Genomic DNA, 72,089 nt, shown 5'->3' with positions numbered 1-72,089 from the left:
CACAGTCACACAGAAGACTTCTGGAAGTTCTGGCCATGTGAATAATGTGATGTTTTATGTAACCAGGTGATAGGGCATGAGATTATTGGTGGCAAGGGCAAATATTCTGTCACAGGATATTAGGTATGTGGTATGTAAGGTATGTTAGGTATGTTAGGTATGTGTGTTTATATTAAAGCTTCTAAGATATTTTTTAAATATGAGCACATGAGAGCAAATCCACAGAGTGCCAAAACCCCTCTGATCAGCAGGTATCGATAATAAACAACTGGTATTTGAAGCCCTGGTTCTAAATTAGTCTGGTTACAATTTGACACAAACATGAATTTGCCCTCTCTTAAATGTGGATATTGCATTATTATGCATTACTAAATTGGTCTGCTAAATGACTTAAATGTAAATGTTATGGATTACTTCCCATAGATCCCACGAGGATAAACTACGAACCTATTTGTAAATTGCTTCGATGGGAGATAAATCTAAACTCACCAGTCCTTCTCCTGCTTCAGCTGAGGTAACGGCCAGATCATTTCCCTTTGAGTCCAACGCATTAATCTCGATCCCCCAATTCGTGTCCGGTTGCCGCAGCCACACCGACAACACTTGTTTCACGTCAATACTCTGCCAAGAGCTGACTCCTGCATTCACGTCGATCTTTAGAGACCGGATCTGTATGTTCCTGCCCCCGTCCGTGACAGGGATCAGGCGGGAGATTTGCAGGAACACGGTGGTGACTTCGTCAGGTGGCTGAAGGTGCACCCATAGCTGTGCCCGAACTATGCGGTTCGCCTGAATCTTCGAATTGAAGGAGAAAAAGCAACACTTGGGTTTCCCATCGACTTGGACGATGGATTCAGCTGGAGGAGAAAAATTAGAACTTGAATTATAATATGCAAATGTATTATCTATTTTCTCAATTAAACTACATTTCTAAATTAAATGACTGCTTTTTTTGCGGTTCTATGTAACACAATTCACAATTGTGTTTTCGTTACCGAAACCCCTTGGAAAACCACTTTCAAAATATATATTTAAAGTTGCAATGTCATGACACATGGATAAACTATAAAACACTCAGCAATGTGTCATCTCCAGGGTATCTTCCAATATAGCCTATATAGTTTTAGAACCGCCACACTCAACACCAGAGCCACTAGCACCTTGTAAGATGGAACTCGGCTCGGACGTAAAAGTTATATATTTGTTTCAAGTCAACATGATATGACAGATAAACAAATCATTAATATTTCCTATGAAATGTCAACCTATTTCCAACATAGTGGTGCAAGAAGGCTAATACGGGATCAGACATGAAGTTGCGCACTGTGCCCCATGCGTAAAAAACATCTGAGCTCTGGTGCCTTTTCCAAGTTATTATATTGAGACACATAGTGTTGCATTGAATAATAGCATATACAACTTACGTTCAGTGGCCATTGTCATGATTGTTTCTGTGATGGCATGTTCATCATCTTCTTCCATAAGTCCATCCTTATTGTCATCTCCAAGTACATCGTACTGGTCAAGAAGTTTCTGCAAAGGTGGTGCCCTGGGCAAGAGCTGCTTGACAACATCTCGGCTAATATTGGGCGCGTGCTTGAGTCGCAGTTTGCTAAGAATTTGTGACTTGATGGCGTGTAATCTCATGTTTTTGATCTGCTGTCGGACCTCGCATGTTGAGCACTGCTCACCGTCATCCGTGGCCGGGGATTGGTGGTGCGCCGTTTGATCACCAAGACCCATTGGACCGAAAGCAACCATAAAACTCAGATAAATTAGAACCTGCATCAGATTCATTATCTAAGGTGCGGAGTTTGCTATAAAAAAAAATCAAAAAGTGAATATGTATTTGCGTGAAGGCGGACTACAGAGTTGCCTGTGTTTAAAATCAGGCTCTACACTGATAGGTGGCATACTTTAATTCGTCAGCCCTTTTTATACTGCAACTTTGGCCTCTCTTTTGTGTCGTCAAAATCGACGATTGGTTGGGCTGGCAACAATGAATTTAACAGACAGACATCAACTGTATTTTTCTGTCGACCCTTAGAAGAGGTATGGCAAGGTTCGGAATAGTTTTGAGACAACTACACTATCAATCAAAGACAAGACAGTTCTGCAAATGGTCAAATCAAATTACGGATGCGGTTATATTGATTAATTGCATAAACTTAAATCCGCAAGCCTGTCACCATAGGAACGCCACTGAGAAAATTGCGTTTTTTTTCCGCTCATCCCAACAACGTGACAGGGTTCAAATGAATCGGTGTTATGACTTCCCTTCATTGCGATCAGTTAGTTATATGACCAGTTTGCCTAACTCTCTAAATCTGTTTCTCTCGAAAATGTAAGGTATATTAATTTACAAATATGACAGGAACCACTCTTTAGTCTATATTGATATAGGCTACATGGAGTAGACCTACTTCTTTCTAAACTTGTTTCCAAATGCTAAATACTTTTATCAATAGGCTATAGGATAGATACTATTGCATTGAACATTTATGGCGAAATGGGCTCTTCTGTAGGCCTACGATACTGTATTAATCTATAGGCTACTGGATATTGTTGTCTTGAGGTGTTTGCGCTTACTATTTACGAAAGCTTTTTAGTCCAGACGTTTAGTGCCATCATGCGGTTTATCAACAACAGTTGCAAAATTACGCACAGGTTATGAGATATTATTTTCCTTCACAAATAAACAGTAACATATGGATTCTAATTTAGATCAATGCAACCGGCATTTAGAAGATGTGTATGGCTCACAAGAGTCAATCATCATCAATTGCCCACTTTATGCACATTTTACGCAGCAATATGAATGGCATGGCACTATGTTAGGTCAATGAATGGTTTAATTATAGCCTATTATCGTTATCGAATTTGAGACTGGAACCCTTATGTGAAAGAAAATATACCATACTGTATTTACAAAAACATAAACGAATTTAACTAATGTACATTATACTGTTTTACGCACACTCGTCCAATGAGTTTTACTGTTTTACGAATGCGTCATATATATATTTTTTAATGACACCAATTGGTTTTGAACATATCCGATAACTCATAACTGAAAATCTGACACAGTGCGACTGCAGTGGCTATTGGGAAAGCTCGCTAATATACATTTACATTTACATTTAAGTCATTTAGCAGACGCTCTTATCCAGAGCGACTTACAAATTACCTCGTGCCATAATGATCCAGACCTCTCGGCAGGCGCATTAGTAGCCTTAGAACACTTTGATACAAGGAAGCTAATCGTGGGTACACGTCCATCAAAGGCAAGAGACAGGAATATAATCTATAGGTAGATAGCATTATAGAAACAACTGACTGTATTCCTTACATGTCAATAGTCACTGAGGAGTCAAGCATGGAGCCACCATGCGCCACAAGAGGGTGATATTCTACAAGTAACAGTAACCCGTGTGAACGCGCACAATTTATCTCCACAACCCGTTCTACAGTTTACTAACTGCCTTCAGAACGTTGAGTCAAACAGGCAACACTTTCAACGATGATTTATGTAGAATCTCCAGTAGAATGATGGCAAGAAGAAAGTATAGTCCTCCATGTCCGACTATTCCAGGATGTGAGAGTTTAATTAAATCGATGTTTGTATTTAGTAGGATTACTGCACAATGTGGTATGGTGGAACATTGAATGTCCAGTTTGGTAACTTGGTGGAAATTTCGTGCTGAGAGAGAAACCTGACCAATGTGGTCGCTGCCTTCCAAGTTTCATGTTCAAGCCTTGGACTCATATTCGGCGGTTTGATAAGGAGACGGAGTAGATACAGTCCGAGAGGCGGTACGTTTGGTGATTTCGGTTCACAAACCGTGTGGATGTATGAGACTTCTTTATTGAAACGTGTCGTTCAAGATAAAACGATGCGTTTTCCTACGGGATGAATTTGATATTCATGGAGGGAAACTCATCCAGTCCTACTTTTCCAAGAGTCTTTTTGAAGGTAGGCTGCCTATCCCACGCTTCAGCAATATTCCATGTACCTATTTTTCTGGTAACTGTATGAAATGGACTAGACGCTACCTCTAAACATCTGGTACATTGAACAGAAATACGCTCATGTAAGAATTCTTAGAAGCCTTTACAACGCAGACAACCATTTATTTCGCCCTTCCTCCACCCGGGCTAGTATTTCTCCTGGACCTTTTATGTTCACATTTGAATAGTGACATTCTTCCACATATGCCTTTATTAGTTCAATAAAGGTGGGTTATAGTTAAAGGTGAGGAGGGGGTTTCAAGGGTCGCTTCCCATGATATCAGGGCTAGAGTGACATGCTTGAGATATATGGAACAGACAATATCCTATTTTCCCACAATGTGAAATGATGTGTATATGTAACAAACAAAAAATCTGGTTGACGTTTTATGGCTCAGCACTGTAGTTAGATAAGCAGTAGCCTCTTGTCAAAATGCATAAGCTACAGTGGCATCATTTTGCAACTTCAGTAAAAAGGCTCATCCTATGTGAGAGATGAACAGGATGATATAATAGTGTGCTGCTCTGTCTAAAATAAATAATCACACGCCCGCTGCTGTGAATCTGGATCAGGCAGGACTGAGGCAACACACACCAGGACAGATGGAGACTACAGCAAATAACAGCAGTGCTTTGTGCGTTCAACCCAGAGTCACGTGGTCTATTTATGAAGACTGAAAAGACTGAGGATACAAAACAACAAGATCATGGGTAATACATACAAATTATGTTCAAAATAACTACTGTAAGCCCAAATAGCAGCTGTCATAGACTCACCTTTTCCCCAAAGGTCACTACAACTGCCTAGTCTAGGCTTCGTGTGCTAGTAGATACAGGGAACTGCCATGGAAACACTTAAGTAAATTAGGGATACAAAGTGCATTGAAAGCAAGTGCTGCCACAAAGGTGTGGTTCCTGAGTTAATTAAGAAATTCCCATCCCATAATGCTTAGGGTCATGTATACCAATTCTAGGCAGGCCATTATTTTGGCTACTGTGGTTATGCCCCCATAGGATGACAATGCCCTCATCCACAGGGCACGAGTGGTCACTGAATGGTTTGATGAGCATAAAATCTATGTAAGCCAAGGTGCATTAAAGCCACCACGAGTCAGCAACTTTATGTTAGTGTTTTCCTTTATTTTGGCAGTTACCTGTAGCTACTGCTGCTGTGTGGTAACAGGGGTAATGATGCTAAGTCACTGTCTAAATAGTAGGCCTCTCAAGTCTTTCCTCTGCCATTTGGTAATTTTAGGCAGATTCTGATGGAAAGTAAATAACTGAAATCCTTTCCCTCTTCTCTCTCCCTACAGCACAGGGGAAGATATAAGTAGGGCAGCATCGGAGCATGGCTGACTGTCTGGACTATTTCAGCGCAGCTCAGTTCAGACAGGAATCGGCTTCCTAGCCGTCGCTTCTTAACCAGGGGCCAAGCCCCCCTCCGGCACATTCCTCCTTCACCACCTTCTCTCTCCCCTTCTCTCTGAGATCAATGCTCCATTATTTATATAATGGGATGCGTCAAATCCAAGAAGAGCGATCCGATCCAGTACGCCAACTCGGTGAAGGCGGACGGCAATCCTGGGAAGTGGCAGGGCGAGAACGCGCTGCTGGTCCACTATGAGACGGGGTCCGCGGACGACTCTGCCCGGGTGGACCCCATTCTGCTGGAGTATGCCCAGCGGCTGTCCGAGGAGATAGTGGCCCGGGCCGTGCAGCAGTGGTTGGAGGTGGACAGCCGCTACATTGACATCCCCTACATTGAGTGTGATGTGCCATGAGGGGGATGGGGGGAGGGCATTGCCAGAGAGTGTTATTTCTGTTATGGGATTCACCTTGAACCTCTGGGGAAAAGAGGACTACTGGATGCCCAACAGACAGACAGACATCACTCTCCTTCAGGTTGAAACAATACACTACGAAGATCTACTAGCTGATGCAAGATGTTGATGCCATTCTATGGTCCAAAGCCATTTTTCTGTTTAATTCATACTTGGACAAAGACCTTGGTTAATCCTCTCATTTTCAATCCAGACCATGTGCTTGTCTCCATCGTTAGCTAGATGATGAGAGTTCCCGAGCTGGGTTGTGTGATATCTTTGACTTGGGAGCCGATAAAGCAGAAGAGTATCATTGAATCCTGCTTTGAAAATGACCGGTTCTGCCTTTCAGTGAATATCTATCGTTTCCGCTTGACGCGTGCCATCCTGCGGCCAAATAGCAGGTCCGATGTAGGAAGTTATTTATTAGCACCTCAAATGGCCAATGTTTTTCACTTGAGATTTTTTGCTGGAGTCAGCAGGTACATGCCTCCCTCTCCATCTGTCTTCCCAGTTCAGGGTTCTTGGATAATGGCATCCCAGGGGGCCTGTGGTCGACCAACAAAGGAGAGCTCATTATTCATCCTGCCCACCTACCCATTAAGCATGTCCGACGACGAGCTGCAGCAACCAAGGGCCTGACAACGGTCACTTTGACGAAATGATGCTCTACGAACATGGCCGTGGGAAGATGTTTTGGGTTGGGGGTGCTGATGAGTATTTTTGTCCACTCATATAGGAGTAATAAAGGCCAAGTTCACTAAGGATGTTTTTTCGATTTATCAGGGGGTGCTGCAGCACCCTCAGCATCCCTACTTCCTGCGGCTATGTTTAGGAATGTTTTAAGGAGGTTCAGCACCCTCCCATTCTATGAATTTGAATGCCATTGACAATAGGACATCCCTGAAGGCTGGCTAAGTCCCCCATGCCTTCGAGGAAATCAGGACACGAGGATGGGTTGACACACTTTTACTGAGACTTGGCTTTTGTACACAAAACGAGTTCTGGGTTCACAAATACATTTTGCTTTCGCCAAAATGTCTTGGGCCAAGCACCCTGGTTTTAACATACTGTGTTCTACATAATGAGGAACTGCTGCCATCCGCCCCATAGAATTTACAGCACAAATATGCAACTCTCAAAGGCCATGGTATTTTTATTGAGAGCAAATGGCTTCTTATAATAGTACGATGCTATTTTAACAGGCCATAGGCACACATAAGCACAATGGAGAGTTGAGTTGTTTGGAAAAGGAGAACAACTGTCAAAGTCCTTAATGAATGGTAGTACAAGCACAATACGCTTGATGGGCTTTCGTATGGCGTTTATAAGATAGGTTATATCAGTGGGTTTTAGTCAGTCATGGCAGGTCAGTTCCTACCATACCACAACTGATGTTCAAGAAGCTTTAAATGGCGGATGAGTCAAGGTTGGGCAAGATGGTACATTTCACAGAGCATTAAATCAGGGTGCCATTGTATACACACACCACAAAGAACAAGTAGACATTATTTCACCGGCTAAGGAAGTTTGACGTGTGCATCTCAAGTAAGAGTCGGCTGCTAAGCCATTAGGTATGCTCAGTAAAGGAAATGGTAGTGGTGTGCCTCAAATGCTACACCCAAAAATCCATTACAGTTAAAAGCAACAAATATATAACAGCATTTTCACTAATCTGGGTTGAAAGATGAATGTCTTGAACCCATTCAATTATGTAAACAAATTGAAAAGCTTAGCGGTGACAACTTTTTTCTTCTCTCCCCCCCATACTGTATTCCTAAATCTAAGAACTGGACAGATCACAGATCACTGTTGTTCCTGCCTCAGCTAATGTTTTAAACAATGTTACAGATCAAGCTGCAAAAAACGCAATGAAATCAACAAAAAAATCCATCAAGCTTGATTTTCACTCGGATGAATTGGTTGATACAAGTCGTTTTACTATGCAGGAGACGGCTAGCACTGCATGCCATATATCAAGCCCCTATCATCATAATAAAACAGTGATAGCCTTCTATGGTAGAGGCATTATCTCTGCCTTTTATTTGTTGTATCTTTATTTAACTAGGCAAGTCAGTTAAGAACAAATTCTTATTTTCAATGACGGCCTAGGAACAGTCGATTAACTGCCTGTTTAGGGGCAGAACGACAGATTTGTACCTTGTCAGCTCGGGGATTTGAACTTGCAACCTTTCGGTTACTAGTCCAACGCTCTAACCACGAGGCTACCCTGCCGCCCCAAGCTACCCTGCCTTTGAAGCTATGTCGAACACAGAATTAACATGCTTTGTATAATGATGGTCAATGTCGCAGTTCACAATGCTCACAGCTTGACAGAAACAAAGGTATACCAAAGTATGTACAAACGAGGTATACCTGGATTCCTTCCTTCTAAATATTTCAATGTCGGGAACAGTTACATCTTGTAACATCAGTCTTCCAGTCAAGCCTTCAGTTTGATTATGGGCAACAACAAAAAAAGAAAAGTATGTTGGGAGATCCTGATGCTTCTTTTCCCCCCAGCGTCTAAGGACTCATCTATATTTATATCATATACCATTTAACCTGCAGCACTGTACAGGTCTGTAAATAAATGAATGACAAAAAAAAATGTGACGACAATAAAGCTGAAATCTATGCCTTCTACCATTATTTAAGTGACTTCATCTCATTTTTTTGAGAAAGGGCATTGGGGGATGGGGGGGGGTTCATTTCTGGGTAACAATTGAAGTACCTTACTGTAATAGATTTCCATAAAAATTTAATTTCTCAAGCACCATGCATCCCCCTGTTGGCTTGCCTCTGAAGCTAAGCAAAGTCTGTCCTTGGATGGGAGACCAGATGCTGCTGGAAATGGCATTGGAGGGCCAGTAGGAGGTACTCTTTCCTCTGGTGTAAGGAGATCCCAATGCCCCAGGGCAGTGATAGGGGACATTGCCCTGTGTAGGGGGCCGTCTTTTGGATGAGAGTTATCGTAAGAGTATGAGTGTTAACCCCGGTGTCCTTGCTAAATTTCCAATCTGACCCTCATACCATCATCGCCAACTAATCATCCCCAGCTTCCTATTGGCTTGTTCTTTCCCAATCCTCCCCCGTGTAACAATTCTCCAGGTCGTTGCTGTAAATGAGAATGTGTTCAGTCAACTTACCTGATAAAATAAAAGCGAGAATGTTAAAAGGACTGTCTGGGAGTGGTCTGAGTGGGAGGGGAAACTGATAACTAGCTGTTATGGGCAGAGAGGTTTGGACCAATTTATTAACCAATTTACCGCATGGTGATGTCACCATGGAAAGCCAAAACTCCCATCCATGCAAATCTGCTGATTAGAAGGTCCTGTGTAGATTGCATTTTCAACTAGCAACTATCAGGAAAAAACACTGGTGAAAAAAAAATCACACTTTTACAATGTTAGCTTCATTAGCTGTTGTACAATATGATATAAAACACAGGAAAACGTCATTTTGAATGCACTATGCCTTTAAAATATTATACAGTGCCTTCAGAAAGTATTCGCCACACCCCTCGACTTAAAAAAAAAAATTGCGTTACAGCTTGAATTTGAAATGGATTAAATTGAGATCATGTGTTACTGGCCTACACACAGTACCCCATAATATCGAAGTGGAATCATGTTTAGCTAAATGAACGAAAATGTCTTGTGTCAATAAGTATTCAACCCTTTTGTTATGGCAAACCGAAATACGTTCAGGAACAAAAATGTGCTGAACAAGTTACATAATAAGTTGCATATACTCACTGTGTGCAATAATAGTGTTTAACATGATTTTTGAATGACTACCTCATGTCTGTACCCCACACATACAGATAATTGTAAGGTCTCTCAGTCGAGCAGTGAATTTCAAACACAGATTCAACCACGAAGACCAGGGAGGTTTTCCAATCCCTCGCAAAGAAGTGCACCTATTGGTAAAAAAACTGTTTAAATATCCCTTTGAGCAAGTTATTAATTACACTTTGGATGGTGTATCAATACACCCAGTCACTATAAAGATCCAGACGTCCTTAATTGAGTTGCCGGAGAGGAATGAAACCACTCAGGGATTTCACCATGAGGCCAATGGTGACTTTAAAACAGTTACAGAGTTTAATGGCTGTGATAGGAAAAAAACAGAAGGATCAACAACACTATAGTTACTGCACAATACAAACCTAATTGACAGAGTGAAAAGAAGGAAGCTTGTACAGAATACAAATATTCCTTAACATGCATCATGTTTGCAACAAAGCACTATAGTAAAACTGCAAAAAATGTGGCTAAGCAATTAAACTTTTTTTGTCCTGAATATAAAGTGTTATGTTTAGGGCAAATCCAATACAACACATTACTGAGTACCACTCTCCATATATTCAAGCATAGTGGTAGCTGCATCATGTTATGCGTATGCTTGTAATCAATAAGGACTGGGGAGTTTTTCAGGATAAAAAATAAACGGAATGGATATAAGCACAGGCAAAATCCTAGTGTTCCGCTAGACAGTGGGAGATGAATTCACCTTTCAGCAGGACAATAACCTAAAACCTGGAGTTGCTTACCAAGAAGACAGTTAATGTTCCTGAGTGGCTAAGTTACAGTTTTGACTTAAATCTGCTTAAAAATATATGGCAAGACTTGAAAATGGTTGACTAGCAATGATCAACAACTAATTTGACAGAGTTAGAAGAATTTTGAAAATAATGGGCAAATATTGTACAGTACATGTGTGCAAAGCTCTTAGAGACTTACCCAGAAAGACTCACAGCTGTAATCGCCGCCAATGCTAATTCTAACATGTATTGACTCAGGGTTGAGAATACTTATGCAAATGAGATATTTCTGTATTTCTTTAAAAAACAAACACATCTAAAATGTCTAAACACAATTTCACTGTCATTATGGGGTATTATGTGTAGATGGGTGAGAGAAAAACATCTATTTAATCCATCCAACCAATCAATTCATCCCGACTACTTCCGAAATGGTCGGGAAGATCTGATCACAATTAGTTATTTTAATCGTCTACACCTTTTAAAAAATGTGGGCACAATCAGAATGTGGGCAAGATCAGGACACAGGATGCCAGCTAGCACCCTGTAGAAATGGGGCTATTGATCCTGAGCATCAGCCAAGGTTATTATCCAATAATGATCCTAACCCTTACCCTAGTCTCGTTTTATCAGATCTCAACACTTCAGAGGCGGCAGTGGGAGGAGCTATAGGAGGACGGGCTCATTCCATTACAATGAGCTCGTCCTCTTTTAGCTTCTCCCACCAGCCTCCCCTGCAACACTGTATTCACATTTGAGAATGGCTTGACACACTTAGGATGGCTGGAATCAAGGCTACCTTTACACTAACCTCAACCAATTTCAATTCCCATATAGCTATTGCCTAACCTTAACCTTTGGATCTGCCGTCTAAATATCCACTACTTACGGTTTAAACTGAGATTTCATCATGTTGGCAACCCTTGCCTATCCAGATCCAACAGCTCCCTCTGCACCTGTATTATGTCCCTGTAACATTTATTTAATCATTAGATTAGCTGATAGACGGTCAGGTCTAGATCTCGTCTAAATGACTTAATGGAATTAATGGATCACGCCAACTAGCTTTGATATAGTGGCTCAGAAGCTTTAGGACAGGGTTCGTCAACTAGGTTTAGCCTCGGGCCAAAACATTTTCTGAGCCAATAGTCGGCAAGCCAGAACATAATTAACATATAATATTAGCACAATTAATAGGCCTACACTACAAATTGATAAATTAATAGTCCTACACTACAAACAGAACAACATTAACGAGTCGGATTAATACATAATTAATTCAGTGACAATAACAATAATTTAGATCTGATTAAGCTCATAAAATCACCAATGTCTCTATTCAATTATTATTTTACTCCATTTCTCTGTGCGTTGATTGGTGGGGAAAAACAGGTCTACTGTACGTAGCCTAATGTAGTCCACTACTTTTTTATGTCAACATTTTTAACCTCATTGAGAATTCTGCACTGTGCTCTTGCAGTCATCTTTGCAGGACAGCCCCTCCTAGGGAGAGTAGCAACAGCGCTGAACTTTCTCCATTTATAGACAATTTGTTTTACCGTGGACTGATGAACATCAAGGCTTTTAGAGATACTTTTGTAACTCTTTCCAGTTTTATGGAAGTCAACAATTCTTAATATTAGGTCTCCTGAGATCTATTTTGTTCGAAGCATGGTTCACATCAGGCAATGCTTCTTGTGAATAGCAAACTCACATTTTGTGAGTGTTTTTTATAGGGCAAGGCAGCTCTTAAACAACATCGCCTATCTCATCTCAATGATTGTAATCCAGGTTAGCTGACTCCTGACTCCAATTAGCTTTTGGAGAAGTCACTAGCCTAGGGGCTCACATACTTTTTCCAACCTACACTGAATGTTTAAATTATGTATTCAATATACACAAGAAAAATACAATGTGTTATTAGTTTAAGCACACTGTCTATTGTTGTGACTTAGATGAAGATCAGATCAAATTTGATGACCAATTTACGCAGAAATCCAGGTCATTCCAAAGGGTTCACATACTTTTTCTTGCCACTGTATGACTGTTATTTTCATGGAAATAACTTTTAAAGAAGAGCTACTGGCACTGATTCCCCTCGAAGGACACACCACCAGGGACATCCTATTCACAAAGCTGGAGGAATTGTTTACGCAGCATGGCCTGTCATTTCGAAAACGTCAACTTTGTGTTTACTTGAAGGGGCTCCTGCTGTGGTGGTCAGACACAGAGGCCTGGTCAGCAGGTTGAAGGAAATCGCCCCCAAAAAATGAATGGCTTGCATTGTCTCATCCATCAGAGTGTGTGCTGTGTGCCAGACTAAACGCTGAGCTGAAAGATGAGATGGATAAAGTCATACGCATGATCAACTTTATCAGGGGGACATCAGGCACCTAACACTGTCTTTTCCACAAGCTTGTGACAGAATCAGGCCACCCATGATGATCAAATCAAATCAAACTTTGTTTGCCACATGCGCCTAATACAAGTGGAGACTTTACTGTGAAATGCTTATTTACAAGCCCTTAACCAACAGTGCAGTTCAAGAAGAAGAAAATATTAACCAAGGCTAAAATAAAAAGTAATAATAAAATGACCAGGTTGTGGATTTTCTCAGAAAAAGCTAAATGAGGGCAGTGACCACCTTCGTATTCTGGAAATTAAAGGAATTCCTCTCTAATGTTGCTTGTTTTTGTCTGACATATTCTGTCACTTATACTGGTTAAATCTGCAATTACAAGGAAGAGGGACAACAGTCGTGGACACGGTGGGAAAAGTTGAGGCCTTTACTAGGAAGCTCGAGTTCATCTGGAAGGCTACTGCACTTCATCACACTGAAGAAACGACAGGCAGAGGGACCAGGCCACAGCATTTTCAGAGGTGATGGAAGATTTCATCAAGCACCTGAGGGACAACTTCTCCACCAGATGAATTACAACAGCGGGCCCAAGGATATCATTGCGTTTGTATGTGATCCTTTCACAGTCCGCCCAGGTGGATAATTTTCCTCCCTCGCTAAGAAAACGATGCCCTCGCTGGATGAGGCCGCAATTCTAACTGAGCTGATTGAATTCCAGACGTCGAGACAAATCGGATGCACTCAGGAGTGCCGAGGCCTTGTGCGTGTTTTGGGTAGCAAGCTCATAGGAAAACAGTAACTTTGTACTTAATAAATAGTCAAATAGGCTACTAACATTATTGTGATTATTATTGTTAGTGCTTATTCATGGCTATTTTAGGGCTCATGCTGACAGTATTTTCTGTTCATTTTGTAACAGGAGCAGGTTATGCCGAGACTCCCGATACAGACATTCAGACACAGACATTGCCTTTTTTTCTTTAAATTATTGTTTTATGTAGAACGCTACCTTTTTGGCCAGTTGCAATTTGAAGTAGGCCTAATAAATTAAATTTAAAAAGTCCTACTAGGCTGTGAGAAAGATGCTTTTAAGTCACATAACTGGCTGAGGTAGGCCGAGTTATTTTATGTAGATCTTGGCTCGGAGGAAATATACTCCAATTAAGCCCTCTTGTTTTTCATTTATTTAACCTTTATTTAACTAGGCAAGTCAGCTTGTTGTTTGTTAAGTCAAATTAAAATGAAGATTATTGTTGAAATGAATTACTCAACTGGTGTAGTTGTTCTCCATCTGTTGCTGGGTGCCACTTGCATAACAAGTTAGCAATATTTTCAGCACCAGGCGCAGTTCACCTATTGATTGCGCTGCGTTTGCAGCTTTATGTTTTAGAACAACAAAATGGTCTCCTGCATTTGGCCTCCTCATTAAGTTAAAATGTAACTTTTTTCTTGGGACTCTCAGGTCCAAGATTTTTTTTAAATTATGAAAGAAATATTCATAAGTCATTTGGGGGGCTTTGGCGGGACAAATAATATTTGGGGAACCCTGCTTCAGGAGCTCAACGCTACAGGCTTTGTATTCAAAGCTGATGTTTAACACTGTATATAGACTGTTTTATTTTTGTTCTACTGTATTATTGACTATGTTTTGTTTATTCCATGTGTAACTCTGTGTTGTTGTATGTATCGAATTGCTACGCTTTATCTTGGCCAGGTCGCAGTTGCAAATGAGAACTTGTTCTCAACTAGCCTACCCGGTTAAATAAAAGTGAAAAAAATAAAAATAAACATTCCACTTTAGAAATGGAATATCCAACTGGGTCTCATTTTACAGTAAGTGTCCCTAGGTAATTAATACTAAAATATAAACGCAACAATTTCTAAGATTTTGCTGTTACAGTTCATATAAGAAAATCATAAATAAATTAGTCCCTAATCTATGGATTTCACATGACTAGGCAAGGGTGCAACCATGGGTGAGCCTGGGAGGGCATTCCCCACAAAAGGGCCTAATTACAGACAGAAATCCTCATCATCCAGATCTCCCCCTTTGATGATCCCACGGGTGAAGAAGCCGGATGTGGAGGTCCTGGACTGGAGTGGTTACAAGTGGTCTGTGGGTGAGGCCGGTTGGATGTATTGCCGAATTCTCTAAAATGATTCAATTCTCTGGAAACCGCTCCAGTGAACATTCCTTTTAATACTTTTTACACCTTTTTCGTGATATCCAAATTGGTAGTTACAGTCTTCTCCCATCGCTGCAACTCCCATATGGACTCGGGAGAGGCGAAGGTCGAGAGCCATGCGTTCTATGAAACAACGTATAGCTGGCGACCGAAGTCAGTGTGCATGCGCCCGGCCCGCCACAACAAGTTGCTAGAGCACGATGGGACAAAGACATCCTGGCAGGCCAAACCCTCCCCTAACCCGGATGACGCTGGGCCAATTGTGCGCCGCCTCATGGGTCTCCCGGTCGTGGCCGGCTGCGACAGCCTAGGATCGAACACTGGTCTGTAGTGACGCCTCTAGCACCTCGATGCAGTGCCTTAGACCGCTGCACCACTTGGGAGGCCCTTTAGTTGGATATTCCTGCAGTCAGCATGCCAATTGCACGTTCCCTCAAAACTTGAGACACCTGTGGCATTGTGTTGCATGATAAAAGTGCACATTTTAGAGTGGCCTTTTTTGTCCCCAGCACAAGGGGAATGATCAGCTTCTTGATATGCCACACCTGTCATGTAGATGGATTATCTTGAGAAAGGACACAATGCTCACTAACATGCATGTAAACAAATTTGTACACAATATTTTAGAGAAATAAGCTTTTTGTGCGTTTGGAACATTTGTGATCTTTTATTTCAGCTCACGAAACATGGGACCAGCACTTTCCGTTTGTATTTTTGTTCTGTGTGGTTACATAGGCAGGCACAACATAATTATGCTTTTATCAACAATGACTTCAAACAATTAAATCAAATGACAATTTTTACAAATCAGGTTTCCATACACATCTTTATCAACATATTTCTTATACAAGAGATTTTTTTACAGCTATTAGTTGGGAAATTGTATCCATTGAATTGGATACTGAATAGCGCACAATGAATTGAGAACTTCTGGCCTTTGCCATACAGTAATGCAATGAAAAATACAACACCGAGTGATCACTCCAGCTACATGACAAAGCTAAAAGGCATTAAGAATGACACCTGGCTGGTGACTTTTGAAGGGCAAATCCTAAACCATAAAAGCTTATCTCTGAAGCCAAGATAATTACTGAGCCTATGTTCTCCAGGAGAGTGTTTATGCTGGTTCATTGTTTACTTAGCAAACCTTGTGGTGGGTCTTTCAGCCACTGACCTAATTTCTCTCTGGGAGCCTGTAAGAGCTCTTAACTGTGTGCTGAGGGTTTGAGTGCTGCAAATGGGATTTCATATAATCAATGATTTGAGCTGGGTACAGAGAAACGCAAAAAGGCCAGATTCAGTCGAAGACACACTGCAGAAAAATGACAAAGCATGCAAAATCATAAAAATCCAAATTAGGTGGAAATTAGTCTGTACATTTTAACATGGTGTTTTCCCAGTCCGGGCTTCCAGCAGTGTGCATTTGATTGAATCCAAAGGAAATGTACTGGAGAGACAGACTGACTGAAAGACAGTCATAAACAGGACATTATGACACTCAACAAGGGCCATAATAACCACCTGACAGTACTCTCCCAAGTTATATGACACTTCAAACAGGACAGAACCTCTTCCTTACCCAGCTACTCACCGAAACAAACATTTGTTTCTTGGCACCGCCAACTGTACCGAGAAATATTGGTCTTTGCAAATAACACTGTACACCAGCACAATGGAGATACTGTACATATCGTCTGACTCAATGTCTATATAACTGGTCTGGTATCCATCCAACTTTAGCCTTTTAGCCTGATGCTAGCTTTTGAGAAGTCATACTTGAAGAGTCCGTTCAATTAGTTTAAAAATGCATTGCAAAATGGGCACAGCACTGGGGTGTGGTCTTGCCAAAGTCCTGCTGTTGTGATAGGCCACAGTGACTGGCGTACCATGTCTGATGGCTGTGACCGACTACTCTAGAGTAGCTTCCTTTCTTTGTCTCCTCTCCAACTATATGACCACTGATGGGTGAAGGTGGTGGCTTATCTCAACGATAAAGCTCTCAGTGAGAATATGGATTCTGATGAGTGGCCATGAAGGAAAGGATACAAGGGAAGGAAACAAATTTAGGCAACTAGGACGCTTCCTATGAGAAGGCCTCATGAGCGGGAAGTGATGTCCCTTGACCCCTCGTTCTATTCTATTGAGGTGTCCTTACAGCTTGAGGTCACGGTCCCCCAGAGATGAGAAGCAGTCCTCCACACTCTGTTCTGAGACCTCCTTCAGTGTGGATGGACTCCACTTGGGGCTGTGGTCCTTGTCAACCAGCACTAGGCACACAAAGCAACAACAAAAAAACTAATTGCAACCTGCCAGAAACGTCCTAATAACACAGAAATTCAAAAGGGACGTGGAGCAGTTTTTGCCAATTAGTACTCAATATCATTGTACAGAAATAAGAGGTCAATCTGTAAAATCTCAAAAGGGATTTATTTATGTGTTTTGCAAGAGTCAAACTCCTTACCTGCCCTCACACCCTCGTAGAAGTCACTGCCCTTCTGCAAAACAACAAGAATCAAAAATCCTTGACACACATACATGCTTTAAACTAAGAATAACACTAATATATACCAGGAGCTGTTGAGGGTCTATCCTATTCAAAACCCAGTAAATGAGTAAATTACATTACCTCCGGATGGAAAAACATTTAAACTAAGATAAAGTAAATCAAATGTGACGGGGAACAGGAAGTAGTATTAAAGGCCTGGGGCCTTTCAGCACATACCACCATGCAGGCCTGACTGAGTCTGTACTCCATCACCAGAACCTCCTGCAAACTCATGGTGCCTCCGGCCTGCAGCTGCTTGAAGGTTATCTTCAGCGATGTGGGAGACATCTTGGCGAGGGTCTGTGAAATTCACAAATACAAAAACAAACTGCTTAGCTGTAGCCCAGGTAGTTATTAGCCAGCAGAACCTAATGTTCAATACACTAGCAATTCTTTCATGTGATATTGTGAGTAGCCTATATCATTGTAGTCACACACAATTACTGCCATTGCATTGATTAGTGTAACTCTCGTACCATAATTGGCAGTGACGAAATAAGGGCATTTCAGGATTTCCCTCCAAAGCCTGCATAGATACTTTAACTATTTTTCTCTTATTAGTGCCCTTGAACCAATAGGACAGGACTATACCAATTGCTGCACTCAGCAGTTACAACATCCAGCTTCATAAGAAGAGTTGCTTCATTATCATCGCTCTCTTTCAAGAAGACCGGGCCCATTTCCTGTTTTACATAACCAGTGTCTTCCTCCCAACTCATACACCAGCTGGATTCAGGCATGTTTACGATCAAGCACATCCCATCTCATTAACGACACCATCTGTGATAAAACGTGTGTAGACACTGCGCATTATGAGGCGATGGTATCAGTTTTCTCCACACTGAATCTGCACTTGTGATCACACGGCAACAGGGATGGCAAACACCGTACAATGTCATTTCAGGCAACATGGAAATGTGTCGCAATCCTTGTGCACATCTCTCTGACACGGCATCCAGGTTTACAGAGCATTTAGCTTCCAATCAAACAAGGACAGCTTGGCTTTTGGCACTATTAAAGGAGGTATTTATCATTCAGGATAAGGTTGTGCCATGGCAAGTGTTTGCCCAACAGGGGACTTTGGACAGTTGGGAGAGATTGGGCATTTCTGACCCAATGTCACACTGCCGATGGGACTGTTCGGTCAAGTCATCATCCTTATTAAGGGTGTTTTTTTAGCCTTCCATTGAGCCACTGTGGTAAGCTTAACCATATTAAGGGCTTACAGAGTGACAATTACTACCGTTAGCAGAGCCATGAATGTTGGACTAACGGCCTGGGTTATGTTCTCACACTCTCAGATGACTTCAGATTGGCTGGCTAGCTGGGTTTCATTCACATTGAGAAGGAGAAGATGAGAGGAAGTCATTTAGGAAAGGAAGATCCCTAGTCAGTCGTACAACTGAATGCTTTCGACTGAAATGAGTCTTCCGCATTTAACCCTCTGAATCAGAGAGGTGTGGGGGGGCTGCCTTAATCGACATCAACGTCTTCGACGCACGGGGAACAGTGGGTTAACTGCCTTGTTCAGGGGCACAATGACAGCTCGGGGATTTGATCCAGCAACCTTTTGCTTACTGGCCCAACGCTCTAATTTAGAACATAGTCCATAGACATTTGTACATAGCGACAGATTTAGTTCCTCTATAGCCCCTCTCTCTGCTAGCCAAAGCTCCCACCTTACCTCAAGTTAGCGTATGTGTGGGAGATGGGAATGGAGGTCGCGGTGAGGCTAACTAGCTTGAGGCTGGACCCACCTCAGCTTGTTTCTGGGCGAATGGAGAACCGTCTGTCTTTAGGTTGTGTACAATCCCCTCCACGCTGTTGGACTGGAATAGCCTAAGGGCCGCAGGAATACAGGGATGAGACATGGTCAGTTGAAGTACATATGGCTGAATACACACGTGCACACCCAGATAGACACACACACACACAAGCACACACAAGGCACTCACTCATTTGGTGTTGTGAGGGGCTGCACATGGAATTCACAGCCCTACCCCTCTATCTATAGCTCCCAAATGCCCTTTCCCTAACTTCACTCACTCCACCATCTGAACTCATCACCTAGTGCCGTGTTTCCCCGACTCCAGTCCTCGAGTACCCCCAACCATCATGTAAGATGGCGCTGCAGTGGATAGCAGCAATCTTACAGGCTCCTGACCAATTCTGCTATTTTGTGTGTTCTTTTAAGCTGATCTAAACTGTTTTGTACATAATGTCTCCGCCATCATTTCCTATGACCGAAAACAGATTGTCAACACGGGGGCCCGTCGGGGGTGGTGTGTGTAGTCCCCTCCTGTACTCCCTGTTCACCCACGACTGTGTGGCCTAACACGACTCCAAGAATGCTACCTGCCTCAATGCATAGCGCCAACTGTAAAGTTTGGTGGAACAGGAATAAGGGTCTGGGGATGTTTTTCATGGTTTGTGCTAGGCCCCTTCGTTCCAGTGAAGGGAAATCTTAACGCTACAGCATACAATGATATTCTAGACGATTCTGTGCTTCCAACTTTGTGGAAACAGTTTGGGGAAGGCCTTTCCTGTTTCAGCATGACAATGCCCCCGTGCACAAAGCAAGGTCCATACAGAAATGTGACTGACTGTGTCAAATCGGTCTTATGTAGCAACATTTGAAATTGTGTTTTTTAACATTGGATAAAAGTAGAGACTCAGGGCTACAAAAGGGTATATCATACACTACAGTTGAGGAACAATGGGAAAGTAATTCTGCTTTGAAATTGAAATGTAAACTTTCTCACTTTTGAGAAAATGGCCTTTGAATGTTTTGGTACCACTACTGGAGATCCCTCTTTGTCTGCACCCATTCAGCATTGTTCACACCCTCTTAAGCTTTAGCCCCATATATTTAAGGGTTGATCCGAGCATTCTGTACTAACAGCAGCAGTCAAGCATCCAAGCTAACATGCTAGCTACTTCCAGACACAAATGAGAGAATGTCTCACTGAACATTACTCGTCCAAGCAGAGCTGGTTAGGCTGTTATGTTATCCAGAGCGTTGGTGACTACAACTGTGCTGTCAGATTGTGAATTTACGAATGGACAGTGTTTTGCTCTCGGAGCGTGCAGAGCGCACACTGGACGCTCTGGCCGACGAGTAGGGTTGATCCGAACGGTCTGACCTCACAACGGCAGTCAAGCACCGAAGCTAACTGGCTAACATTGGCTAGCTTGCTAGCTACTTCCAGACACAATGAGAGAACACCCCACTCTGACCATTTTACTCGCCCTAGCAGAGCTGGTTAGGCTGTTTTCATGTTATCCAGAGCGTTGATGACTAACTGTGCTGCTGGCAACAATTTAATTACACTTTTTTGACAACGTTTACTGACACCGGTTATATTCAACGGGTGTTGAGCGTTCGTAAATTCATCAGTTATTCTGCGGTCTGGTACACTCAGACAAGAGTGCTCTGAAATCTGAGTAGATTGCCAGACTGAAATGTAATGTTAGCTAGCGAGCCAGCCAGCTAAAGTTAGCTAGCTAACAGTACACTTCAACTTGAAATGAAACCACTTTGTCAAAATTAGAAATGTGTAATATCTGAAAATGTAACCGTACACATCATTCATGGATGGATGCGTCTCCTGTCGGATGCCATGTTTGCCCTTAGTTTGAAGATGCAATCTGGAGTTTGCGCCATCTACTTAGCTATCATACTCGAATTCCAATTATTTCAAAATTAGGTCCTCCAGAAAGTGGAGAGAAACACATATGCAGTTTTCCTACAGAACTTAAATTTTAAAAACTTTTTAAAAAACGCATTAATAAGGACTACCTAGACATACTGACCAGCTCAAATCGACAGAAGCGTGCTAATATGGCAGACCAATCCAAACTCATCTCTCGGCATGTCCAGCCCACTCATTATCTCAGCCAATCAATGGCTAACGGGAAGGTTGCTTACTTTTTCTGTGGCTAAACCAACTAGGCTCGTAATTTAACAATTTGATTCGTATTTACAGATGGCATACAAGTTTGTTATTAAGGCTCATGAAAGTTCACATGTTCGAGAAGGCATTCTGCCAAAAAAAACACATTTTGATAAAAATAAAACAAAGTTATCGTTCAAATGGCTATCCTGTGAAGTAGTGACCCGCGACATATGCCTAGTTTCCTGAAACGGGTCACAAATGGTTTATCGAGATCGGTGTAGAAGAACTTGACTGGACGGCACAGAGCCCTGACCTCAACCCTATCAAACACCTTTGGGATGAATTGTAAACGCTGACTGTGAGCCTAGCCTAAAATCAGCCAACATCAGTGCCCGACATCATCACTAATAATCGTGGCTGAATGGAAGCAAGTCCCCGCAGCAATGTTCCAGCATCTAGTTTAATGCCAATGATTTTGGAATGAGACGTTCGACAAGCAGGTGTCCACATACTTTTGGTCATGTAGTTTACATGTACATGGCTACCTCAATTACCTCGTATCCCTGCACATAGACTCAGTACTGGTACTACCTGTATATAGCCACGTCATTTGACTTGTTTTTGTTATTCACTGTGTATTTATTCCTCATGTCACTACTTATATTTTATTTTTTTATCTTTAATTCTGCATTGTTGGAATAATATCACTGTTAGTCTACGCCTGTTGCTTACGAAGCATGTGACAAATAATATTTGATAGATTTGTTGTTGTTGCCCTTGACAAACTCACCTGATTAGTTGACAAGTTTGTAATAATATTTGGAAGATAAATACACAACACAGGGGATGAGAGGACTCGGATTAACGATCAATGGGATACTTGTTATTTGACCATTGGCCAAGTTGTCTTGCAAGGACTTCTGATTTGTTAAACCCAGGCTAGGGTGGGGGGGGGGGTATAAGTGGCATCCTGTCCTTTGTTCTGTGGGAAAAAAACTGAAGGACAGGGGACACTGAACGTCTACTTTTCAGCATAGCACCTATGATTTGTCTAACTCAAATAAATCTAAGAATAACCTCAATTGCTAACAAACTGAATCAGGTGTGTTTGTCCAGGCCTACAACTAAAATGTGTGCTGTTGGGGGTATTCGAGGACTGGAGTAGGGAAAACACTGACCTAGCGTATGTCGGCACCTGAATGTGTTGGGGTCACTCTTTCATTATGTGCAAAATGTTTAAAGCAATGCAACTACTCACTGAAAAGCCATTTGAATGAAATATGCACTTTCTTGGCACGAGACCAATGTTATAATACCTAGTGTGCCTTAATTGTCTACAGTTAAACATCACATCAATCATCCTGAGAGACATTAGAAGGAGTATGTGTGTCAGTAAAACAGCAAACAGCCCAGGACAAGTGTAAAAAATAGCCTACATTACACAACAGCGGTTCATAACAAACACATACGGTAGACAGGGCCAGTGATGATGATAAGTAAAAATGAAGGGTGTACTCGATAAGAGGGCATATAAATAGCGACTGGAGGCGATCTCTTTCTCAGCTCAAAAGGAAGCGCGCTCTCTCTCTCTCTCTCTGTGCTGCAGGCTCCCAACAGTGTTAGCAGTGCACCAATCAATGATGTATATAAACCCTGGATTGCTGATGCTATGTATTGGCCAATGAGAGGCTTTGAAGCCACCGGTCAGCCATACTGGTACTCCTCAGATGAAACAGTCCTCCATAGGAATTAATGGAATTCTACAGTATTTAAGTATTTGTTGTTGATGTGGGGAAAGTAACATTAGTACTTAAAAAAAAAGTATGCTTTAAGAAAACGTTATATTTTTGCATTTTATATTTTGACGTTTAGCTCACGTAATTTAAAATGATGCATTAAGGGGTCTGTAATAGAATACATTTGGTTTAACAAAATGTGACATCAATAAATGCATTTCTCTAGCTTCCGAAATATTTTATTTTACAACGGTGGAGGAGTGCCAAGATGGACGTGCTGTGGCTTTAAACCCCCCCCCGTCAGTCAGTCATCTAGTGTATATATAAATCATTGGCACCAATGCTCAATGTAACAGAACCGTTTGTTGTGCAGTGTGCTTTTGTTCTAGCCCAGTACTAAAACATCCGACACCAGTCTTTATCGAGCCCTTGATTAGATGAATCACGTGTGACATCATTTAGAGCTGGGCTGGAACAAAAGCCGGCACACCCTGCGGGTACCTAGAACCGGGATTAAAGAACACTGGCGTCAAGCTACCACAGGACAACTAACAGAGAGAAGCGTTTAATGCTAATAACAGTTGGCCTACTGTGACTCAGGCTTATGTACTGCTCCAAGGGCTGTGGGTTACACCACGGCCCAATGTCTTCTAGGCCAGAGTGTGCCTCTTGTCACACACGGACACATATTGTAAATCACAGAGAAAAGTAATTAGTGCTAAGGAAATGTTCTGTAGCTGTTTGGTAAGGGAGGGAACGCAACCTGGCTTGCCAGTGTGTTATTACAATAAATATGGCTACCCTCTGTAACGGGGACATGCTTTCAAAGAGCTGGGTTTCATCTCGGTGTGTATGTGTGTGTGTGTGAGCACACAAGCAGAGGTGCATAAGCCAGCGGTAAAACAAGGACAGCGTTGGCAGGAATCATTCATCAGCGTGAAGACACTGGAGACGTCGCACACGTTTTTAATACAATCTGGGACTTTGTTCTCTCCAATACACTGTATTATAGCTAGCAAGTTAAAAGCTGCATACACTTCTCTGACCCTCACCCAAGGGGGGAGAATGGAGGCTGTGGAGGACTTACTTATCAATCAAGTCTATGTGCTGCTCAAGGACAAATGGCTTCTCTGCATCCAGACTGCTCTGTGGACAGAATTTGTGGATGCTAGTTAAACACATACATACACTTTCTCATTTTCACATTCTTCCTCTTGGGAGTGTATTACAATGTTAAGGACTGGCAATGCAGATATTGCTGGCGTTTCCAATTAATTCCATTTACACTTTGGGAAATCGCAGGCCAGTTGGCACAACACTACGCCCCACATATTGTTGTGTTCAACTCCACCGGCTTAATGCAGGTCCAAGTTGATATTACCCCTGTATAAACCCATATTGGGGGCTATAAAAACCCTATTCCTGAACACACCAAACCAAGGCATAGACCAACGGAGCGTGAACACACACACACACACAGTAGATCCTACATAGACATGACTAACAACCCAATTAGTATGAAGCAGAACATTTACACAAAACGGAAAAAAGCAATCAAATCAAATGTAATGGTCGCAAAATGCTTGTGTGCTTGGCTCCAACAGTGCAGTAATATCTAACAATAAACACAAATCTAAAGAAGTAAAAGGACGAGCAATGTCGGAGTGAGTGAGTATGTATGTATGTATACAGTATATATGGGATGTATAGAAATTATGGACAGTATACAGATGTAGAATATGTAGTATCTCTGAAGAATACATAGGATAGAATAGTAAATGTACAGCATTAGTTAAATAGGATAGGCTATGACTAGAATACATTATTATACACATGAAGTGGGTAAAACAGTATGTAAACATTATTAAAGTGACCATTGTTCCAGTGGAGTGCGCTGCGATTTCTGGCGGTGCAGTTGCCGTACCAGGCGGTGACACAGACTGACAGGATGCTCTCAATGGTGCATCTGTAAAAATTAGCGAGGGTCACATTTTTTTTTAGCCGCCCGAGGTTGAAGAGGTGCTGTTGCGCCTTCTTCACCACACAGTCTGTTTGGGTGGACCATTTCAGATTGTCAGTGATGTGTACGCAGAGGAACTTGAAGCTTTTCATCTTGTCCACTGTGGCCCCATTAATGTGGATGGGGGCGTGCTCCCTCTAATGTCTCCCGAAGACTACGATCAGCTCCTTCGTTTTGTTGATGTTGAGGGAGACATCGCCCTCCTCTCCTCCCTGTAAGCTGTCTCATTGTTGGTAATCAGGCTTACTTACCACTGTTGCGTCGTCTTGATGATTGAGTTGGAGACGAGCGTGGCCACGCAGTCATGGGTGAACAGGGAGTACCGGAGGGGGCTGATCACGCACATGTGGGGCCCCTGTGTTGAGGATCAGCTTTGTGGAGGTGTTGTTGCCTGACGGGGCCCTGGGGTCGGCCCGTCTGGAAGTCCAGGACCCAGTTGCACAGGGCGGGGTTCAGACCCAGGACCCTGAGCTTAATGATGAGCTTGTGGTGTTGGAAGTCTGAGCTGTTGTCTATGAACAGCATTCTTGCATAGGTATTCCTCTTGTTCAGATGGGTTAGGGCAGTGTGCAGTGTGATAGTGATTGCGTCATCCATGGCTCTATAGGGGCAATATGCAAATTGCAGTGGGTATAGGGTGTCGGGTAAGGTGGAGGTGATATGATCCTTAACTAGCCTCTCAAAGCACTTCATGATGACAGTTACCTTCACTTTCTTGGGTACAGGAACAATGGTGTACATCTTGAAGCAAGTGGGGACGGCAGACTGGGATAGGGAGAGATTGAATACGTCCGTAAACACTCCAGCCAGCTGGTCTGCGCATGCTCCGTTGACATTGCTAGGGATGTCGTCTGGGCCGGCAGCCTTGCGAGGGTTAACACGCCTAAATGTCTTACTCACATCTGCCAGGGAGAATGAGAGCTCACAGTCTTTGGAAGCAGTGATGGCCCGCGTCGGTGGCACTGTTTATTTTCTTCTAAGTGGGCGAAGAAGGTGTTTAGCTTGTCTGATAGCAAGACGGTGTCTGAGACGTGGCTGGTATTCCCTTTTTAATTCATGATTATCTGGAGTCCCTGCTACATACGTCTTGTGTCTGAGCCGTTGAATTGCAACTCTACTTTGTCTCTGTACTAACTTTTTGTTTAACGTTACGGATGGCATAACTGGACTGTACTAAACCGTATCCCCAGTCACCATGGGACCAGTTGCCATGGTTGGGGCCAATGCGGTGATTTACACTTTCAGTTTGTGCGAATGCTGCAATCTATCCACGGTTTTTGGTTTGGATAGGTTTTAAATCGTCAAGGTGGAAACATCTCCTATACACTTCCTGATGAACTCCGTCACCGTGTCAGTGTATACGTCAATGTTATTCTCAGAGGCAAAGGGAGGGCCTTGTAGCCATCCCAGAAAGGAGAGTAGAAATGTTTTGAGAGTTTTTGATGCGCGAGTATCGCAGGCAATGTGTTGGTAAAACGTTGGTAGTGTTTTCCTTAGATTTGCTTTATTATAATCACCGGCTAAAATAAATGCAGCCTCAGGATAAACAATATACTACAAAGTTGGTTAGGAGCCAGGAACCAGGCAACCTACCCGTTTCTGATACGAGTCCAACACTCTGGAGACGTCTTCAATGGAGGGAGTTTTCAGGTCCACCAGCTCCTTCTCAAGGGCTGCAATCTGGGGAAAAAGAGGGAAGAGAATGATCCATCTTGATCTTGACCACAAGACTTTACTTTGACTCATGATTCAAGACTTTCACCTCTCCAAAATGGAACCCTCACAGGTCAAGATGATTTTCCCAGTGGGGGCTACAACTATTTGTATTACACACAGGTAAAATGTTGTTTTTGTATTCAGGAAATCTGACCCCTGCTGCTCTCCTGCATCCGCTCAAGGTTGTAGTCCTACATGAACTCTAGTCCCTACTGATAATAGCCTCACACCAACAGTGTCATGGCAGCTATAAAAAGGAGCAGCCATTTTGTGCCAGGAGTTTGTTGGCACCTGCAGACGTTGGCCATGGACCCACTGACTCAGCACCCGGTTCCCCACTAAAGCCCTGACCTCCCGCCCTCCGCCCAGCCCTTAGCCCAGCAGTACCTTTTGAGACTCCACAAAGTGACTGGCAACTCCTGCTCTCTGGACATCGCGTCCTTTGAGGCGGAATCCTGTCAGGGCCAGGAAGAGGCCCAGCTGGCCCTGTAGCCTTGGCAGGAAGTAGCCGCCGCCCACATCAGGGAACAGTCCTGGCAAATCAAGACAAATCAAGTCATGGTGCTGTAAATTAGATTTAAAAAACAACAACAAAGCAGTGAAACATATCATATCAAATCAAATCAAATTTATTTATATAGCCCTTCGTACATCAGCTGATATCTCAAAGTGCTGTACAGAAACCCAGCCTAAAACCCCAAACAGCAAACAATGCAGGTGTAAAAGCACGGTGGCTAGGAAAAACTCCCTAGAAAGGCCAATCACATCAGAGACTGTAACGTTCTTTGCTTCACGGAAACATGGCTCAAGAGAGACACTATCGGAGTCGGTGCAGCCAGCCAAGTCCTTCTGTTCACCTGACTTAGAATTCCTCACAATCTAATGTTGACCGCATTATCTACCAGGAGAATTCTCTTCGATTATAATCACAGCCGTATATATTCCCCCCTAAACAGATACATTGATGGCCCTAAACGAACTTTATTTGACTCTATGCAAACTGGAAACCACATATCCTGAGGCTGCATTCATTGTAGCTGGGGATTTTAACAAGGCTAATCTGAAAACAAGACTCCCTAAATTCTATCAGCATATCGATTGTGCAACCAGGGCTGGTAAAACCCTGGATCATTGTTATTCTAACTTCCGCGACACATATAAGGCCCTCCCCCGCCCTCCTTTCAGAAAAGCTGACCACGACTCCATTTTGTTGCTTCCAGCCTACAGGCAGAAACTAAAACCGGAAACTCCCGCGCTTAGGTCTGTTCAACGCTGGTCCGACCAATCAGATTCCACGCTTCAAGACTGCTTCGATCACGTGGATTGGAATATGTTTCGCATTGCGTCCAACAACAACATTGACGAATACGCTGATTCGGTGAGCGAGTTCATTAGAAAGTGCATTGGCGATGTCGTACCCATAGCAACTGTTTAAAAAAATCCCAAACCAGAAACCGTGGATTGATGGCAGCATTCGCACGAAACTGAAAGCGCGAACCACTGCTTTTAACCAGGGCAAGGTGACCGGAAACATGACCGAATACAAACAGTGTAGCTATTCCCTCCGCAAGGCAATCAAACAAGCTAAGCGTCAGTATAGAGAAAAAGTAGAGTCGCAATTCAACGGCTCAGACACAAGAGGTATCTGGCAGGGTCTACAGTCAATCACGGATTACAAAAAGAAAACCAGCCCCGTTGCGGACTAGGATGTCTTGCTCCCAGACAGACTAAATAACTTCTTTGCTCGCTTTGGGGACAATACAGTGCTACGGACACGGCCCGCTACCAAAACCAGCGGACTCTCCTTCACTGCAGCCAACGTGAGTAAAACATTTAAACGTGTTAACCCTCGCAAAGCTGCAGGCCCAGACGGTATCCCCAGCCGCGTCCTCAGAGCAAGTGCAGACCAGCTGGCTGGTGTGTTTACGGACATATTCAATCAATCCTTATCCTAGTCTGCTGTCCCCTAATGCTTCAAGAGGGCCACCATTGTTCCTGTTCCCAAGAAAGCTAAGGTAACTGAGCTAAACGACTACCGCCCCGTAGCACTCACTTCCGTCATCATGAAGTGCTTTGAGAGACTAGTCAAGGACCATATCACCTCCACCCTACCTGACACCCTAGACCCACTCCAATTTGCTTACCGCCCCAATAGGTCCACAGACGACGCAATCGCAACCACACTGCACACTGCCCTAACCCATCTGGACAAGAGGAATACCTACGTGAGAATGCTGTTCATCGACTACAGCTCAGCATTCAACATCATAGTACCCTCCAAGCTCGTCATCAAGCTCGAGACCCTGGGTCTCGACCCCGCCCTGTGCAACTGGGTACTGAACTTCCTGACGGGCCGCCCCCAGGTGGTGAGAGTAGGCAACAACATCTCCACCCCGCTGATCCTCAACACTGGGGCTCCACAAGGGTGCGTTTTGAGCCCTCTCCTGTACTCCCTGTTCACCCACGACTGCGTGGCCATGCACGCCTCCAACTCAATCATCAAGTTTGCAGATGAAACTACAGTGGTAGGCTTGATTACCAACAACGACGAGACAGCCTACAGGGAGGAGGTAAGGGCCCTCGGAGTGTGGTGTCAGGAAAATAACCTCACACTCAACGTCAACAAAACAAAGGAGATGATCATGGACTTCAGGAAACAGCAGAGGGAGCACCTCCCTATCCAGATCGACGGGACAGTAGTGGAGAGGGTAGTAAGTTTTAAGTTCCTCGACGTACACATCACGGACAAACTGAATTGGTCCACCCACACAGACAGCATTGTGAAGAAGTCACATCAGCGCCTCTTCAACCTCAGGAGGCTGAAGAAATTCGACTTGTCACCAAAAGCACTCACAAACTTTTACAGATGCACAATCGAGAGCATCCTGTCGGGCTGTATCACCACCTGGTACGGCAACTGCTCCGCCCAGAACCGTAAGGCTCTCCAGAGGGTAGTGAGGTCTGCACAACGCATCACCGGGGGCAAACTACCTGCCCTCCAGGACACCTACACCACCCGATGTCACAGGAAGGCCATAAAGATCATCAAGGACAACAACCACCCGAGCCACTGCCTGTTCACCCCGCTATCATCCAGAAGGCGAGGTCAGTACAGGTGCATCAAAGCAGTGACCGAGAGACTGAAAAACAGCTTCTATTTCAAGGCCATCAGACTGTTAAACAGCCACCACTAACATTGAGTGGCTGCTGCCAACATACTGACTCAACTCCAGCCACTTTAATAATGGAAATAAAAAATATATCACTAGCCACTTTAAACAATGCCACTTTTTATGTTTACATACCCTACATTACTCATCTCATATGTATATACTGTACTCGATACCATCTACTGCATCTTCCCTATTACGTTCTTTATCATCACACATTCATATATCTTTATGTACATATTCTTTATCCCTTTACACTTGTGTGTATAAGGTAGCAGTTGTGGAATTGTTAGGTTAGATTACTCGTTGGTTACTACTGCATTGTCGGAACTAGAAGCACAAGCATTTCCCTACACTCGCATTAAAATCTGCTAACCATGTGTATGTGACAAATAACATTTGATTTGATTATCTAGTTGGGAGAGTGGTTGGCAACATGTTTCAGTCAATTATTGATTAACCCAATACAAATAGCAGGTGCAAATATGTTGCAATAAAAAATATATATATATATTTGTTGCAATAAAAATGAAATGTAATTGGTACACAACATTGGAAGCTCTGTCCCAATTTCTGGTAAATACAATAAATTGAAAGGGCAGTGTGGAACCGGTCAATCTAGTCACAGATCCTACACCCACAAGTGACAAAAGGGCCAGAGATTTCCTTCTCAGCGAGGTCCTGGGTCATTGCTGTGGGGCACAGAAAGACAACTGCCCAGTAATGAAAACGCTAGCAGACAAACCTCCCTTGACACAGATGGTGTCTACAATAGCGTCTCTCAGTTGAGCCACTTCAATACATGGACAGGCACCTGAAATCAAGCTGGTGCTAGTTGGCTACCAGAACAAGAGACTCAAACAGGCCCTTGATTAGACAGCTTTCCAGAAATCTCTAATGGAGGCTCAATTGTGGTGAGGGGTAAAGCGGGTGATGGGGAACAGTGACTGTTCAGATCCTTGCCATAATCTGCATGTTATTTAGGAAACATTTCAAGGATGTCTCAAATTGTAAAGGATTTGAGTATTCCTGTCTTAAATTATGCAACGCGGCAATCGTTTTCGACAGCAGAGCAGATATAAAGCGAGCTTGGTTTCTCCATGGCATGATGACACTAGTGGGAGAGGAAGAGAGCGAGAGAAAGTGAGTAGGGTCAGGGATTAGAATCTCTGACCTGATTCTGGACTGAAAATGTAATATTATAAATGCCAGATTATAAATCCTGTTGAAGCCTAAGGCAGGGAGGGTTAAAGACAAACACAATCTCTTAATCCTATGGAGGGGGTTAAGGTACTGGTGGTGGATGATGGGGGAGGGGACGTCCAAGTGAAATCCCAGATCGACAGCACATAAAGTGATGAAATTTTAATTGAGCTGGGCAAGTGTAGACCCGTGTTAAAAATTGTCTTCCGTTTCTGTTTGGCTCTTATTTCTGGTCCAATTAAGGATTAAGACTGTTCCATTATAAATGTTTCTCACAGGTTAAAACAAAATGACTGATTCATTTGTGCTTCTCTTAATTTTTGGTCAACGTGCAGAAAGACTAGTGAGACTACTTGCTCTATAGCACCCACTCTGCATGACACATTCAGAGAAGCACTAGCGGACATTGGATCTGAACATTTCTACTGGAAGTCTCAGACTGAGGAAGAAATTAAGTTTGAAATGCTTCACGATGCGCCATTTCATCAAGTCCCGATCACACTTAAACCATGTTTGAAAGACACTTTCTTTGTGGGTGCAAGCATTGTGTGAGGGGGCGGTGGAGGGTGTCTGAGATAAATTGTTAGTCTTTCCTTGTCACTGCTTTCGGGATAATTTGACAAGTGATTATGAAGACACCAGCCAAGTGGACTGCAATGGTGGGATAAGTGCCTGGGCGCGGTTGCCTAAAACATCTTAATTGACATTTTTCCCCTCATCCATTCGCTTAAAGTTTACTTAACTTTTAGCTAAGTAGCTAGATAGCTATAGATCTAGCTAACTGGTTGATGTTTTCCTTTTGCAACCAGGGCAGAGTGATTACAAAGACACCAGCAACCCTTTCAATCAATGACTCATTTGAGATGATTGGCCTAGTAAGATCCTCTTTTCTCACCACCACCCCCTGCCCCTTATCGCACCATTGCAGTCCAAAAGTTTCCTTAAGGTTTCCTTAACTTTAGGTCAGTTGCACAAAAATGAAGGTGAATTTACCCCCTTAAATTAAGAGAAAAAGTTAAGGGTGCCCATGAGGTCCCTTAAACCTTCTTATGGCTGCAGAGGCAGTATTGAGTAGCTTGGGTGAATAAGGTGCCCAGAGTAAACGGCCTGCTCCTCAGTCCCAGTTGCTAATATATGCAAAATATTACCAAATTTGGATAGAAAACACTCTGAAGTTTCTAAAACTGTTTGAATGATGTCTATGAGTATAACATAACTTATATGGCAGGCAAAAATCAGAGAAAAAATCCAAACAGGAAGTGGGAAATCTGAGGTTTGAGGTTTTTGAACTCAGCCCTATCGAAACACACAGTGGGATATGGTTTAAGTTGCACTTCCTAGGGCTTCCACTAGATGTCTACCGTCTTTAGAAACTTGAATGAGGCTTCTACTGTGATGTGGGGCCGGATGAGAGCTCTTTGAGTCAGTGGTCTGGCAGAGAGCCAGGTCCTGGTCACGCGCATTTCACATGAGAGCGACCTGCGTTCCGAGGCTTTTCTACAGACAATGGAATTCTCCGTTTGGAACGTTATTGAAGATTTATGATAAAAACATCCTAAAGATCGATTCTATACTTAGTTTGAAATGTTTCTACGATCTATAATATAACTTTTTGAACTTTTCGTCTGACGTTCGGCTGGACCTGCACGAGTGTTTGGATTTGTGTACTAAACGCACTAATAAAAGTAGCTACTTGGACATAAAGATCATCAAAAGGTTAGTGATTAATTTTATCTCTATTTGTGCTTTTTGTGACTCCTATCTTTGGCTGGAAAAATGGCTGTGTTTTTCTGTGGCTTGGTGGTGACCTAATAATCGTTTGTGGTGCTTTCGCCGTAAAGCCTATTTGAAATCGGTCACTATGGTGGAATTAACAAGATTACCTTTAAAACGGTATAAGATACATGTATGTTTGAGGAATTTTAATTATGAGATTTCTGTTGTTTTGAATTTGGCGCCCTGCACTTTCACTGGCTGTTGTCATATCGATCCTGTTAATGGGATTGAGGCCCTAAGAAGTTTTTAAGTGCTTCAATTCAGTATTGATATGAATGTAAACAGCATTTTAGGAGGTGAATGTTGCTTTCCTCTGCCCTGGTTGCAAAAGTAAAACATCAACCAGCTAGCTAGATCTATAGCTATCTAGCTAATTAGCTAAATGATGGAAGGTGCACAATCCATGGCTACAAAGCTAGCTGGCTAATTACTCTAAGTTAGCTTGACGTGCTAGAAAGAAGTGTTGTAGTACTCCAGTCCAGCACTCGGACTAGAGTCCCGATTTTCATGACTTGGACTCGACCATTGGTGACCGGGACACACCTTTCCGTGACTTTTATTTGCATTTGGACTGAATAGGCTACTATGATAAGTCGAATATTAGCAGCATTGCACAGAGCGGCAAGGGTTCTGTTCTATAGCAGTGAGAAGGACGTGCTCCACCGGCACACAGCCTACATTAGCTGGTGAGCTGCGGCTAAGCAATTGTGGAAAGACAGGCTCCACGCCGAACATATACAGTGGCAAGGAAAAGTATGTGAACCCTTTGGAATTACCTGGACTTCTGCATAAATTGGTCATAAAATGTTCTGATCTTCATATAAGTCACAACAATAGACAAACACAGTCTGCTTAAACTAATAACACACAAACAATGATACGTTTTCATGTCTTTATTGAACACACCATGTAAACATTCACAGTGCAGGATGGGAAAAGTATGTGAACCCTTGGGGATTTAAATGTAAATGTAGTAGCTGGTTGACCCTCCTTTGGCAGCAATAACCTCAACCAAACATTTTCTGTAGTTGCGGATCGGACCTGCACAACGGAATTTTAGACCATTCCTCTTTACAAAACTGTTTCAATTCAGCAATATTCTTGGGATGTCTGGTATGAACCGCTCTCGAGGTCATGCCACAGCATCTCAATCGGGTTGAGGTCAGGACTGACTGGGCCACTCCAGAAGGCGTATTTTCTTCTGTTGAAGCCATTCTGTTGTTGTTTTACTTCTGCATTTTGGGTTGTCTTGTTGCATCACCCAATTTCTGTTGAGCTTCAATTGGTGGACAGATAGCCTTACATTCTCCTGCAAAATGTATTGATAAACTTGGGAATTCAAGCTGTCCAGGCCCTGAGGCAGCAAAGCAGCTCCAAACCATGATGCTCCCTTTTTTTGGACAGCAGTGGCTTCTTCTATGGTGTCCTACCATGAACACCATTCTTGTTTAGTGTTTTATGTATCGTAGACTCTTCAACAGAGATGTTCCAGAGATTTCTTTAAGTCTTTAGCTGACACTAGGATTCTTCTTAACCTCATTGAGCATTCTGCACTGTGCTCTTGCAGTCATCTTTGCAGGATGGCCACTCCTAGGGAGAGTAGCAACAGTGCTGCACTTTCTCCATTTATAGGCAATTTTTCTTACCATGGACTGATGAACATCAAGGCATTTAGTCAACTATTCTTAATCTTGGGTCTTCTGAGAACTCTTTTGTTCGAGGCATTGTTCAGATCAGGCAATGCTTCTTGTATGTAGCAAACTCAAATTTTGTGAGTGTTTTTTAGAGGGTAGGGCAGCTCTAACCAACGCCTCCAATCTTGTCTCAATGATTGTACTCCAGGTTAGCTGACTCATGACGCCAGTTAGCTTTTGGAGAAGTCATTAGCCTAGGGGTTCACATACTTTTTCCAACCTACACTGTTCAATGTTTAAATGATGTATTCAATATAGACAAGAAAAATACAATAATTTGTGTGTTATTAGTTTAAGCAGACTGTGTTTGTCTGTTGTTATGACTTAGATGAAGATCAGATCTAATTTTAGGATCAATTTATGAAGAAATCTAGATAATTACAAAGGGTTCACATACTTTCTCTTGCCACTGTAGGCCAGTGGATCCCAAACTGTGGGGTGTGCCCCGGGTCGACAAGGGGCGGCACAGGGTTCCACCCCCCCCAAAATTATGTCAGTCATTGGGTAGCCTAGTGGTTAGAGCGTTGGACTAGTAACCGAAAGGTTGCAAGTTCGAATCCCCGAGCTGACAAGGTACAAATCTGTCGTTCTGCCCCTGAACAGGCAGTTAATCCACTGTTCCTAGGCCGTCATTGAAAATAAGAATTTGTTCTTAACTGACTTGCCTAGTAAAATAAAGGTAAAATTAAATTAAATTAAAATTGCATACCTTAGAGAGCTATTAATAATTTGTCAGAATTATCCAGCTCAACTAGCCCATGTCAGCTAATGTTTTTGGCTAGGTTTTTTTAGCCTATAGATTTTGTTGTAATGTTTGAGTCACTCAATTAGGCATGGCAAAATGTGTAGAATTGCAGGAAATAACCTTTAATCCTGCCAAGTTGTCTCTCTGCCAACAAGATGTGAACAGTTTGTGTCATGAACAGTGCTTGTGCCTATAGAAACAAACGTGTCGCACAGCAAGGTTGGTGCGGGATATTCCCCAATGCTGGAAGGGGGCCCTGAGTGAAAAGGTTGAGACAACCCTGATTTAGGCTACACATTGCACAAGCGACTCTTGCTTCCCCGTAATCACTAGTCACCAGCCGACTATTTTTGCTTTGCTCGGTAAAGAAAAACGGATTTTCAAAATTGAAAACAATAGTATTGAGTTAAAAAGTTAAATAACATTCTAGCTATTGGTCTCTCTCCCATTTAGTGTAAAAAAGTAGCATGTCTGAATTTGTCATCTCGCTCTACCCTCCCATTTTCCCCCTCCATCCCATACCCAGGTTCTGACAAGTGTCCATTTAGTTTTCACTCTGCAATAAAAAAACTACACAAATAGGGCCTCCCAAGTGGCGCAGCGCTCTAAGGCACTGCTTCACAATGCTTGAGTCGCAGCCGACTCCAGCTATTGGCCAAGCATCGTCCGGGTTAGGCAAAGGTTTGGCCGGCCGAGATGTCCTTGTCCCATCGCGCTCCAGCGAGCCGGGCGCATGCGGGTCAGGCGCATGCATGCGACTTCGGTTGGCAGTTGTACAGTCTTTTCTCTGACACATTGGTGCGGCTGCCTTCCGGATTAAGCGAGCAGTTTGTCAAGAAGCAGTGCAGCTTGGCAGGGTCGTGTTTCGGAGCTCTCCCGAGTCAATAGCTGGAGTAATGCGAGTTGCAGCGATGGGACAAGAATGTAACTACCAATTGGGGATAAAAGGGGGTTAAAACTACACAAATATCAGTGGGTGATCACAAAAAGTAATTGCGCCTGTTACAATTATGCAAATAATTATCTGGTCCATTGGGCAACAGGAAGTTAATTCAATGCTCAAATGACAATTTTCCCACAAGCCCGCCACTAGTTGTTAGACAAAATCCGGACAAAAAAATGAGCCGGTGTAGCAACAGACGAGCCTCAAACAAGCAGTACGAACGAGCAAAAAAACAGCAGTAACCAAAATACCAACACCCCGAATTATTTGTTTTGCTTTCCAAAGTTTTTCAGCAGATGCTGCAGAGTGTGGCACAAAATAGAAAACACCGGAACATTCCCGGAAGTCTCACGATGTTGTGTCTCTGGGTTTAGAAACTCTGTGCCTTTACCTAAGGAAAACGTTTGAGGGGCTCTATGCAATGCCCTTAGGTAAGGGTTCCCTTCAGGGAAATCCCTAAAGGCCCTGTTCTTAAAGTTCCTTTCACTAGAACATCAAAGAAAAACTTTCCAAGCGGATGGAAGCAGTGTTGGCCTACCTATTGGCGTTAGCATTCAAATGCAAGAGAAAGTGTCCAAAAAAAATGAATTCAGTTCTGAGAATTTAAACTTGAGCTGTAGCTTTAAACTTTGGCCCTTCCACTGTAGAGGTAGGGGCTGAAGGGAAGAGAAATGCATTGCAGCTTGTGGCTCTGGGCCAGAGAAGTGTGACCAAGCAGCAGGGTAGAAAGCCAGGCAGCCCAAAAGAGGATTAGTCCCTCAGTTCTAGATAAAGTCTAACACCGCCCGAGAAGCTGTCTCAATGAGAGTCCCTCTCAGTATGTGCAACCTGATTGTTATTTTTCCTCTGCTGTCTTGCCAGTCCCGGGGCACATGCCATGTGTTCAAAAACGACCGAATATGTAGTGTTTTTCTTCTATGAAAAACTTAAGGCTTTACTTCAGGGGTAGCCTATCGGGAAAACAATGAGACCCTTGGAACCACTCCATTACTTTCGAATGCAGAGTCGTAACTGACAATGACTGCTCCATCTCTAAGAAAAAGATAGACAAACTGATCGACCTCGACGCACGCGCGCACACACACAGCGAGAGATCAGAGAACTTCCAGAGACAGTCCCATTTCCAGTGGGAGACAGCCTCTCTGCAGTGAAGGACACCACACAGCTCAGGTGGAGCACAGTCAGGAAAGTAATCATTGAGACAGCTCAACCAGCACACGGACATGTCCTTTAGTGTGTGTATGTGTGTGTGTGTGTGTGCGCACAAGAGAGAGACCGTTAACTGTGTGTGTGTGTGTGTGAGAGAGACAGGGACAGAGAGGGAGAAAGAGAGCGTATGCAAGTGTCATTGAAAAAGAGGATGTGTTTGGGTGTAGTAGTGTTGGGCGATGTCAACCTTTGTCCTCCGCTAAAACGACAGCTGGGCTATAAAACGAAATTGAATGCAACTGAATGAATCACAAAAGATAATGTTGTTGAAAAACTGGGCAGAGGCTAAGTGAAGGCAATGGCAAACCTTTTCTAATTTTCCTTTCTGGTGGAACAATGACTGATGAGTAACGGGCTGTGTTACCATAGCGAGCTAGATGATATGCATACATTATGGGTTGAACAGTCTTCTAATCTCTCGTGGACTGATTCTCATGGACAGATGAAACGTTGAGAATCTGTCAAGGCTCAAGTAGAATTATGTGATTACGAATCACTGAGCTATAATAGGTTACGAGCAGCAGTAGTTCCTGGTTTTCGCCGTTGATTATTTGGAGGAATCAGGCTTGGGTGAAGGCAACGCTTAAAATGATGCAGTGATTTTGAAGGTTGTGTGTGGAGGATAAGCAGTTTCCACTACATTCCACAGCCACAAAATCTAAAATTCCAGATTTTTGTTGTTGTTTGGCGGCCATGATAAACATATGTGAAGGGAGGGGGGTTGGGACGAGAGATTCCGTTTGAGAGGGAGGAGACCTCGCTCCCTTCCTTTGCACAAAAGGTCATCACAAAGGTTATCGGCCATTTGGTTTCAACCTTGCATGGAGAGATTTCCCCCGGCGCGCATGGATCATTTGTTTGATTAAACTTGTCATTCGATTTTTTTATAGGCTATTGATATCGTCTGTTCTTTCTCATTAATTAGTCCTCTGGCTACCTTACATTTCTAGGCTACTCAAAAAAAACGACATTCATTGTTTGATCTGGAGAAAGCCATGAATAAAGTGTATCAGTCATGGAGAGTAGGAAGTAAGTGATTTCCCCTGATGTTTTATATGTTTTCTTATACACTATGAGGTTGAAATAATACTATGACAATTTGAAAATGATGTTGACCCTTTAGGGTAACAGCGGTTTGAAAATAATTAATAGAACAATAAGAAAGTAAACCTCTGGCAATAAACGACACACTGACATCACGTACAGATGCGTGCGACTCTTGGTGGCAGTAAGGAAACACTGACATCCGCGACAGTAAGAAATCCATTGCCATCTGAAGCCCAGTCAACATTTACTTTTTTTATTACATTAAAACCTCTTGAAGCTAGGGGGCACTATTTTTATGTTTGGAAAAATAACGTTCCCAAAGTAAACAACCTATTTCTCAGGACCAGATGCTAGAATATGCATATAATTGACAGCTTAGGATAGAAAACACTCTAAAGTTTCCAAAACTGTAAAAATATTGTCTGTGAGTATAACAGAACTGAGTTTGCAGGCGAAAGCCTGAGAAAAATCCAATCAGGAAGTGACTCTTATTTTGAAACCCCTGTGTTCCTATGCATCCCTATTGACCATTGAAAGGGGTATCAACCAGATTCCTTTTTCTATGGCTTCCCTAAGGTATCTATAGCCTTTAGACATAGTTTCAGGCCTTTATTTTGAAGAATGAGCGTGAACGACCACATTACGTAAGTGGTCAGGTGGGGGCTCTCAGAGTGATTTTTGTGCAAAAGAGAGAGGCGGCCATTGTTCCTCCCGGTCCTAGTGAAAAGCCAAATGTCCCGGTTGATATATTATCGAATAGATATTTGAAAAACACCTTGAGGATTGATTATAAAAAACGTTTGCCATGTTTCTGTCGACATTATGGATATAATTTGGAATTTTTGTCTGCATTGTCGTGACCGCTATTTCCGGTGGATTCCTGGGCATAACGCACCAAACTAACGGAGGTATTTGGATATAAAAAATATCTTTATGGAACAAAAGGAACATTTGCTGTCTAACTGGGAGTCTCGTGAGTGAAAACATCCGAAGATCATAAAAGGTAAATGGTTAATTTGATTGCCTTTCTGATTTTCATGACCAAGCTTCCTGATGCTAAGTGTACATAATGCTATGCTAGGCTATCGATAAACTTATGCAAACACTTGTATTGCTTTCGCTGTAAAGCATCATTTCAAAATCTGAGACGACAGGGTGATTAACAAAAGGCTAAGCTGTGTTTCGCTATATTTCACTTGTGATTTCATGAATATGAATATTTTCTAGTAATATTTTTTGACTGTTGCGCTATGCTATTCAGCGGTTGCTGATGACAAATATACCGGATCCGGGATGGGTAGTTCTAAATTAAACTAAATCACTTTTTTGGGGGGGATCCTCATTCACTTACAATGATGTTCTGATTCTTGCTTTAACAGTCGCTGAGATATTGGTTGTGATCTCAGCAAAAAAAAATTGCTATAGGCAAAATGTTTTTGCCTATAGCAAAAGCTAGCCAAAGAGCCATTTTACTGGTGTAAAGTGCTCTTTAAGCATAACACAGTTGATTTTAGATAACGACACAAACATTACGCAGGATATTCATTAGAGCCTTCAAATTCAATTATGATCCAAAAGTAATGTGAAATGCACTCCTAAGAAAAGTGTAAATCAAGGCTTTTTTTTTTTTGTTGCTGGCATTCTTTAAAGAACTCCACCTTGTTCTGCAACCAACTTGCACGCATCGTCCTTGTGCGACAAACAGAAAGGGGTCTATAATAGCTCATTTTCCATTTTCCCCTCCCACTCAGACCGTCCAAGCTAAGTTCTTGCTTGAGAAATTGCTCTTTTAGACTATTTTAATTGAAAACAATCATATTAAGGTACTTAACTGTTACCCAGAAATGATTTGATTTTGAGATCAAAACGGCTGCATTGGCGTCCATTATATATATATAAATAAAAGTTTAGGCTAGCCAAATGCCCATGCACTGACAGAGAGAAAAAAACAACAATGTTTTGTGACTGGACATTTTGCGCTGCTTGGGTGGAATTCTCCACTCTGTCTGGCCTACATTCCCCTCTTTGCGTTCTGTAGGCTATATGACATATTTATTGAAATAGGCTCCAGTAAATAGGAATAGGCAAATTACACTGAATGTCACTTGTGTGCTGCTCTGCTGTGCGCTGCGAGACCCAAGTTCAAATAGGCTAAACCATCGTCTTGTCACGTCAAGATGTTGTTAGCATCGATGCCGGCTGTCAATCACCGTCGACAGACAATGCTATTGTAATATCGCCCCAACCTTGGAGGTGATTGATAAAGACCGAGCACAGACCATCCTTCAGAATAATTATTGACAATATACAAACGGTCACAGTCCGTAAAACATAATGACATTTCAATTTGATTCAGGAACATGCGCTGGGTTCAATATATGGCCCTCAAAAAGTTTGAGAAGATTATTTAGAGATTTTGGGACAAATGCCCTATAGCATGTGTAGACTGAGTTACAAAAAGAAACAAACAATTCCAACTTGCTTGCATGGAGTGGACATCCACCAGAACTAACTTAATTGCTGTGAGAAACCCTGAGATAAGACTAGCCAACGTAAGAGGGGAGGCTCATTAACCAAAGAAGAAGAGTACCATTTCAGACATTATGCATCTCTATGGCCTATTACTACAGCATCGATATACAAGATGACCCCTTTCACGGCAAACCACACTGATAATTACAGGCTAGTACAAAACCTGCCAAAAACACAGCAAAGCATCTGGATCGATTCAGAACATGTTCTCCGTCGATGACTGTGCTGTTCATCTTTGTACAGTATAAGAGAGCCACTATGGCATCAGCCAGTATGGTGCGATTAGTAAAGAAAATTATCAAAACATAACAGACAAGCTAAGAAACACCCGAAATGATCTGGGACACATTATCACGTGTGGTGCCATGAAAGCTTTCTATTGTGCATTTTACAATCAATCGTCTCAGGAAAAGTGGCCCATCTTCGACAATCGAGGAGTGTAAGGTGTCCATTATGCCTAGTGGAACAGTTTCTGGGCAACCTCACACCTGGCAACATGGAACAAAGTGCAAGCGGGTATGAGTGACTGTCCGAGACCAATGATCGACACTGAGGCTCTGTGTGAGACTGGCCTCAAGAATATGAATTAACTTTTGATTTGCGTTTGGCCACGTGACGAGCATTCATTCCTTCCATCGCAAGTAGTACCCACTAGGTGATAATCTGCATACCCTCTTTCACACTGCATAACTTTATATTGTCAGTTTCCACATAAAACAGTATTTTCCTATGGTTCCCAAGGTCCCCATAAACACTTAAAATAATAAGACTGATATAGCCAAATCAATTTGTGCACTTAGGTTTATATTCAGACTTACTGTAGTTTGAGAAAATAAGACAGATTTTGACCTCAGACTTAAACAGGTAACAAGCTATTGCGTAATTTTTTTTTTTTTTTACTGCTAATTACTTTGTCACTTGAAAAAGAAAAGCCGCACACACTAGGAGCTCAGATGCAATTATTTAAAAGTGATAACTTAATTACCAACTAATTACTTTGTCACCTGAAGTGTGACCATATAACTGAGGAAATATGCTGCTTGGTGGTATGGGATGGTCAAATAATTTTCTCATGTTTACATAATAACTACAGAGAAACAGCTACAGAACAGCCTGTTGGCCTGTTCATATCTGGCTGATGATGATGATGATGATGATGCTCTTCTTGCAATGCTTAACTCTGCATGGCCCATTTATTATTAATGCACTGGAGCGACCGTGAAAAGCAAGGCAACACACTCGCAATAACATGAGCCAAACATGGACCTCGGGGGAAGAAAGGGGCGGATGCCAGTGCATCGTCTTACCGATTGCCGTCTCCGGCATGGCGAACAGAGTCCTCTCAGTGGCCACCCGAAACCGCCCATGGACCGAGAGGCCCACACCCTGAAAAGCAGAGAGAGAGTGAGAGTGTTAGAGTGAGAAAGAGAGGGGAAGATAATGAGAGAGGGCATATTAATTAGAGGACTAGAGACAGAGAGTGAGGCAAGAAAGAGGGAAAGTGAATAGATGAGACAAAGAGAGAAGATGAGAATGATGAGAGCAAGAGAAAGAAAGGTTAAGTGAGGGACATCTAACAATTTATCTATGGATATGAGTGATGTGATTGACGGAGAGGTAGGTAACAGATTGGAAATGTAGACGGAGGTAGAGGCCAGGCAATGCCCTTTGATCTTCTGTGTGTGTGTGTGTGTGTGTGTGTGTGTGTAATGAGCCTCCTAGAGCACTATTGAATAGAATGGCACTGGAGGGGATGGCTGTAGTTTAAGGGCTACAAACCAACTGTGCTATTTTGTGTGTTTGTAACTTATTTTGTACATAATGTTGCTCGAACTGGACAAAGATGTTTTTCTTTATTGAATTTGACGGGAAAGGATATACTGCTTCTCTGAGACCAGGCCCAAATCCCCGTCATTCGCGTTAAGACGAAAATACAGGGGGGGGGGATGCCTTGTGAATGGGTAACGAGCCCCTACCATCAGTTCTATTGGCCAACGTGCAATCACTGGAGAATAAACTGGATTATCTCCATTCGAGACTATCCTACCAACAGAACATTAAAAACTGTAATATCTTATGTTTCACCGAGGACGACACGGAAAATATACAGTTGCATGCATCGACAGGACAGAACAGCTACGTCTGGTAAAATGAGGGGTGGGGGTGTGTGTCTATTTGTCAATTAGAGCTGGTGCGCAAGCTCTAATATTAAAGAAGTCTCAAGGTATTGCTCACCTGAGGTAAAGTAACTCATGATAAGCTGTAGACCACACTATCTATATTTTTCGTAGCCGCCTATTTACCACCACAAACGATACTGGCACTAAGACCGCACTCAACGAGCAGTATTAGGCCATAAGCAAACAAGACAATGCTCATCCAGAAGTGGTGCTCCTAGTGGCCAGGGAATATAATGCAGGCAAACTTAAATCCGTTTTACCTCAATGCAACCAGAGGGGGAAAAAAAACTACCTCTAGGCGACCTTTACTCCACACACAGAGACGCTGACCATAATTCTATCCTCCCGACTCCCGCTTAGAAGCAAAAACTTAAGCAGGAAATACCAGTGACGCGCTCAATACGGAAGTGGTCAGATGACGCGGATGCTACGCTACAGGACTGTTTTGCTAGCACAGACTGGAATATGTTCCGGGATTCATCCAATGGCAAATCCAAATATGACACAATTTCAATCGCACTCCACACTGCCCTTTCCCACCTGGACAAAAGGAACACCTCATCACTAAGCTAAGGACCCTGGGACTAAACACCTCCCTCTGCAACTGAATCCTGGACTTCCTGACGGGCCGCACCAGGTGGTAAGGTTAGACAACACATCTGCCACATTGATCCTTAACACGGGGGCTCCTCAGGGGTGCGTGCTTAGTCCCCTCCTGTACTCCCTGTTCACCCATGACTGCGTGGCCAAGCACAACTCCAACACCATCATTAAGTTTCACCGACAACGATGAGACAGCCTTTTGGGAGGAGGTCAGAGAACTGGCAGTGTAGTGCCAGGACAACAATCGTGGACTACAGGAAAAGGAGGGCCGAACACGCCCCCCATTCACATCGAAGTGGCTGCAGTGGAGCGGGCGGAGAGTTTCAAGTTCCTTGGTGTCCACCTCAACAGACTATCATGGTCCAAACACACCAAGACAGTCATGAAGAGGGCACAACACCTTTTCCCCCTCAGGAGACTGAAAAGATTTGGCATGGGTCCTCAAAAAGTTCTACAGCTGCACCATCGAGAGCATCACCGCCTGGTATGACAACTGCTCGGCGCTACAGATGGTAGTGCGTACGGCCCAGTACATCACTGGGGCCAAGATTCCTGCCATCCAGGACCTATTTAAGAATAATAGCGAAGACATCAAAACTATGAAATAATACATATGGAATCATGTAGGAACTAAAAAAAAGGTGTTAAACTGCGTTTGAGCCCAATCAGTTGTGTCATGACAAGGTAGGGGTGGTATACAGAAGGTAGGCCTATTTGGTAAGAGAACAAGTCTTGGCAAATGGCAAAACAGCTCAAATAAACAAAGAGAAACGACAGTTTATCATTACTTTAAGACATGAAGGTCAGTCAATCCGGAACGTTGCAATTACTTAGAAAGTTTCTTCAAGTGCAGTCACAAAATCCATCAAAAGCTACGATGAAACTGGCTCTCATGAGGACCGCCACAGGAAAGGAAGACCCAGAGTTACCTCTGCTGCAGAGGATAAGTTCATTAGAGCTACCAGCCTCAGAAATTGCAGACCAAATAAATGCTTCAGAGTTCAAGTAACAGACACATCTCAACATCAACTGTTCAGAGGAGACAGCATGAATCAGGGCTTCATGGTATTATTGCTGCAAAGAAACCACTACTAAAAGGACACCAATAAGAAGAAGAGACTTGCTTGGGTCAAGGAACAAGAGCAATGGGCATTAGACCGGGTTAAATGTCAAAATTGAGTAGGTGAACGGATGATCTCTGCATGTGTGGTTCCCACCATGAAGAATGGAGGAGGTGGTGCTTGGTTGGTGACACTGTCTGTGATATATTTAGAATTCAAGGCACATTAAACCAGCATGGCTACCACAGCATTCTGCAGCGACACACCCTCCCATCTGGTTTGCGCTTAGTGGGACTAATCGTTTTAAGCAGGACAATGACCCAACACACCTCAAGGCTGTGTAAAGGGCTATTTGACCAAGAAGGAGAGTGAGAGTGCTGCATTAGATGACCTGGCCTCCACAATCACCTGACCTCAACCCAATTGAGATGATTTGGGATGATTTGGAATGCAAAGTGAAGGAAAAGCAGCCAACAAGTGCTCAGCATATGTGGGAACTCCAAGATTGTTGGAAAAGCATTCCAGGTGAAGCTGGTTGAGAAAATACTAAGCGTGTGCAAATCTGTCATTAAGGCAAAGGGTGGATACTTTGAAGAATCTAATATATTTTGATTTGTTTAACACTTTTTTTGGTTCCTACATGATTCCATGTGTTATTTTATAGTTTGATGTCTTCTCTATTATTCTACAATGTAGAAAATAGTAAAAATAAATAAAGACCTTTGAATGAGTAGGTGTGTCCAAACTTTTGACTGGTACTATATGGTAAGAGAGACTGCCGTCAGCCCAAGCTCATTTTATATAAGTTTCCTCTCAGTAAAAGATCAGTGTAAAAGAGAAGCACATTGTTCACAACACATGGCCATTGGATAAGAACAGCTGCCCAGCTCCCTTAATCTTAACATGTGGATAGCCTTATCTAATCTTTAGTTGTTCTATTTGGCGATAAAAGGTGATTTAAAACATTGGTAGATGTGCACAGAGCACATCAGCATCTGATCTGCATTGATGATGTCTGTGAAAGAGCACGTAGAGTCTAGTCTGCAGTGAGTCCGTGACTACAGACAGGCAGGCAGCTGGCTAACAGTAACAATAAACAGTGAGCCAAAACAAACACATAGACAACCCCAACCACCCCGGGTAAATCTAGGGGTTGTGTGACAAATGGCAGTGCAGATTAAACAACATCTTATCAACAGAAACTGAACAGATGACTCTCTGACCGGGAGATATGTAGCTCTGATGTGACGTAAGAGCCCCCAATTGACAGGCATGACCTACAACAGACAATGACCCTTGAGCTGAGTCAACTCTGCTTGGGGTAGAATCAGGGACACGAGGGGGAAGCAGCCCAAAGAAAATTAGGATATGCAGTATAGGAGACCTTTAAGGAAATAAAAGCATAGAATGACATTGAGGAAATTACGAGATGATGGGAGGAGACCTTGGTAAGGAAAACAGAACTTTACTAGTTGATTGAACTGCCCTGACAGAGTCAATGGTCCCCGGAGGATGGAAATCTTTTACCGTAGGTCTATAGAGCAGTCAGTGGTGATAAGTGTCATGGTTAATGTATCAATACCTCTGTCTCCTCCCAATACATTCCAACACGCACCCTTGCAGCAATTCAAATCAATCACATTTTGCTGAAGGCCTAAAGCGTCAAGTGATTTCTGTCGCACTGAAGGATGATTTATATACAAGGACCAAATTAGCTTGTAGATAGGGACTTCTACATCACATTTGACCTCTCTAACTCGCATGAAATTGTGTATGAATCTATATTTCATGAAGTTCTGATTACATTTTTTATAGAATGTACAGGGTAAGGCTTATTTATGAAGTGTTGTGCGTGTAAATGGCCGTTGAAGGACATGCTCCTTGTTTGGTTCCCTGAGTCATTCCCATCGAATCAGGACACCAGAGATAGAGAAGCCATTAACAAATGGATGGAATTTGAGTTGTCTGTCTAGCCAGCTCTAACCAGGCTTTCCTCCGAAGTGGAAAATACCACCCATTGACATGGCTGTGCAAACTCTGGAGACGGGAGTGGAAAAAGCAGATTCCCCCCCTCCCCACCAAGGTTCAAGGAGAATCCTTAACAGGATGGGATCTGAGGCCGTATATCTCTCGCCTTTTTATAAACGATGGGAACTGCTGGTCGGAATGAAGAAGCATGAAAGGGAAGCACTTCGTTTAACATTCCATGAAATGAAATCATACCCATAAAAGTAAAAGGAACAACATGATCTATCGGTACCACCATATTACACGTCCAGGGTACTCGGGTTTTCCTGGGAACATGGGACTTGTCAAATATACAGTGTAGCCCAGGACTAGCACGTTCCTCACATTCTACCGCTTCATCAGGAGTCACTGGGTTATTCTCATCTACAGTATAAAGCTATTAAAACCCTGCAGAAGGGTGTTTTTCCACACCTTTATAGGAAAAAACTTCTCCATAAAACACAATGAGGGGGGGTCCGATCTGACTCTTTATTCCACTTTCACTCAGCTTTGCATCTTTACTTTAGTAGTTAAGTTGTAGTAGCCTACTTGCTCACTAGAATGGCATCAGAGGCAAAGACAATTGCTAAGTATTCCCTTTGAAGTCAAAAGAAGCTGCAGGATTTGACAACAGTTCATTACAATCCTCTGGTCTTTGTGTGGAATAACATCTCCATTATCTAATGAAAGCAGGAGAGAGGGGCAGGCTAATCTAACTATGACTGAAACAAGGTTAAGGGATTTCCTTGTCTTTTCAACAGGAGTCTAAATGAAAATGAAAGGAAATACCCTGAGGAGAAACTAAGGGTTCTCTGTTAGAGCCGACTCTCCCTAAATGAAACCCACAGATAGTATTACAGAAACATTAACGAAATGGAAGGCGTTTCCCCCGGGAGGCAGGTAAAGATCGCATACACACAACTAACCAGGGCCAAATCTCAATCAATGAGCAGCCATGACTCCCAAGCCTTAGCCACAGAACAGTCCTCTCTGGTCTTCCCACAATATTAGAGCCTTTCAATAAATATGGAAATGTACCGCACTCTTGAGAAGGAGCTGAGTGCACTCTACCAGCCGTTATTGTGGTGTAAGCACTTCTCACACAACCACGGTCTTGCTGTTTCAATGTAAGGCATAGATTTTAATAGTGGCTTTCATAGTGTGACTGGTTTTTGGATTCAGAGTTTGTGTGTGGGGTGTGAACGTGTTCTCGGTCTGACCTGTCAGGATGAGTCAATCCCCCATTTCACCCTTCAGACTATAAAGTCATGCTTGGCAGAGGTTTCCTAATAAGATGATCAAAAGACCTAGCCGTCTTAAGATGAATGCACTAAGTGTAAGTCGCTCTGGACAAGAGCGTCTGCTAAATGACTAAAATGTCAACCTGATGTTGTCTTTCCTGTAGCTGTACATCCTCTGTTTACATAATCGACAGCAGACACAGGATAAGGAACTGGGATGATCTAGCTAGAACGTCACTAAAATGTTACCCTCTGAACGGAGTTGGGCATTCGTCATGCCGTGGCATTAGATCATCTGGTATTCATCACCGCATCACCTTCGCACACGTGCCAGTAAGCCTTTACATCACAAGGAAAACTAGCCTGGGGCTAACACGGGATCAGTGCTAAGTCAATGAACACAGTAAAGGATCCCCTTTGTTAGCATGGAGCTTTATTTAGTCCCAATGGAAGGGCTGAGGGGTCGTCCTCATTCTGCAGCCTCACCCTAATCAGACACAGACATATCACTACAAGTGGGATGCGTTCATTATGAAACACGGAGGGACTACATGGACTTGTCCAATAAGAAATTCTCATTTACAGTTTTAGTTGGAAGTTTACATACACCTTAGCCAAATACATTTAAACTCAGTTTTTCACAATTCCTGACATTTAATCCGAGTAAAGATTCCCTGTCTTAGGTCAGTTAGGATCACCACTTTATTTTCAGAATGTGAAATGTCAGAATAATAGTAGAGAGAATGATTTATTTCAGCTTTTATTTATTTCATCACATTCCCAGTGGGTCAGACGTTTACATACACTCAATTAGTATTTGGTAGCATTGCCTTTAAATTGTTTAACTTGGGTCAAACGTTTCGGGTAGCCTTCCACAAGCTTCCCACAATAAGTTGGGTGAATTTTGGCCCATTCCTCCAGACACAGCTGGTGTAAGTAAGTGAGTCAGTTTTGTAGGCCTCCATGCTCGCACACGCTTTTTCAGTTCTGCCCACACATTTTCTATAGGATTCAGGTCAGGGCTTTGTGGTGGCCACTCCCAATACCTTAACTTTGTTGTCCTTAAGCCATTTTGCCACAACATTGGAAGTATGCTTGGGGACATTGTCCATTTAGAAGACCCCATTTGGAACCAAGCTTTAACTTCCTGACCGATGTCTTGAGATGTTGCTTCAATATAGCCACATAATTTTCCTTCCTCATGAAGCCATCTATTTTGTGAAGTGCACCAGTCCCTCCTGCAGCAAAGCACCCCCACAAAATGATGCTGCCACCCCCGTGCTTCACGGTGGGGATGGTGTTCTTCGGCTTGCAAGCCTCCCCCATTGTCCTCCAAACATAACGATGGTCATTATGGCCAGTTCTATTTTTGTTTCATCAGACCAGAGGACATTTCTCCAAAAAGTACGATCTTTGTCCCCATGTGCAGTTGCAAACTGTAGTCTGTCTTTTTTATGGCGGTTTTAGAGCAGTGGCTTCTTCCTTGCTGAGCAGTCTTTCAGGTTATGTCGATATAGGAGTCGGTTTTACTGTGGATATAGATACTTTTGTACCTGTTTCCTCCAGTATCTTCACAAGGTTCTTTGCTGTTGTTCTGGGATTGATTTGCACTTTTCGCACCAAAGTACGTTCATCTCTAGGAGACAGAACGAGTCTCCTTCCTGAGCGGTATGACGTCTGTGTGGTCCCATGATGTTTATACTTGTGTACTATTGTTTGTACAGATGAACGTGGTACCTTCAGGCATTTGGAAATTGCTCCCAAGAATGAACCAGACTTGTGGAGGTCTACCATCTTTTCCCCGAGGTCCTGGCTGATTGTCCCATGTCAAGCAAAGAGACACAGAGTTTGAAGGTAGGCCTTGAAATACAGGTACACCTAAAATTGACTCAAATGACGTCAATTAGCCTAACAGAAGCTTCTAAAGCCATGACATCAGTTTCTGGAATTTTCCAAGCTGTTTAAAGGCACAGTCAACTTTGTGTATGACCCACTGGAATTGTGATACAGTGAATTATAAGTGAAATAATCTGTCTGTAAACAATTGTTAGAAAATGACTTGTGTCATGCACAAGGTAGATGGCATAACCGACTTGCCAAAACTATAGATTGTTTAACAAGAAATTTGGGTAGTGGTTGAAAAACTTGTTTTAATGACTCCAACCTAAGTGTATGTAAACTTCCGACTTCAACTGTACATTTTTCATTGCGTGCCCTAATGACTATGACCCAGTATTGGGAACTGTTATTCGACCTCACTAAGAGATTAATCGAACATCCGGATGCGAACCGTTCCAGAAAAAGCATCTGGAGGTTTGGGAAGAATGGCTGATTTGATAGACTACAACGTCTGGCAGCCACCAGCAGCCCCTCCACATCCTAATAAAAATTTGAATGAACAAATGTCGAGAGAACTGCTGAAAAATCATGCAGACTTAGTAAAACAAGCAGCTCAAAGCCAAAAATATCACGCTTTATCGATCCAATACCGAGCGTCAGCTAAGATCAATTGTCACATGCAGTAGCGAATCAACCTGACACTACATCAGCACATTATCCTCATCAACAGAAGATAATGCATGTTGCTGCAACATCAAAGGCTCAATCCCATTTAAATGTTTTGCTTCCTCTACTGTTTTGCCTATATGGCCTTTTCATTTGGGCAAAAGCCTGTCCTCCAGCCCCTCTCTCCTCTGTGACCCGGAAACAGATAGGTGGTTGAGGAGATGCAAATGGAAGCGTGTCCTCCTCTCCTTGACAGCCACCTTTGTTAAGGGCAGTAATGTGTATCCTACCGTTGTCCTTTGCCACACCCCCTTTGAATCAGATTTTGTTTTGTCGGAGAAGAAAACCATGCGCACGTTTAAAGAAAAATATGCTACTTATCATTTAATCTATAAAGTGTCTCGAACAACAAACTTAATTTTATTTCGGGATACGCCCCTGTAAATGTAATTTGCCTGATGACAAGCGAGTGGAGAAGGATAATCTAATTTCACATTCATTTCAAGCGCATTTGTCCATCCACGTCCCTCTCTGCCTCTTCTCGGTAACCTTTGAAAAGTAGGCGAGAGAGGACACAGGGGTTGAACAAATCCAAATGAGGAAAATGTAGACATTGCTGGGTGAACATTGCAGGCAAGCACATCAAACAAGGGGTAAAAGCAAGGGTTAAGGGCATGAAACGCAACCATAAGAATACACCTACAGAGTGATTCCTCACAAAACCAGGACAAAAGACGACCATGATTTTGGAGATGGATTGTTGACATGTGTTTGACATTTGTATGTAAAAGCATCATTGAGAAATAATTTATCACAGTTGGCATTCAGTGCCTTCAGAAAGTATTAAAAGTATTCATACCCCTTCACTTATTCCCCCCAAAATTGTTACAGCCTGAATTTCACATCATATTTTTTTTTCTCACCCATGTATATACAATACCCCATCATGACTGTGAAAACATGTTTTTAGAAGTTTTTGTAAGTTTATTAAATTACATTAGTATTCAAACCCACCAGTCAATACGTTAGAGTCACCTTTGTCAGCTGAGTCTTTCTGGGTAAGTCTGTAAGAGCTTTGCACACCTGGATTGTACAATATTTGCACATGATTCTATTTTAAATTCTTCAAGCTCTGACAAAGTTGGTTGTTGATCATTGCTAGACAGCCATTTTCAAGCCTTGCTATAGATTTTCAAGCCGATTTAAGTCAAAACTATAACTAGGCCACTCAGGAACATTCAATGTTGTCTTGGTAAACAACTTGAGTGTATATTTAGGCGTGTGTCGGGTTATTGTCCTACAGAAAGAAAGGTGAATAAATCTCAGTGTCTGATGGAAAGCAGAACGAACCAGGTTTTCCTCTACGATTTTAACTGTGCTTAGCTCCATTCCGTTTATTTTCATCCTGAAAAACTTCCCAGGCCTTAACGATTGCAAGCATGCATATCCTTAACATGATGCAGCCACCAATATGCTTGAAAATATGCAGAGTGGTACTCTGTAATGTGTTGTATTGGATTTTCCCCAAACATAACCCTTTGTATTCAGGACAAAAAGTTAATAACTTTGCCACATTTTTTGCAGTATTATTTTAGTGCCCTGTTGCAAACAGGATACATGTTTTGGAATACTTTTTTTATGTACAGGTGCCCTTCTTTTCACTCTGTCAATTAGGTTACTATTGTGGAGTAGGCCTACAATGTTGTTTATCCATCCTCAGTTTTTTCCCCATCACAGCCGTTAAACTTACTTTCTGGTTTCATGGTGAAAACCCTGAGCGGTTTTCATCCTCTCCAGCAACTGAGTTAGGAAGGACCCCTGTAAATTATTAGTGACTGGGTGTATTGATACACCACCCAAAGTGTACTTAATAACTTCACCATGCTCAATGGGATCTTAATGTCTGCTTTTTTCGTCTACCAATAGGTTTCCTTCTTTGCGAGGCATTGGAAAACCTCCCTGGTCTTTGTGGTTGAATCCATGCTTGAAATTCACTGCTCAACTGAGGGACCTTTCATATAATTGTTTGTGTGGGGTACAGAGATGAGGTAGTGACTCAAAAATCATGTTAAACACGATTATTGCACACAGAGTGCAACTTGCACATTTTTACTCCTGAACTTATTTAGGCTTGCTATAACAAAGGGGTTGAATACTTATTGACTCAAGACATTTCAGATTTGCATTTTTTTATTGATTTGTAAACAATTCTAAAAACATAATTCCACTCACATTATGGGATATTGTGTGTAGGCCAGTGACAAAACATCTCAATTTAACCCATTTTAAACTCAAGCTGTGAATTCGGGGTTACACAGGCCTTCTTTAAAAGGTGCAATATGCAGAAATCACTCTGTCATTTCCCGGTTGCAAAAATTCTAATAGTTCGCCTAATTCCAGTTTATGTGACAAAACAAGCAAGTATAGTGTAGAGAATCATTGTACCATCTAAACCACTGTGAGAAATATTTTCAAAAACATGTATTTTCAGCTGGTGTACAAAACAAAGTAAAAGACGCAAAAACTAAACATAAGAACCGGAAGCATAGAAATAGCGCACATAGAACAGATGAGAAATCTATAAATCCATTTATATGTCAATTTGGTCAAAAAGTTACATATTTTTTATCTTTTTATTTAACCAGGCAAGTCAGTTAAGAACAAATTCATATTTACAATGACAGCCTACCCCAGCCAAACCCTAAACCAGGACGATGTTGAGTACCACTCTGTATATTTAGTACCACTCTGCATATTTTCAAGCATATTGGTTGCTGCATCATGTTAAGGGTATGCACAACGCATCACCGGGGGCAAACTACCTGCCCTCTAGGACACCTACACCACCCGATGTCACAGGAAGGCCATAAAGATCATCAAGGACAACAACCACCCGAGCCACTGCCTGTTCATCCCACTATCATCCAGAAGGCGAGGTCAGTACAGGTGCATCAAAGCTGGGACCGAGAGACTGAAAAACAGCTTCTATCTCAAGACCATCAGACTGTTAAACAGCCACCACTAGCATTGAGTGGCTGCTGCCAACATACTGACTCAACTCCAGCTCACTTTAATAATGGAAATTGATGGAAATTGATGGAAAAAAATGTATCACTCACCACTTTAAACAATGCCATTTAATATAATGTTTACATACCCTACATTACTCATCTCATATGTATATACTGTACTCTATCATCTACTGCCTCTTGCCATCTTTATGTAATACATGTATCACTAGCCACTTTATGTTTACATACCCTACATTACTCATCTCATATGTATATACTGTACTCGATACCATCTACTGCATCTTGCCTATGCCGTTCTGTACCATCACTCATTCATATATCTTTATGTACATATTCTTTATCCCTTTACACTTGTGTGTATAAGGTAGTAGTTGTGGAATTGTTAGGTTAGATTACTCGTTGGTTATTACTGCATTGTCGGAACTAGAAGCACAAGCATTTCGCTACACTCGCATTAACATCTGCTAACCATGTGTATGTGACAAATAACATTTGATTTGATGTTGGGCCAATTGTGCGCCGCCCTATGGGACTCCCAATCATGGCCGGTTGTGACACAGCCTGGAATCAAACCAGGGTCTGTAGTGACGCCTATAGCACTGAGATGCAGTGCCATAATGTTTCATCTGTTAGTGCTACAAAGCAGACATTGGTGTCACATGAAGCTTTTCCGCTTGCTCTGTAATATGAGTAGTGTTTTGATTCCATTCACTTGAACATTTTTATTTTTTACATTGATTCATAAATATTGAAAAAAAATACATTTTGGATTTGGCTAATGTTTCAATATATTGTTGAACATAAAATACTGTACGGGCATATAAAAGTTCTAGAGTGGGATTTCTGCTACTTTTACAGTTATGATCCAATTTGTAAGCATTGCCAACAGAGTGAATGTGAAAATGTATTCAAAAAATGGTCACCCTCTGCTGGTGATTTGCAGAATGTGCAATGATTCAAGTAAAAAAGGAGGGCTGCCTACTATTCCAATTTTTATGTATACAATGGGCCATAACTTTAAAACTAGCACTCTGGAACTTTGATACGCCCGTAAAGTATATTATGTTCAATAATATATAGAATCATTTGTCAAAACAGTCTGTTTTTCCAATATTCATGTTTATATTTTTCTATATTCAAAAATTAACATAAAACAAAGGGGAAAAAATACCACTCATATTGAAGAGCAAGCAGTAAAGCTTCAATACGACACCAATTTCTACTTCGTAGCACTTACAGACTAAACATTATGGAGTCTTAAAGGAGGCCTGGGTAAGGCCAAAATGTCACAAATATACTGACTTTAATTATTTTTCAATTATGCTTTCAGATACAAATGTATGTCAACAATCCCTCCTCCAAAAGGACCATTCAATGAATTGCATTTTGTGGAAAAGTGAGGAATCGCTCTACAATGTAAGACCGATACTGTCTTCCAAACGCAGGGATCGGGTGAAATTGTGAAAACACAATTCGAAATGTGTGTTTTGTGATAGGCAGGCAATGTTTAGTGAAAAGAGGTGTGAGGTGTGTGGATGGAGTGTCACCGGTTAACAGTGCTAATAAATTGTGTCAGTATAGCCTAGCCCAGTGGCTCTGTTGTGTTCGATTAGGCCAACAGGTAGTCCTTGTTTGCTGCGTTAGACCGGGATGCGGGAACACCCTTAAAAATCTGAAAGGGCAATAAATCAAGCCCTCATTCAGGACAGATGGTTCTGATCGGACAGGGCTTAAAACTTCCATTAAACTACTGCTTTCCACCATCCAACCACTGAATTTATGCCTTTTCCCAGTCGTCTATCGCTAGACATCCATACCTTCACCCCCATGGAAATATGCAGTGAACAAAAGTGAAGCACTAAAGTATAAACAATAGTGATAAAGATGTTGATGGCAAAACAGACTTTAGAGGACTTCTCAATCCACAGAAGATTCCAAGGAGCGCCCCTTACTGGTGAGTAAGTCATAGACTGTTCTCTCTGCTACCGCATGGCAAGCGGTACCGGGGCGCCAAGTCTAGGACCAAAAGGCTCCTCAACAGCTTCTACCCCTAAGCCATAAGACTGCTGAACAATTAATCAAAATGGCCACCAGATTATTTACATTGACCACCCCCCTCCATTTGTTTTTTACACTGCTGCTACTCGCTGTTTATCTATGCATAGTCACTTCACCACTACCTACATGTACAAGTGACCTTGACTAACCTTATCCACGACATTGACTCGGTACTGGTACCCCCTGTATATAGCCTCGTTATTGTCATTTTATTGTGTTACTTTTTATAATTTTTTACTTTAGCGTATTGGGTAAATATTTTCTAAACTCTTTCTTGAACTGCACTGTTGGTAAGTAAGCATTTCACGGGAAGGTCTACACATGTTGTATTAAGCGCATGTGATAAATAGTTTGATTTGATTTGTTTTAAGTCTGACCCTGCACAAGGAGAGTTATCTGAATGTAGCCTGCCTGAGTCCAACCCTTTCATATTCCACAAGAACATTGACATATCTGTGTGTGTGTGTGTGTGAGAGAGAGAGAGAGAGAGAGAGAGATTTCTCACAGCTTTCTGTGACTCCACCCTGCCAGAGGGATACCGAGAACAAACACACGACACCATTGAACCCGATAGACACACGCATCTCGTCTGTGCTCAGAGACCTTGGTGGGCAGCCGTGAAACATGCAGGACACAGAGGATGGGCAGGGACCAGGGAGGAAGAGGAGGCGACACACAGCTGACAGTCTGACAGCTGGGTGGGACTATTGTCACAGTGTCTCATCCATCATACATCACTTCTAGTGACAGGCTGGGCAAAATAATGCACTACTACTGTAGAATTACAGACATGACTTCACAAGGATCTGTGTGGATCGAAATGTGTTGTTACAACAAGTACGTATAAGTGAGACATTCTATAGTCCTATATTCAAAAGCGATCTACTCATATAAAAAAAAAGATGGGGTGGGGTGGCTTGTACTCTAATATCAGAAAGACCGATAATGGTATGCTTTCATGGCTGTATTGACTGCCTTAGGCATCATCTCAGGGTATGATTACCATCTGTGTAATTCTAGCTAGTGCCTCTCCTCCTCTAGCAAACTGCAGGACAACAAGGTATTCGTTCCCATTCCAAGCGAGTCTAACAGGAGGATGAAAGAAAAAAACAAGTGACAGCAACATGCTCTGGTCTACGCCACTTCTCATCCTAACCAATGAGAGCCCAGCTCGGTATCAATTCACAATAAAAGGAGCTGGTCAGGACTACAGGATGTAAAGCATATGACTGACACCTGCAGGGTGGTCGGTGTATTACCACTCACAATGAAAGATCAATCTTCAGCCATAGGCCCCTTTTCAGTACAGACACACTGACCTCAGGCACTGATGCTCTCAATTTTTTTTGAAAGACCCTCATCGCTATATGTGCCCATTCAACATAGCCTAGATTTACGTAGGTATTACTTCTCATACGCTTACGATTATTGCTTGAACAGTCGCTAAGATTATGTTTGGTTGATATCATTGCAAAATACCTATTTTGGATGCAGCAGTTGTTAGCTAGAATGCTAACGCTCATTGACCTAGGCTGTAGCAAAGCTAGCCAAAGAGCCATTTTACTGGTTGAAGTGCAAGTATAATGCAGTTCATTTGCGATGATGACACAAAGCTTATATTAACGTCAACATTCATACGGGCCTTAAAATTAAATTATAATCCCAAAGTAGTGTGAAAATGCACTCTTAAGGTACATGTAAAGAGAGGCTTTTTTGTTTCCGGTCTATGAGAACTCCCCCATGTTCTGCAACCAATATGGCTCACGTCGCCCTGGTGCAGCAATGTTTGCAAACACACAAGGGTGATGTAAATTTATAGGGACAAATTATACTCTAGAGCAACTGGCGCCCGTGGGTGACTTCATTTGGCCTCCCAAGTTTCCTGAGCAAAAAAAATGCATACAAATAATATCTATTCTTTTGGGGGGGAAATAAAATACTGTAAAAACACCAGAAAACCAGCTCAAAGTGATATCATTTTGAAAATCGGTTCAAAATTATTCCCACGCATAATAGAGAGACATATGTCTAACGGTAGTTTAATGCACGCACAGTACAAGTGTTTTCCACCAAAGGAAAAATCTGTCCTTGTTTGTGGTACATTGTCATTTCAAATAAACCCGAAACTGGGTCACTGGCGATGGCTCAAAGGCTTAGCATTCTCACTTTATTTCTGCATACAAAAAGGGACACGATATTCACGAAATGACAGCATATTCAAATGCCCATTCTAGTGTGGGAACCAACCGGTTACCTATTTGCCATTTTGTTGGGTTTTGCCAAACCGCGTTTGGGTTGATAGGCCCTCCCCTCCTACCCCTATGTTTTTATTTTGTTCCATCATTTTTTCCCCTCCAAGAGAGATTACAGAGACAAGCTGCCGTGACAGAATGACCACCAGGACCACACAACATCCCTGCCCCTCTGATCCCAGGAAATCATGTTAATCGTGCCCTCTCACGTCGCCATCTTGTGGTGAAAACGTGCACCACAGCAATAACATGCAATGTCATCTATCTGTATGCTTGGTGATCTGGGGCAAAAATTGTCACCAAATTTTTTTTTTTTTTTTTTTAAAGATACTCACCCCTCCCATTGTTATCCCATCAATAAGGGCCACATATGGCTTCTGATATGTTCCTTAAAAGATGAAATAAAATATAAGTCAAAACAGAACAGATAGCCAAAAGGAGAGAAACTGGTGCTCCCAAAATACTAAACATAACTGGTCTCATCAGAGAATGGTCTGTCCTTGTAGATTCATAATGAAAACCAAACGTTTTGTAATACACAGACATATTGTTTGTTCTAAAAATGTTTCCCCTCTACCAGAATCATGGAAGAGGCGAGATTGGGACACGTACCAATAGTATTGTTCAGGATGTATTCTTCACGGAAGAAGTTCTTAGCAAGAGCATCTCCTATCTTTCCTGCTTCAGTCACAGCTAGGAAGAAATGTGATTACAAAATGCACTCAGTAAAGCACAGAGATAAGACACCTTTGAAAAGGAAGATGACGACATATTCAGTACATATCAAGATACTGTGCGAGTACGCGTGTGCGTGTGTACTCTCGACAGTCTGCTATTTACCTCTGATGTCTCCACCAGCACAGAAGGCTTTCCCACCGGCTCCTTTGACAATAACAATATCAGTCTCCTTGTCCGTCTCCCATTTCTACAATGGAACGTGCAGCAGATTCAAAATAGCTTGAGTACATTATGTGGATCAAGTCAATTCTGACTGCTATCCAAGTTTACACGTGGTACATTACGAGGTGTTACATTGCCCATTGCAATGCCCATGTAACCCGGATCGCATTCAAGCTATGTATTTGTGTTTAGACATTGAAGCATTTCCAAGTTCCACTTTCCATTGCCATTAGCCCTTCACACTCATACCCGTATACGGGTTAGAATTGGCAGATTTGAGTAAATGAAAAACACCTAAATTAATTTGGAACGTAGCGGCGGTACAGTAACATGCTATACATGACGTCAGAGCTCCGGGTTTTGACTGACAGCCGATCTGAATGTGAGCCCCCATCCCTTCCGGTAAATTGGGCAACTTTTGCAATTTTTTTGTTTCCTAAGTGAGGAAAACGCCGTAAATTCGGATGACTATTTATTTTCAAAGATGAAACATTGAGGATTATAATAAATACCATTGCACCTATCCCACATTTGTCAGGAATAGTCTTATCGTGTTACTGAATGTATCCAGAGTGTTTTCAGATTTCCTTATCAACAAACGCAGCGAAAAGTACAGTAAATGTTAAATGTACATAAAATCAACAGTGTAATGTTTGGATTCAGTCTTGTGAACGTTTGTGTACTCACATTTACATTTAAGTCATTTAGCAGACGCTCTTATCCAGAGCGACTTACAAATTTGGCCTAATAATTTTCGCATTATCTCCAAACTGTTCCCTTTCAATTGCTACCATGGTTATGCATATGCTTCTCATATTTCTTCTGTAAGAAACTCTTCAATGTATCCTTATCCATATAGGCCAATTCCCACGAGTGTAAAGGGTTAAAAACAGGTTTTGAAACATTTGAATTTGCTGAATGCAACCTTAAACGCTCCCGTTTACCTTCTGTGGCTAGAGGCCTTAACAGTAAGCCACATTTAACAATTTGCCACATTTAATGAACTACTCCTACAGATCGCTGCCGTTGTTTGCAGCAGGACTGATATGATTGCCTGTCCTTGCCCGCCGTCCGAGTGACAGGTAGCCTAGTCAGTGTTAACCAACTATCGCTCACCTTGAGCTGGGGGTACATGAGTCGTATCATGTTCATGTTGAGGGCGTTCAGGGCTTTGGGGCGGTTCAGGGTGATCACCCCAGCATTCCCCACTTTCTCCACCAGTATCTCAGCTCCCGCCTGGCTCGTCATCTGCCACCAAACACACACACAGAAAAAAGGCAATGCAACACAAGCAAACACATTTAGGTATAGCAGTAGGACGAGCATGACAGGATTGACTTAAACTCCTGACCCAAAGGAAGAGGATTTCTATTCTATACAATAAAGTGGCGCTGTTACCTACCGTAGCTATAGCTTAACGTGTGTGTCCATCTCTCTCCCCTTCACTTCTGTGGAGGGAGTATTACCACACATATAGCTAGCTAACTGTCTTACAGATGAATTTTAAGTGCTTACCATTTGCCCTCGAATTCTTTGCAATCTGCAGAGGGACCTAAATCTAAAGACAATACAAGAAAGATGTGAAAATGGTGACAGAGATTAAACGTGATTAAACCCTATGAACACTAAACTTGGACATACTGACCTCTTATTAGGCTGGGCGAACCTGATTTGGTGATTTCTGGTATATCGTCAAAATAAATCAATTGCAACACGTTTTTTTGGACTCATTCAGCAGTTTTTACCTGATTAAGTACAATACCATTGGAAATGTATGTTGAAGATAGAAGCCATCATTACTTGTATTTTTTTTTAAAGCATCTTATAAAACTATACAAGCACCAAAAGCCATATTGTTTTGACAAGTGGCAATAAATCGATTGATTAGGTGGAAATCTGGTTGTACACGCTGTTGAAACTAACACAACAACAAACAAAACATGGAAACAGGAGATTTTTTCTCTTCTCACGGGTTAGAGAACAACCGGCAGGAGACAGTCAGCTATATTTCAGTGTTAGATTTTGATACGGGGGTCGCCAAAACAGAAAGGGAAACGCAGCGCTGTTTTGTCAATTACTCATATCAATTTCACATTGAAATCAATAGAGAGAGAGAAGGTGGAAAATCAGGATGGACATTCTGTTAAAACTAGCACAGCTCAAAACCCACACGGAATCTGGGAATTTTATATCACTGGTAGTGGACAACTTGTAGAAGACAACCAGCCACACTTTGAAGTGTTGCATTTTGATTAAGGTGGGTCGCCAACGCGGTAAGATTAACGCAACACTTGTGTGTTAATCACTCATATCATTACATATTGAAATCAATAGAACGAGGGCAACATTCTTTGGTTGTATGTTCTGTTTAAACGTACATTATACAAAGGTCACATGGAAATGTGGAATAACATATATACATACATATATATATGTAACCCTTCCAATGAGCTTATCATATAAACTACAACGCGAAAAGTACGGTTTACTTCACTTTTAATCATGTCAGCACAGGTAACAGTCATTTAGTCTTTCTTTAGTTTTCATTCTTACTCTTCCCAATTCACTTAAACTATATTACTTTACTTCCCATGGGCTTCACCAGAGTACCCCCTAGTGGCTGGAATACAACTGCATTAAGCCCCTTACATATACATTGGGTTTATCTAACAGGTTGGTTAGATAAACATTTGTTGAAGGCTGCTATCTATATTTTGGAATGGCGGATGTTGATTTCGGGAGTCTGCCAAAGGGAACAAACCACTTTTTCAAACGAATCACGACCCACCTTAGAATATCAACAGTGACAACGGTCGGCTGCTATTTTAATGACAGTTTGACTGTCTAATCCGTGTATAAGTATGTGGCCAGCGACATTTACCACCCCAAATGATTTGTGCCATTTGAGAAATACATTTTTTATAGAGTTCAAAGTCCTGCGACCCCCCATCACTAGTTTAAGCATTGAGATAAAAACAAAATGCTCTTATGCACAATTTAACCAGGTGTTCTAGAAAGAGCTCCCATAGTGACTGTGCAGCAGCCAATTCATTCGACCTCCCTACTGTTATATTGGCTCACAATGTTAGAGGACAACCGGCAGAAGACAAGGCTTGATTTATTTAAAAAGCTTTTTTATTCTACCTTGCATTATAATAAGGACTAGCTAGAAAGTAGTCTCTTTGGAGAAACACAATTTGCAATTGGAAGACTAAAGCCTTGTTCACACTGCAGGGCTTAATGCTCAAATCAGTTTGGTTTGCTAGCTAGGACACCAGCACACACTAACCTTCACACTGTGTACCGGTGTCCCCTAGCCTATCTAGCTACCAGCCTCTTTCTTCTTCGGTGGTGGGTTTTCAGTGGCTGGCAGGGCTTGACATGAACTTTTTTAGCCACTTGTCCTTTGGACAAATGTTTTACTTGTCCAAATGCTGAAGTCACTTGTCCCAACAAAAAAAGTTATGTAACACCATCAGCCAAAAGGGTGACTGAAAATTAGTGAAGTATATATATATAGTAGGGATTAAAAATAACTTTTTATTTTTTATTTTATTTAACTAGGAAAGGCAGCTAAGAACAAATTCTGCAGACCCATAGTCCACTTGTCCCACAGAGGGCTGAGTATTTGCAGAAAACCCAGCAGACACTAGGCCCTCTATGGAATGAGTTTGACAACCCAGCCATAGACGATGTTATCGCCCCTAGCAGCCATCCAAAATAAAGGGGCAGATTATTATTTTATTTTTTCACACTACAGACGGCAATATCGGTCACTAATAAAGGACTAGTAAAAGCCCCAATGCATTACTTGTGAGAAAAAAAAAAAAAAAATACTTATTTATTAATCATTAAAAAAAAAAAAATTAAATCTGATTTTTCAGAGGGTGCTGCAGCACCCCTATTTTTCTCAGCTATGCCAATCTGTCTACCCATGTGTGCAGAAGCACGCAGATGGAGCCAGTGACATAGTCAAAAGAGCCTCGCTGGCTGTGCATCTTGTGATGGGTTGTAAATCATCATGGGTTGCAGAGCAACTCTGCTGTTCTCAGAACTGGATAATTATAAACTGATTCACATTTTTCCCTCATCCTCCGCTCATATTAGGCCTAGGTTACTATATGCGTTGTAGGTAGGTTGCACATTGCTAAAATAATATGGAAATAGGCCTAGCCCAACTATGCATTTCTTTCATAAGCATTCCTCAGCTGTAGTCTAAGTTCTTTTGACTCCTCATTTGATTTTTCCATATTGACATTGTTTGCTCAATTTCACTTCTTGTGGCCTAAAATATTTGTAATTCAAAATATGTGAATGAGAATAGCATATACTCCGACTAATTATTCCCATTTAAAAGCTTCAACTTTAGGCCATTAAACACTGTTAGTATAGTTTGGAAATTCCTCTTCATAACTTTAATTTCTCTTAATGCTTTAATGATATTTCAGTTAGTAGGATTAGGCTTTTGGTCGTTTGGTTTGCAATAACAAGGAAGGATTTATATTCTGGCCACGCATGCATAATTTCTGTATTCAGGTTGTTTGTTTTTTTCTCATTCGATGTTTATATCATGCTATTGCTTCTTTTGTCTCTCGTTATTACCTTAGGCCTCCCATGTGTTGGAGTTATTTAAAAAAGCACTTAAAACTTTGAGATTTGAGACTCCGTTTGATTCATTCATTGTTTGATCATGAACCAGCATGGCAGGAGAAATCTAAGCATGCAATTAAACCGAAAGAGTTTCTTAATAGGCCAAGTCATATTCATTTCAAATTGAGAGAAAATAGAACATTTGGCCTTTTACAAAAATCAGACACCCGAGTGTCTGCTATAAAAATAGACTTTGGCTATTGGCCCAGATCATCCAACATTCGAGAGGGAGAAGAAAAAACAAAACAATTCTGGCCGGATATTTTGCGCTGCTTTGGTGGGACTCTGCCTTTGTTCTCCTGCTTTGTGTAAATATAAAATAATTATTGAAACAGGTTATAGCAAATAGGAGTAGGGGCAATTTACTCAGGATATCAACCATACACTGCCCTGCGGCAGCACAGCTGCCTGATCAGAGTAATTGTTTGATATTGTGATTTATTTTTTGCTTGCTCCGGACCAGATTTAATGTCGAGCCCTGGTTGGCATCCAAAGTAGATGCATTTCCGCCACCGACTGTGCTGGAGTATGAGCCAGAGAGCGATAGCAGCCTCAATGGTGTGGGCGCAGCATAGTAGGTGTGGCATGTAGTAACCGCAGTCAGCAGATACACATTATTGGTCCAAACAGCAAGTTGCTTTTGACCAAATAGGATGTGCGTGTGTGTTCAGACAGCAGCCATTTGCTGGCATGTCTACGCTAGTTGTCATAGTAACAACGGGTGTGCGTGCAGTGGTGTAGGCTGATTGGTGGTGGTGCTCATGCTTCCTATCACTCACGAGTTATATAGCAAGCCAAGGTGACAACAATGCCTGCCATGAACGTTTCCCAGTTGCTTTGAATGTTAAAAATCATAGTGTAAGACCACTTTTAAACACCTCAAAGGATACGATTATTGAACTTTCAAAACAAGTCATTTTTTAGCTAACCACAGCAGTCAATTAGCTAGCTAGGTATCAGTTTAGCTTTTTAGCCCATTCATGTGTCTGTAAACAATTAAGCTAGTTAGCTACCACATGTTTGTTTTTTTGTCAGAGTAGCTAGCAAGTAAGATATGCCAAATAAGTCTAAAAACCACTTGTGGGCAAAATAAAGTCTGATTTTCACATGGCCAGGAATCAGATTTGCATCGGATTTCAAACCTATGAAGGTGGTTTGAAATGTGGCTTGAAATATGATTCCATGTGCTTTTTGGCTGTTAACACAGCAGGAAAAATACCAGATTCAAATCAGATAAGCAAAAAATATAATTTGAGTCACTCCAACGTGAACAAGGTTTAATGGGTTGATGAATGCAATGTCAAGATATTAGCTACTGTAATCATGCATGGAGAGTTGAAGCACCATTGGGCAGCAACACAAAATCTACTCAGACAAACTATTATACTTTTTAAAGTACCCCTTTTTCTCCCCAATTGGTATTACAATCTTGTCTCATCGCTGCAACTCCCGTACAGACTCAGGAGAGGCGAAGGTCGAGAGCCATGCGTCCTCCGAAACACAACCCAACCGCAGTGCTTCTTGACACAATGCCCACTTAACCCGGAAGCCAGCCGCACCAATGGGTTTGGAGGAAACACTGTACACCTGGCGACCGTGTCAGCTTGCACTGCGCCTGGCCCGTCACAGGAGTCGCTAGTGTGCGATGGGACAAGGACATCCCTGTCGGCCAAACCCTTCCCTAACCCGGACGACGCTGGGCCAATTGTGCGCCGCCCCATGGGTCTCCCGGTCGCGGCCGGCTGAAGCCAGAATCTCTAGTGACACAGCTAGCACTGCCTTAGCCACTGCGTCACTCTTGCCACTCGGGAGGCTAGACAAACTATTCTGACAGTGGATTTGTGGGCCTGGGGGAAGAACCTACTGTTATGCTTGTTTACACTGAGCTGCACTGGGGTCGGAACGCAATCATGGTTACATCTCACGCCGGTATCTAAACCCTGGATTGCGGATGCTATGTATTGGGCTTTAAAGCCACCAGTTGACCATATTGGCACTCCCAAATAGAACCAGTCCTCCATTACAATGAATGGAATTATATTGCATTTCAATGAAGTTTCAGGCACAAAATTATATGTATTTAAGTATTTTTTGTTGCAGTGGGGCCATAACATTTGTACTTTAAAAAATACCTTTATTTAACCAGGTAAGCTAGTTGAGAACAAGTTCTCATTTGCAACTGCGACCTGGACAAGATAAAGCATAGCAGTTCAACACATACAACAACACAGAGTTACACATGGAATGAACAAAACATACAGTAGAAAAAAAGAAAAAGTCTATATACAGTGAGTGCAAATGTTATATATATTTGTTTTTATGTTAGGCTAACATAATTTTTAAAAGTATGCATTAAGGTATGTAATAGAAAATAAATGCATTTCTATAGCTTCCAAAAATATTTTTTACAATTGAGGAGTACCAAGATGGCTGTGTGGTAGCTTCAATACAAAGCCCCCTGTCAGTCATCCAGGGTTTATACACATACTCGTTACATGGTGTCTAAGTGTAACCATGATTGCGTTCAGAACCCAGTGCAGCTCAGTGTTAACAAGCGTAACGGTATTGTCAGTATCTTCTGAAAAAACCCCACATAAAGCTAGCCAGCTAACGTTAAACTCTAGCTACATGCACGGCGTCCTCGTCGACTAAACATACATTTAAATCAACGTTTGCATACGTATGCCTACCTGTGCGTAGAATTCAAAATAGTTATTGACATTGTGTAGTTTTTCCTTCTCTAATTAGCTTGAAAAGCACACAGCCTGCTTCAAGAAATGGTTAAAGTTTACGAACAGTTCTTCCTGGGTAGCAGACAACAGACTATTCCTGATTGGTTACCTTCGTAAGCGTCATTGGGGGCGTATATGCACCATCAAATTAATGTTCGTTGCATTTAAAAGTGGAAATTCACTACACTGCCATCTACTGGGACAATATGTACATACACGCACCAATTTGGATTTTAGGTCACCACAAATCACTGTTGAGGCAAGCTCGACTTTATGAGGAAACTAGGCAGGGTTCAAATTATAGACCGGCTTGGATAAACAAATACTCATAAACAAATTAGCATTCCCCCAGGCCCACAATAACTGGAATATCAAAAACAATAATTGGACATCTATTTTAATCATTTCAGCATACAACAAGAAATTAGATGCTCTCCTCTGGGAATCATTTAATTATTCTACATAAAACAAACCAGATACAATATTTTAATCAGACAATATTCACTATTCGCTGACATTACTATGATAGAAAAAAAATCATATGAGCAAGGAGGTACATGGTTTTGTAGAGCACATACAATGCCTTCGGAAAGTACTCAGACCCCTTGACTTTTTCCACATTTTGTTACGTTTTGTTATTCAAAAATGGATTTGAAAAATCCTCAGCAATCTCCATCGATCATCCTTGAGAAGTTTCTACAACTTGATTGGAGTCCACCTGTGGTCAATTCAATTGATTGGACATGATTTGAAAAGGCACACACCTGTTTATATAAGGTCCCAGAGTTGACAGTGCATGTTAGAGCAAAAACCAAGCCATGAGGTCAAAGGGATTGTCCGTAGAGCTCTCTGCAGCATTGAAGGTCCCCAACAACACAGTGGCCGCCATCATTCTTAAATGGAAGAAGTTTGGAACCACCAAGACTCTTCCTAGAGCTGGTCATCCTGCCAAACTGAGCAATCTGGGGAAAGGACCTTGGTCACTCTGACAGTGCTCCAGAGTTCCTCTGTGGAGATGGTTGTCCTTCTGGAAGGTTTTCCCATCTCTGCAGCACTCCACCAATTAGGCTTTTATGGTTGAGTGGCCAGATGGAAGCCACTCCTCAGTAAAAGGCATATGACAGCCTGTTTGGAGTTTGCCAAAAAAGCACTTAAATACTCTCAGACAATGAGAAACAATATTTTCTGGTCTGATGAAACCAAGATTGAACTTTTTGGCCTGAATGGCAAGCGTCACATGTGGAGGAAACCTGGCACCATTCCTACGGTGAAGCATGATGGTGGCAGCATCATGCTGTGAGGATGATTTTCAGCAGAAGGGACTGGGAGACTAGTCTTTTATGAGAACCTGCTCAGGACCTTAGACCGGGGCGAAGGTTCACCTTCCAACAGGACAACGACCCTAAGCACACAGCCAGGACAACGCAGGGGTGGTTTCGGGACAAGTCTCTGAATGTCCTTGAGTGGCCCAGCCAGAGCCCTGACATGTACCTGATCGAACATCTCTGGAGAGACCTGTAAATAGCTGTGCAACAACGCTCCCCCATCCAACCTGACAGAGCTTGAGATGATCTGCAGAGAAAAATGGGAGAAACTCCCCAAATACAGGTGTGCCAAGATTGTAGTGTCCTACCCAAGAAGACTTGATGCTGTAATCGCTGCCAAAGATGGTTCAACAAAGTACAGAGTAAAGGTCTGAATACTTATATAAATGTGATATTTTTATTAAATTAGCAAACAATTCTAAAAACCTGTTCTTGCTTCGTCATTTATGGGGTATTGTGTGTAGATGGGGGGGCAATTTATTCAATTTCAGAATAAAGCTGTAACAAAATAAAGTCAAGAGGTCTGAATACTGTCAGACATTGTACGAGACAATTTGAACGAACAAACACTATTTTAAATTCACTCTTTTTGCCTGCGTTTTCCTCAAGTTGGAGCTAAGCTTGGGCCAACAAGTCCGGTAACACTTTGTAAACAAAAGTACTTAACGTGATACATGTTAAACTACATAAATCAGGTCGTAACATATCTTTTAAAACATGGTTTTAATTTTCAAAATGAAGTTTCAAAATGAGGCACAGCATTTAGAAGTAGCGTAGTTACTGGGATGTAGTTCCAGGAAGCGTTGTCTGCTTGATTCCCAAAGGAATCCTTCTAATTTACTGGGCCATCAAAGTATTCATACCCCTTGACCGATCCCATATTTTTTGTGATACAGCCTGAATTCAAAATGGATTCAATTTTCTCATCCATCCAAAAACAACCTATAATGACAGTGATAACATTTTTTAAGAGATCCTAGAAAAATGAAATACAGAAATCTCTCCTTTACATAAATATTCACACCCTTTTGCTATGACACTCCAACTTGAGCTCCGTTGCATCCAATTTCCTTTGTTCATCCGTGAGATGTCGCTACAACTTGATTGGAGTCCACCTACGGCTAATTAAATTGTTTGGACAAGATTTAGAAACACACCTGTCTATATAATGTTCCACAGATGTCGGAGCAGAAACTTTACCAGGAAGTCCCAGGAACTGTCTGTAGATCAGACTTGTGATGAGGCATGTATCTGGAAAAGGGTATGAAACAATTCCTAGGGTGTTGAAAGTTTCCAAGAGCACGGTGCTCTCCATCATTGGGAAATGGGGCAAAAAAATATTGAACTACCCAGACTGTGCCTAGAGCTGGCCGTCCGACTGACCAAACTGAGTAACGGGGCAAGAAGGACCTTGGTCAAATATGTGACCAAGAAACCAATGACCACTCTGACGCCCTACAGTTCTTTGGCTGAGATGGGAGAACCTGCCAGAAGGACAACAGTCTCTACAGCACTTCACTAATCTGGGCTTTATGGGAGAGCGGCCAGACAGAAGCCACTCCTGAGAAAAAGGCACATGACAGCACATGGAGTTTGCAACAAGGCATGTGAAAGACAGATAAAGCAAAACATGATGTGGTCTGATGTGACAGAAATATAACTTTTTGGCTTAAATGCAAAGCGCCATGTCTGGAGAAAACCAGTCACAGCTCATCATCCGTCTAACACCATTTCTAAATCAAATCATATGTTCAAATCAAATTTGATAGGTCACAAACACATTTCGCAGACTTTATTGCAGGTCTAGTGAAATAGTTGTGTTCATATCTCCAACAGTGCAGTAGTATCTAAAAGTAAAAAATATATAAATATTAGGAGTGGCGTTGACTAAAATACAGTACAGTATATACATATGAAATGAGTAAAGCGGTATGTAAACATTATTAAAGTAACCAGTAATTCCATGTATATGGGGCAGCAGCTTTTAAGGTGCAGGGTAAATCGGGTGGTAGCCGACTAGTGATGGCCTTGAGATAGATGTTTTTCAGTCTTTCGGTCCAAGCTTTAATGCACCTGTACTGACTGATGTTATGATTCCGTAACTACAGATGCTGGGAGAAGGGAAGCAAGTACAGGGAGAGGATTTAATAATAAATTGACATGAAACTAAACAAGAACAGCGTCTGGACAAGAGCTACAAAACAACATCAATACAGACATGGAAATGAAACTGAGGAAGTGACAGATATAGGGGAGGCAATCAATGACGTGATGGAGTCCAGGTCCCATAAAGAGCTGGTGCTCGCAACGATGGTGACAGGTGTGTGTAATGATGAGCAGTCTGGCGACCTCGAGCGCCAGGAGGGGGAGCGGGAGCAAGAAAGAAATAGTCGAAGTGAAACCATAATTATTTTATTCTGCATTTGAAAATATGATCTAATTACAAACCAAGTAGATCAATACCAGTGGAGGCTCCTCGGAGGAGGAAGGGGAGGACCATACTCAGTGAATTTCACAAAATGTTTAAATGTAAAACATTTAAAGTTATCCTTTTTCGATAAAACTATACTACATATAATCATGTCATCAAATAACTGATTAAAACACACTATTTTGCAAAGAAGGTCTACAGCAGCCTCAACAGCACTCTGTAGGGTAGCACCATGGTGTAGCCGGAGGACAGCTAGCTTCCGTTCTCCTCTGGGTACATTGACTTCAATACAAAACCTAGGAAGCTCATGATTGTCACCCCCTTCCATAGACTTACAAAGTAATTATGACAACTTCTGGAGGACGTCCTCCAGCCTATCAGAGCTCTTGCAGCATGAACTGACATTGTCCACCCAATCAAACAATCAGAGAATTAATCTAGTACTGATAGCATAAGCTACAGATAGCTAGCACTGCATTGTATAAAATGTGGTGAATAGTTGACTCAAAGAGAAAGACAATAGTTGAACAGTTTTGAACAAATTAATTTATTCCAAAATGAAGGAGAAGCGAGAGAGTCATTTTTGTTCAATTTCAGTTTCACTTACTTAGCCAAAATGGGGATAAACATTCCTGAATTTGTCCAAAAGAAACTCTTAGACTAATGATTACACCCTACAGTACCAGTCAAAAGTCTGGACACACCGACTCATTCAAGGGTTTTTCTTTATTTTTATTATTTTCTACATTGTTGAATAATAGTGAAGACATCAAAACTATGAAATAACACATATGGAATCATGTAGTAACCAAACAAGTGTTTAAAAAAACGGATAATATTTTAGATTCTTCAAAGTAGCCACCCTTTGCCTTGATGACAGCTTTGAAAACTCTTGGCATTCTCTCAACCAGCTTCATGAGGAATGCTTTTCCAACCTGGAATGCATTTCAATTAACAGGTGTGCCTGGTTAAAAGTTAATTTCCTTCTTAATGCGTTTGAGGTAATCAGTTGTGTTGTGACAAGGTAGGGGTGTTATCCAGAAGATAGCCCTATTTGGTAAAAGACCAAGTTTATATTATTGCAAGAACAGCTCAAATAAGCAAAGAGAAACGACAGTCCATCATTACTTTAAGACATGAAGGTAAGTCAATCCGGAACATTTCATGAACGTTGAAAGTTTCTTCAAGTGCATTCGCAAAAACCATCAAGCGCTATGATGAAACTGGCTCTCATGAGGACTACCAAAGGAAAGGAAGACCCAGAGTTACCTCTGATGCAGAGGATAAGTTCAATAAAGTTACCAGCCACAGAAATTACAGCCGAAATCAATGCTTCAGAGAGACATCTCAACATCAACTGTTCAGAGGAGACTGCATGAATCAGGGCTTCCTGTTCGAATTGCTGTAAAGAAACCACTATTAAAGGACACCAATAAGAAGAGACTTGCTTGGGCCAAGAGACACGAGCAATGGACATTAGACTGGTGGAAATCTGTCCTTTGATCTGATGAGTCCAAATTTAAGATTTTTGTTTTCAACCGCCATGTCTTTGTGAGACGCAGAGTAGGTGAACAGATGATCTATGCATGTGTGGTTCCCACCGTGAAGCATGGAGGAGGTGTGATGGTGCATGGTTGGTGACACTGTCTGTGATATATTTAGAATTCAAGGCACACTTAACTAGCATGGCTACCACAGTGTTCTGCAGCGATACACCATCCCATCTGTATTTCAACAGGACAATGACCCAACACACCTCCAGGCTGTGTAAGGGCTATTTGACCAAGAAGGAGAGTGATGGAGTGCTGCATCAGACCTGGCCTCCAAAATCACCTGACCTCATCCAATTGAGATGGTTTGGGATGAGTTGGACCGCAGTGTGAAGGAAAAGTAGCCAACAAGTGCTCAGCATATGTGGGAACTCCTTCAAGACCATTGGAAAAGCATTCCAGGTGAAGCAG

The 72,089-nt window shown here is 42.1% G+C and overlaps 3 protein-coding genes across 5 annotated transcripts in view; 1 reads left to right on the top strand and 2 right to left on the bottom strand.

The window, feature by feature from the left end:
• Nucleotides 1-1,918, bottom strand: part of LOC115107960 (growth/differentiation factor 8) — a 3,872-nt gene extending 1,954 nt beyond the window's left edge. The window contains exons 1-2 of the mRNA XM_029631787.2: nucleotides 1,425-1,918; nucleotides 490-857 (exon numbers count right to left, since the gene is read on the bottom strand). Coding sequence (XP_029487647.1) covers nucleotides 490-857; nucleotides 1,425-1,797 — 741 coding nt within the window. The 5' untranslated portion in view covers nucleotides 1,798-1,918. The remainder of the gene's footprint in view (nucleotides 1-489; nucleotides 858-1,424) is intronic.
• Nucleotides 1,919-3,475: 1,557 nt separating this feature from the next.
• On the top strand, nucleotides 3,476-8,484 carry LOC115107998 (small membrane A-kinase anchor protein-like). 2 transcript variants are annotated; one of them, XM_065011820.1, is made up of 3 exons: nucleotides 3,476-3,973; nucleotides 4,582-4,719; nucleotides 5,322-8,484. In XM_065011820.1, the coding sequence occupies exon 3, from the start codon at nucleotides 5,520-5,522 to the stop codon at nucleotides 5,787-5,789; it is 270 nt and encodes an 89-aa protein (XP_064867892.1). In that variant the 5' UTR covers nucleotides 3,476-3,973; nucleotides 4,582-4,719; nucleotides 5,322-5,519; the 3' UTR covers nucleotides 5,790-8,484. The 2 variants fall into 2 exon arrangements, with proteins under 2 accessions (XP_064867892.1, XP_064867897.1); XM_065011825.1 differs by lacking the exon at nucleotides 4,582-4,719.
• A 7,088-nt stretch (nucleotides 8,485-15,572) lies between these two features.
• On the bottom strand, nucleotides 15,573-66,469 carry hibch (3-hydroxyisobutyryl-CoA hydrolase). 2 transcript variants are annotated; one of them, XM_029631765.2, is made up of 14 exons: nucleotides 66,331-66,468; nucleotides 60,506-60,548; nucleotides 60,107-60,238; nucleotides 58,931-59,015; nucleotides 58,703-58,783; nucleotides 58,426-58,478; nucleotides 42,459-42,537; nucleotides 27,220-27,365; nucleotides 26,710-26,796; nucleotides 24,184-24,242; nucleotides 19,222-19,303; nucleotides 17,642-17,764; nucleotides 17,381-17,414; nucleotides 15,573-17,186 (listed from the first exon to the last, which is right to left on the bottom strand). In XM_029631765.2, exons 1-14 carry the CDS (start codon nucleotides 66,360-66,362, stop codon nucleotides 17,071-17,073), a joined length of 1,152 nt encoding a protein of 383 aa, XP_029487625.2. In that variant the 5' UTR covers nucleotides 66,363-66,468; the 3' UTR covers nucleotides 15,573-17,070. The 2 variants fall into 2 exon arrangements, with proteins under 2 accessions (XP_029487625.2, XP_029487634.2); XM_029631774.2 differs by lacking the exons at nucleotides 58,426-58,478; nucleotides 58,703-58,783; nucleotides 58,931-59,015 and having other exon boundaries at nucleotides 66,331-66,469.
• Between the last annotated feature and the right edge of the window lie 5,620 nt (nucleotides 66,470-72,089).

Source organism: Oncorhynchus nerka, linkage group LG3 (assembly GCF_034236695.1).
Source record: "Oncorhynchus nerka isolate Pitt River linkage group LG3, Oner_Uvic_2.0, whole genome shotgun sequence".
Lineage (NCBI taxonomy): Eukaryota > Metazoa > Chordata > Actinopteri > Salmoniformes > Salmonidae > Oncorhynchus > Oncorhynchus nerka.
Note: the sequence above shows the minus strand (reverse complement) of the source record. Positions and strands in the feature narration are given on the sequence as shown.

What these genes read in the sequence shown, in the direction of transcription:
- LOC115107998 (XM_065011825.1), top strand. Translation starts at nt 5,520, where the DNA reads ATGGGATGCGTCAAATCCAAGAAGAGCGATCCGATCCAGTACGCCAAC.
- hibch (XM_029631765.2), bottom strand. Translation starts at nt 66,362, where the DNA reads ATGTCAATAACTATTTTGAATTCTACGCACAG. An exon ending in ATTTTGAATTCTACGCACAG is followed by an intron (nt 60,549 to 66,330) that starts GTAGGCATACGT and finishes TATTGTCTTTAG; the next exon opens with ATTTAGGTCCCTCTGCAGAT. An exon ending in CATGCCGGAGACGGCAATCG is followed by an intron (nt 27,366 to 42,458) that starts GTAAGACGATGC and finishes TTGATTTGCCAG; the next exon opens with GACTGTTCCCTGATGTGGGC.